General features: G+C 42.6%; 1 protein-coding gene across 1 annotated transcript; it reads left to right on the top strand.

The window, feature by feature from the left end:
• Nucleotides 1-35,610: 35,610 nt before the first annotated feature.
• Nucleotides 35,611-58,522, top strand: LOC135460412 (creatine kinase S-type, mitochondrial). Its single transcript, XM_064737223.1, has 10 exons — nucleotides 35,611-35,671; nucleotides 37,776-37,949; nucleotides 41,373-41,571; nucleotides 42,961-43,056; nucleotides 44,929-45,150; nucleotides 47,005-47,090; nucleotides 51,309-51,432; nucleotides 54,937-55,071; nucleotides 55,403-55,528; nucleotides 58,290-58,522. Exons 2-10 carry the CDS (start codon nucleotides 37,798-37,800, stop codon nucleotides 58,407-58,409), a joined length of 1,260 nt encoding a protein of 419 aa, XP_064593293.1. The 5' UTR covers nucleotides 35,611-35,671; nucleotides 37,776-37,797; the 3' UTR covers nucleotides 58,410-58,522.
• The last annotated feature ends 13,567 nt before the right edge of the window (nucleotides 58,523-72,089 follow it).

The raw sequence follows: 72,089 nt of genomic DNA, 5'->3' as shown, positions 1-72,089 counted from the left end.
CAAATATTACCTTGAGGCAATGGCGATAGAGGGCTCCCCATTACTGCTACAGGAGGAGTTAGAACTAACACTACAAAACTTATTAACAACAGCAAGCCACTGCTTGCTTGATAATTCCTGATGTTCAGGCAAACCATATCGATGCCCACACACCAGCTGTTTAATTTGTATATTACTCTGACTGCTCCTTAAAGGGTCACAATGCTGACAGTCAGCTCTTGTTTTATGAGATGCACAATACCAAAGGCGCCCACACCTTTGACACTCAGAGTCCATGCTTGATGATCCCCTGTGTGACAGGTCAAGCAGGGAAAGGAAGTTAACAGACCTGCGACCACCTCTGGATGTATGATTGACTGGTTCTCTGAGGACGGAAGATTTATCTTTTAATCCTTTTCTGTATTTTGATCAACTGGCTGTTCAATGAAGGGTCTGATGTCCTTGGCTGGAACCCAAGGAGGACTGGTGTCTGTGGAAACACAAGCATAACCCCTTCCCCATGTAATAAGGGGAAATGGGCCTATGATTTTTCTACTTTCTGAGTCTGTTACCAGGACTCTTGATTTTTTTACCTATGTCTAATGATGTTTCTTTAGAAGTAGAAAAGTGTTTTATTATAGGGGGAACTTTGCTATCAGCATAGCAATTTAAAAAACTGAAAACACAGTGCTTTGTGTAGCCATTCCATTGGAGTACATTCCCCCTTTTGTTGAGCTAAGACGCTTAAGCACTGAATGAGCACGTTCAATAATTGCTTGTCCTGTGGGAGAGTGAGGGATGCCAGAGATTTCCCACAGGGCAAAAAAGGAGGAAAGTTGTTGAGAAGTATAAGCAGGACCATTATAAGTTTTAATCTTTGGAGGAACTCCTAAAGTTGCAAAAGCAGCCAAAAAAAGGTGGCAAGCATCTTTAGTAGTTTCACCTGTGTGGCATGATGCAAATAATGTACCTGAAAAGGTGTCAATGGATGAATTAACATATTTGAGATGACCAAATTCAGGGTAGTGGGTAACATCAGTTTGCCATATTTGGAGGCTTTGTAGGCCAAGTGGGTTAATTCCCAGTGAGCCTGTCACAAAATTATGACGTAGACAATCAGGGCAACCAGCAATAATGTCCTTTGCTTGTTGCCACTTTAAAGCAAATGTGTGACAAAGACCTGCAGCATTCTGATGAAAAAAGGAATGGCTAAGTTTGGTCTGTGCAAAACAATCAGATACCCCCCCCTCCCCCCCCGATAATGTAGAGATCTGGTTCACCAATGAGAGCAGTTATGTCATCAGCGGAAAGAGACATGCTGAGTATACTGTCACCACTTACTGTCACCACTTACAGAGAGGTAATACAGTGTAGACTGCTACCAACAAATGCCTCTACACAAAAGACTGAGAACTGACAAACTCAAGATATGCATGCACACAGAGCGATTTAGATGCACAAGAAAGAATGAAACTGTTAGAAACTGTCCAGTTACCTGAGAATGCATATCAAGGTGAATCATTAAAACTGAAAATCATGGAGAAAGACTCTCTAACTAGTCAAAGTTAGAAAGTGATATGTTTATTACGCCAGCGTACAACAGGGGCGGGGTCGTCTCCGAAATGCGTGACCGCACCACGCAAGGATTTTTGCCTTCTATTTATTTCCCAAAATAATACATATACATAACCCCAGCACCTCCCATCCCTGCTTTGTATTAAAATGAGGTTATTAGTCCTTCACATGTGTGCAATTCTTCTCTTGAATTGGGTCGGTGGTCTCTAATTGGGTCGGTGGTCCCCGGGATGATGTCAGGAAGGTCTTCATCAGGTCTCTGTGACCCTCTGGCATGATCCGAGGCCCCCTGCTTCATGATGGATTGACATAGAGTCCAGGTGCTGGGCATTGTTCTACTGGTTTCAATATGTTCCTATAACGGTTCACTTGCTCCACTTCCTTCTACAAATGAGATCATAATATAACAATTAGCTTTAGCTTAAGCATCTAATAATCATTAACCTATCGTTGGTGTATCTAGCTTCAATATGAATTGGTTCTAACCCTCAGCTAAAATCTTAACCCTTTAAAATCATTATTCAATCCCCACTCCTTCTTCAAAGTTAGTAAATTCTTTTACTAATATACAGATCCTTCTTCATCTAGCAAAGCTGCACGGTAGGTGTCTCTTAGAACTGTACTGTCACAGACATATTTTCTGAAAAATCTTTTGCCAGGATTTTTTTCTCCTGAGAAGCTGGGAAGCTTCAGCTTCTCCATGTTTTGCTACTTTGGAATGTGATTTGGAGAATTGTTTACCCAGCATGTGAATTGTTTTTAATTAATGACCAATCACAGGTCCAGCTGTGTCAAGGTTGTGAGCAGTCACACGATTTTATTATCATTCCTTTCTCGCTTTTTGATGTCTCCTTTCTCTTTCTTTAGTATAGTTTAAGTATATAATTTTCTTTTAATATAATATGTATAATAAAATAATAAATCAGCCTTCTGAAACATGGAATCAAGATTCTCATCTCTTCCCTTGTTGAGGTTGCCTGCAAATTCCACACTGTACCGTATGCTCTTGATATTGAAGTTAAAGCTGCTACTTGCCGCAACACTCTCCAATTCCAAACAAGTACTATAACAGACAAAATTCAACTTATACCAACTAAGATAAGCAAAACAATAATTGATGAACTAAGGTATTGAGCAAGCCGGTTGCTGTTGGAGACTACCCAAAGAGCACATCCAACCAAAGATGGGATGGGCCTTCTTCTAATCTTTTAAATACTTTCCGCATAGTCTCTGTGTCATGGTGTATTGTAATCAAAGATTTCCTTCCTTCATCTTCAATTTCTTTAAGAATTCTTTTTAATTAATGATGTTTCAACAATTGGGTAACCAAAGCTAAGTTCATACCTATAGGCACGGGTGATATCTCTTGGACAGTAATCAAATTTGCCTTTATATGTTGGTATGATACGACAGGTGCCTGATAGAAAAAAATCACATCCCTCAATTTTGACAAAGTTACAAATGCACAAGTTAAATTGAGTTTCATTCACAGTAATCTCATCCACCATTATAGTGGGGCATGCTGTTCTGAGGCAGACACAACCTTGTCCTGTATACACAAGCAAGATTATCAGGTTAATGGGATGCATTTCAAAGTGACAAATGCTTTGCTCTGTATAAAAACAAATATCTTTATCATCATTTACATTGCCTTCACATATAAATCCCAATTGTTCTCTCATTAAGCAGGGTTCTAAGTTAATAGTTCGCCACATTCCTTCGACTTTTTGTGCCCACATTCTGTGTTCAAAAGGATACAGTATGGTCCCCTCATGATTTGGTCCTAAAGGAACAATTGGATATATCAAACTTACTGATGCATCCTATATGGTTAAAACAAAAGCTGTTACCATACTTTTCATGGGATCACAAGTAAAATTAACTAAAATCCACCAGGGATGAAGCTCTTTTTCTAAATCCAAGGCATTATCCCAAACAACTTGACAAATTTCAGCCGGGAATATGCCTTATTCCCAGTTCCTAATGATTGAGGCCCCCACTGATTGCATCCATAATTGTGCCTGTGTGCACCCAAAAGCCAAAGAAATGTTTTCGCTAGCTGTGCCTAAAATATCAATTATCAATTGATGATCTCACTCTTCCATATTTTCCCATTCTGGTAATATTATGGACAATTTCCACTGACTGGTACCTAATGCTAACAAGGAAGATTGTAAGGCTTGTTGCAATTTAACCATATCACCACCAAGTACTGTCAATTTGTTCATTAATACTTCTGAATCCATTGTATTTAGAACCTCTAGTCCTATTCCCAATAATCCAGTAAGGTCTTTCTTCTGTCTGGACCTATAAGGCATATGCTTCTGCAGCCAGGTGGTCCAGTCCATAAAAGAGGTCCTTAAAAATGGAGTACACTTGGGCCAAATGGCAGAGGCATTCACTTGCATTGCCATCTCTACCTGTTTAAATGACCACTTTGGATTAATTAGTAATTTTTTAATTCCAGTCTTCTTAACAGCATACGGTCCAATTTTGGTAATTATGGGAACCATGGGTTCTAGAGTGATTTGAGTAGTCACGGTTTCTCTCAGTGTTGGTACTGGTTGAGTTATTTTAACCTTATCTATTCGGGATGCAGTACAAAATCGAGTTATACTATAATCACTCTTAGAATCCTTGATTGCACAACCTTCTGTTTTGAGTCTAAACTCTGGACAATTGGTTAAGCATTTGTCACAGCACTCAGGACAAATTTGAATAATTTTCATGGGTTTTTGATAAAATTTATGAAACCCATCCTGGACAAACACATATTCACATCCTCAAACATTTCTTCCTTCCCACACAGTTGCATTTGTAACTTTTAGCATCTGATCCAGAGACTTATGGGAGTCAGAGTCATAAGCTTTCCCTTGACACTTATATATACCAGTTACATTAAATGTAAGCGGTACTGCATTAGCTGTGGCTATAATGATAATTACAAATGCCACAATTCTCCAGGCTACACCTACTTGATTGTTGCAGTGTGTTGCAATTTCCTGTTTTAGCTACCCCAGTCCCCCAGGTGTGCCAACCTCTCCTTTCCCCTCCCCCTTGCCCCCTTGCTAGTTGCTGTCCATCAAGCTTAACATTCCAGCAATGGCATTGTGATTGGCAGAAGTTCAAAAGATGCCCCTCAGCCCTGGGGTCATTGGCTTAGCCAAGTGTCACTTGTCCTCTGAGCCTCGCTCCCTCCCACCTGGATTGGTGGCTCACCTATCCTTTCCCTCCCCCCTCCCCTTGGGCTTAAAAGGACCTTGAGACCATGGGGTCGGTATTCTGTTGGGAGCAGTTACCAAGATTCAGAGGCCTGTGTGGCCAGGAATAAAACTCTGGATTAAATCCTTGTGGAGAGCTTTGTTCAAACATGGCTTATAGAAAGAGGCCATGAAAATATACAGCTGATTGAAAAATAAAAGGCAGCTGTAAGCAGCAAGTTCTCAGGCTCGTTCCTGGAAGCAGCAAGTTCTCAGGCTTGTTTTTTAATAACAAGTAAATACCTTATCCTTGGATAGTGATGGGAAAGCAGGGTGACAAACATGGAGGCCTTGAGAACAGTCAATAACAGGATGAGAAAAACAAGTTTTAGTCTCAATAAGAAACCACAGGTATTGAAAACAAGAGGAGGGGTTGGTGTGTAATCTGTAGCCAATAATGAGCTCGGGTTTTGCAATATGTATGAACTTAATTAACACGATTATAAAAGTGTGCATGCTGGATCAATAAATCGGAGTTCGATGCTCATCAGTCGGATGGTCGTCTCCCTTCACTTCGTCAAATCCTCCTCAGAATCCTCTCCTTTTCTCTTCACCTCGCCTAAGGACTTTCAACAGAGGTAAAACTGAGTTCCTACAAGCCTGGACGTGTTCCAAGTTCCTAGCTGCAACATCCAGCCAGCCAGAAGTATCTCTGTGGTGAAATACCACAGCTGCCGCCTCTGGCCAAGCAGCAGGGGCCAGACGAGCCCAGGCACGTTCCATCTGGAAAGATTGGGATTTTATTCCAATACTTGATTATTCAGTATAACTACAAACTTTTCTATTCTTAATCTACGCTTATTATTTCATCCACACCCTATTTGTTTTTCTGAGAAAGTTTTAATTTCAGTTCATTGTCACCCGTTATAACTTTCCAGAGTCCCTCGGGAGCCTTCTTCACTCAGGAATGATGGATCCAGACGCTTTGTTCCTTAATCTTGATTGCAGTAAAGGTGGTGAGGAACACTTGGAATGGTCCCTCCCACTGCAGTTCCAGTGTCTTCTCTGCAAAAGACTTAACATATACATAATCCTCAGGCTGTGCATCATGCACTGGTCCATCTAATTTTCTGCTTCGAGTCCCAGCCACGTGTTTCTCAATTTCTCTGAGTTGTTTGTTTAGGGCCATCACATATTTGTGTAGGGTTTCTTCCCCTATTTGAGTTGGTCTTGTCCTTTCTTGAATTCCATATGGCCTTCCATATAGTATTTCAAAGGGACAAAATTTTTCTTTTACTCTTGGTTTGGTCCAGATTCATAATAATGCTATTGGAAGAGCCTGAGGCCAAGATAACGTTGCCTCTTCTCCCAGTCTTATTATTTGCTGCTTAATCAAGCGGTTCATTTTCTCCACTTGGCTGCTTGACTGAGGATGATATGGAGTATGAAGTTCCCAATCTATGCCTAAATGGTGGCTAATTTGCTGCACAATTTTTGAAATAAAGTGCGGCCTCCATCTGAAGACATTGTGGCTGGGACTCCAAAACACGGTATTAAAAACACAGTATTATTTCTTGTAACAAAGATTGGTTACCTGCCGTGCTTTGGCAGTTCTCACAGGGAAAGCTTCTGACCACCCTGAAAAGGTATCTGTTAACACCAATAGGTATTGGTACCCCCCTTTCCTGGGTAGTTCTGAAAAATCAATTTGCTATTGCTGCCCAGGTCCATGTCCTTTTCCAATTTGCCCAAGTTTTGGTTTAGGAATATTTTTGGGATTAGTTTGGAGGCAAAGGCTACATTGGTGAGTCGCTGGAATCACTGTACCTTGCAAATTTCTTGCTAGGATTCTATCTTTCAAGTAATTACACAAGGCATCTATTCCCCAGTGTGCTTTCTTATGTTCCCTTTTCACTAATTGTGGAGAGCCTGGTTCAGACATGGCTTAAAGAAAGAGGCCATGAAGGTACTCAGCTGAGGGAAATATAGAAGCCTGCTGTAAAGCAGCGTTTCCCAGGCTTGATTCTGTAAATAATTAAGGTTCTCAGCCACCTTTTATATAAACAACAAGATTCTCAGACCGTTTCCTCAAAAACAGGCAATATTCTGTCCTTGGCTACTCCGGGAACAGATGGCCGTTCTGGGAAACAGATATAAAGGTTTTGAGAACTTTTCATATCATGGTGAGAACACTGATCTTGGTTTCAATAAACTAACTTCAGGTATTGTAAACAAAAGGAGGAGCTGAAGTTTTCTCTACAGCCTATCGGGAGCTCAGATTTTGCAATATGCATGAAGTGAATTAGCACTGTTATAAAAGGTGTCTAATTTGATCAATAAACTGGAGTCAGATGCTGATCAAGGAAGATGGGTCGCTCCCTTCAACAACTAATGACGATAGCATATAAGAGGGGATCGCAAGCCTTCTTTTTCCTTCATCTGTAACAGCCCACCTCTCTTGATTATAACTTCCATTTTCTTTCTCAATAAGCCTTTTTTCTTTTTTACTGTACCGTGGCTTACCTTCAATAGAAATTTGCGCATCTGGAATTATAGCTGCCTCAACTGTTTCAACAATTATCTCACCTTTAGCTGCTTCTTTTGCCTTTCTGTCTGCCAGCTCATTTCCTTCTTCCAATTCAGAGCTCACTTTTGGGTGTGCCTTGATGCGAATGATGGCTACCTTTTCAGGTAGCTGGACTGCCTCCAACAGTTTTATTATCTCTTGTGCATGTTTAATGCTTTTTCCTTGTGAGTTCAACAGTCCTCTTTCCTTCCAGATGGCTCCATGAGCATGGACTACCCAAAATGCATACCTCGAATCTGTGTAAATATTGATTTTCTTTCCTTTTGCCAGCTCTAAAGCCTGGGTTAAGGCAATTATTTCAGCCTTCTGTGCCAAGGTGTTGGTTGTTAATGATCCAGACTCTATTTACTCTCGACTTGTGGTAACCGCATACCCAGAATGCCTTTTTCCGCTGATGACGTAGCTGCTTCCATCAGTGAACCAGGTCTCAGTGTCCTCGAAAGGGGTGTCCTTCAGATCTGGGCAACTGGAATAGGTAGCTTCAATAATCTCCAGGCAATCATGGATCACCAGTTCTCCCATACTACCACTGAGGAAAGAAGCTGGATTCACAATGTTAGTTACCACAATTTCTACATCATCTTGTTCCACCATTATGGCTTGGTATTTCAAGAATCTCTGTGAGGAGAGCCAATGTCCCCCCCTTTACTTCCAGCACTGCAGACACTGTGTGGAACACCAGCACAGTCATCTTCTGGCCCAGGGTGAACTTGCATGCTTCCTGGATGTTCACTGCCACTGCCGCAACAGCTCTGAGGCATCCTGGCCATCCCTTAGCCGCTGCATCCATCTGCTTAGAGAGGTAGGCAACTGCCCTGCAGTACGGGCCCAGATCTTGTGCTAATATTCCCAAAGCAATTCCCTGTTTTTTGTGAGAAAAAAAGAAGAATGGTTCACTCCCATCTGGAAGTCCCAGGGTTGGAGCTGACACAAGGGCCTTCTTCAGCTGTTCGAAGGCTTGTGTTGCTTCTTTTGTCCATTGGAGATCTCTGTTTCCTTCCATAACCAAGGCATATAAGGGTTTGACTAACAGTCCATAATTATAAACCCACAGCCTGCACCAGCCAGTCATGCCTAAAAAGGTTCTCAGTTCTTTTACTATCTGGGGCTTTGAGGTCTGGCATATTGCTTCCTTGTGATCCTGTCCTAAAGTTCTTTATCCAGCACTAACCTCGTAGTCCAAATAAATAACCGTTTGCTTCACCATTTGGGCTTTCTTCAGGGATACTCGATACCTCTGTAGGCCCAAAAAAGTTTAAGAGGCCTACCGTCCACTCCACACATGCCTCTTGAGTTTTGGTAGCTACCGGGAGGTTGTCCATATACTCTAACAGCTGTCCTTCTTCTGATGGAGCTTCCCAGGATTCCAGATCCTTTGCTAGCTGTTCTCCAAATATCGCAGGGGAGTTCTTGAACCCTTGAGGCAGAACTGACCATGTGAGCTGGGTTTTGCATCCAGTTTTGGGGTTTTCCCACTCAAATGCAAAATTTTTCTGGCTGGCCTCATGGAGAGGAAGGCAAAAGAAAGAATCCTTCAAATCTAAAACAGTAAACCATGTTAGTTCAGATGTTAAAGAAGTTAACAGAGTGTAGGGGTTGGCAACCACTGGGTATAAATCCTCAGCTATTAACAGCTCTTAAATCTTGTACTATTCAGTATGATCCATCAGGCTTTTTAACAGGTGAAATAGGAGTATTGAACTCAGACTGACACTCTTTAAATAGCCTTATCTGTAAAAAGTGTTCAGTTATTGGGCTAATCCCTTCTCTGTCTTTCTTTCTCAAAGGGACGGCTTGACCCTAACTGGTTGTTTACCTTCTTTAAGCCTAATTTGCACTGGGGGTGCATTCTTCACTCTCCCTGGTATGTTAGAAGCCCATACCCTAGGAAATACTTGATCCAGTATTTTCCTGTGAATCTCATCTTCACTTTCAACTTTAGCCTCATTGGTTATTAACAACAGGCTTAACAATTCCACATATTGTTGGTCCTTAACCTCCAAAGTAATCTCTCCATTTCTGAATATTATTTTTGCTTCTAATTGTTCCAATAAATCTCTACCCAAAAGTGCTGATGGAGCATTGGGCATATATAAAAACTTAGGAATTCCCCACTGCTTCCCAAGTTTATATTTCAATGGCCTACAAAAATAAGCTCTTTCAGATTGTCCAGTTGCCCCCTTTACCATGACACAATCATCTGTTATTGGTATTAAAGCTTTATTTAACACCGAATATGTTTGCCTCTGTGTCTATCAAAAATTAAATTTCCTTTTCTTTGTTTCCTAGATTCATTATAACCAGAGGGTCTCCTAGGGTAAGATCATCTGGTCCACATCAGTCTTCCTTAACATGGTCAATCACCCTTTTTGATCTCCTCTTCTTTGTTCATCACCTCTTCTTCGTTCTGGGCACTGGTTCTTCCAGTTTCCAACTCTCTTGCAGAATACACATTGATCTCTCCTTAGCCGAGATGGTCCCTGCCTTAGTGGCCCTTATCTACATTTGCCTTTTTCTTCTTCCCTTACTACTGCTAATAATTTTTTCATCCCTTCTTTGCACTTTTTTCCTGGTTACTAAGTGTTATAGATACATATTATAATATTGGCTTTTTGCAAATATTAAAATGGATTTTATATGTGTGATGTTAAACTAACTCTGTTATAAAGATATAGTTTGGATTTCTACTGTTAACTAAGCTTAGACATAGCATATTAATTGAGCATCATAATTTAATTTATTACCCACAAAATCAGAGATGGATAAAGAGAAGTAAAGTAAGACCTTCAAAACACCTTCCCCCCACCCCTCCTTCCTTCCCAGCTCTACCTTCTCTCCCAGAAGCACAGGGAGACAGGGAACAGGAGTTATGGTCAGTTCATCACCTGTGGTTTCTCCCACTGCTCAGGGAGAGGAGTCCTTCCCCTGCTGCACCATGGGGTCCCTTCCACAGGAGACAGTTCTCCATGAACTTCTCCTGCATAAATCCATCCTATGGGCAACAGTCCTTCCCACACTGCTGCAAGGTGGGTCACTCTCCCATGGGTTGCAGTCCTTCAAGGACAGGCTGCTCCAGCATAGGCTTCTCTCTCCACAGGTCTCCCATGCGTTCACAGCCTCTTTCAGGCATCCACCTGCTCCAGCAGGGATCTCCTCCACGGGCTGCAGGTGGATCTCTGCACCCCCATGGACCTCCATGGGCTGCACCTGCTTTACCACGGTCTTCCCAATGGGCTGCAGGGGAATCTCAGCTCCAGTACTGATGCCTTGTGAAGGCTGACCTAGAACAGAGACTAGATGGAGCTGAAGAATAAAGTAGGTATTTATTAGAAGGCCTCAATGGATACACCTTGGGCAGCACAAGAGCTCAGCCAGGGCTACACCCAAGATGAACCCAAAATGGTCACAAAAATGGACGACCGGTCATGGGGTCTCACACTTTTATTAGTTTTTGTCCATTAGCATATTTGAGTTAATTGCCCAATTACAGCTCCAGCCCATGAAGTCCCATCCTTCTTGCTTTTCTCTCTTCAGTCCACCAACGTTTGCGCTTTTGGGCCTGGGATTTAGATCAGTTGTCCTTGGTCCCCAGCTAGAGAAGGAATTGTTTTGTCTACCTACTCTGTGAAGAGAGCTTACCATCCCCCAGTATGAAGCCCAGAAGTACACACTAAAGCAGTACAGAATCTAAAAAAATATAAAAGGCTAAAACCTGAGGCATCACTGCCTGGAGCACCTCCTCCCCCTCCTTCTCCACTGACCTTGGTGTCTGCAGAGTTGTGTGAGAAATTATACTCACTTTCAAAAATGTAAAAGGTTTATTAAAACCATATCAAAAATACAACAGAAGACTGAATAGACAAAATATTACGGCGCCAGGAGCAAAGGATTTTTTCCCACCATGTGCTCATCCACAAAATGGAGGTTTTGCCTTTTAACCCTTTAGCCCCTCCCAAAATTCTGTCCATTGACTCCTTCTTCACTGTCCAGTGGTGGAATTTACTTCCTTAAATCTTGATTGGAGGTCAGATGTTGCCATAGTAACAAGCTGACCCTCCCAAATGTCCTGAACCCAAGCAACCCCCTTATAACAATGCAAGAGGGGGTAGAACATAGCTATAAGTCTATAAAACTTCTCTTAATATATATACATAATATTTGCCTTTTAATTGTGAGAGTCAACCATCACATTACTCATCTATCACAGTTGTTCCTCACATATTCTCACTCTGCTCTTCTGTGGCTGCCGTTACAACTGCACAATAACATTTTTTCTTTTTCTTTTTAAATATGTTATCACAGAGGTGTTACCACCATTTCTAATTGGCTCAGCCTTGGCCAGCAGCACATCAGTCTTTTGAGCCATCTCTGCTGGACATGGAAGAGGCTTCCAGTAGCTTCTCACAGAAGCCACCCCTATAGCTGCTGCCCCTGCCTCCCCCTAAAACTTGTCCATGCAAACCCAATACATTAACTCACAGGTTTTCTCACTTGTACTCATTCAGTTCTCTCCCCCATTCCACCCTGGGGAAAGTGAGTGAGCGGCTGTGTGCTGTTTAGTTGCCAGCTGAAGTTGATCCACAACACTCCCTCATTAATCTGAAGTCATAAACACTTTAGGGGAGAGATACATATATTTTATTAAGTTTCGCAAAGCTGAGATTTGGGTTAGGAAATTGCCAAGTATAATTCAAGAAGTATTAAATGCAAAAAGTAAAAAAAGTATTTTAAAGTCTTGGATTTTTTAGAAAGCTGTTCACCATTGGCTTCTGTTTTTCTGTCAACCTTCATAAATGTTCAGCTTCAGTGGGAGCAGCGTTTTGTGAATGAAAAGGCATTTTTTTCTTTGCGCTTCCACCCATCATGTATTATTACTTCTAGTACACTACCACTATGCAGCTACAGTAATTCTAAGTTGAAGGCTTCATATATCCTTAACAGTTGTTTTCTGTCATCACATTTTAGAGTTCATGTTTCTGGACTTCTCTGCCAGAAATCTGTCAAATTTACAGTGAAATAAAAAGTAGTAAAAAGCCATATAGGCCCACTGTGGTTTCATCTCATTCTCCTGACAACTGAAGTCCAGTTTCCTGCTCTGACCAGCTTCCATTTGGGGTGTTACAGGTGAATTTCTCCTGCTCTTATGTGTATCTAAGGAGTAGTTTGGGCAGGTGAGGCAAACCAGCACAGAAGCTGCTCATGACCTTTCTCCTCTCCCTGTTGCCAAATAGGCCTTTGGGGTGAAGCAGTGGAGAGGCACCTCATTGCAGTTAAGCATCTGGCCAATCATTTACTTATGTAATGTCTTTCCCCTTGAGAGGTCTTTAAAAGATGATGTTGTTATTACCCAACTGTACCAAAACTTGAGGAAACAAGCACTAATGGAATCCTTCAATCTGCTTCACAAGGTGTTTGCTACAGTGAACCACACTTGAAATGTTTCTATACCAATGATCGCAGCATGAGGAACAAACAAGAGGAGCTCAAGGCTTTGGCCCAGTGTCCTGGTTTTGCATGGGAGACATTTATGGAAGTGATGCAAAGCTTTTAGCCAATAGAATGCTGTACATGTCTCTGTGAAAAACACATATTAAAGATGAAAGAAACCCGGGACCTTCCTCTTTCTCTTCTGGCCAGCAAAGAGGCAGCATGCCCCGGCCCCGGCCAGGCCAGACCCCTTTCCCCTGGGCGCCCGCCAGTCCCTCCATTGGCTACCGGGCAGGGGAGGGAGTGCTGTGGGTCAGGCCATAGCTGCAATTTCTAATATCTTGCTGCTATTCAACCACCTCAACCACCAGGCAGACTGGGCAGGGAGAAGGAGAAGCCACACACACACACCCCCACCCTCACCCCTCCCAGCATGCTGCTGCTGAGTTCTGGCCTGGCTGATTAGATCCTAACCACCCCCCAGCCGCAGTTCCCACTGTCTGTAGCACCCAGCCCAACCTGGGTCAGGTTGACTATATGCAAGCCCTGGGTGAGATGTTGACTCTTTCAGTGCTTCAATCCTCCCTCAAAAGAGAGAAAGGAACAAGATGCAAGCATGTAAAGGAGCAACATGAAGACACCGAGGTCAGTGAAGAAGTAGTCAAATCCCAGATGGGAGGCATGAGGAGATGCCTTGATCTTGGGGCTGAAATCCTTTTGTAGAGCTGGGGAGAAGACTGTTTCCCTATAACACATAAAAGCCATGGGGAGATGAATGGTTCAATTTGATATTGAGCAAAGGCCTCTATGCCAAAGTAAGCAGATGTTAAAGTAGCTGTGATCCTATGAGAAGTTTGAACAGAGAAGGAGAGAAGAGTGGTCCTGTGCCCCCCGGAGAAGACCACCTCTGTTCCCAGAGATTAAGATTATTTTAGGGATAGATAATGAGAACTTTTGCCTTTCAACAGCTCATCTTTAAAACAGTACACCATAAGTTGACATGGCCCATAAACACAGCTGTGGGAAAAGCTTGTGGAAAATGGGAGGGACTTCACAATTGCATATTTGCCTGGGCAGCTGTTATTCATGACAAATTGAGAGCCACAAGAGAACTGTTTTTTTCCTCATGGAGAAGTCTCCATAACATTAACAAGAGGAACTTGTCTCCCTAAGTGAACTGAAGAAAGACTATTCTAGAGGTGGTAAACTGACTGAAATTTTAAGTTTTGTTTCTTTACATTGTCAGTGGGAAAGAAAAGGTTGTGGAGGGAGGAGAAGTGTTCTGATGGTTTTGTTCTGATTCTTATTACACTTTCTTTTAGTTATTGTTAATAAATTTTTCTTTATACCCTTTTAAAGTTTTGAGCCTGCTTTGCCTTTCTCCTAATCCTATCCCACAGCAGGAAGTGAGTGCATTGGTGATTGGCCAGCATTGAACCTGACACACTCTTTGGTGTGTTGGCCAGGAAATCTCAAATTGGTGAACCAAAACCACTACACCCAGTCAAAGAGATTTGACATCATTGGCATAAGTGAAACCTGGTGGGATGAGTCCTGCCACTGGAGTGCCCTGCTGGATGGTAACAGGCTCTTCAGGGGGGATTGGCAGGGCAGAAGAGGCAGAGGGGTGGCACTGTATGTAATAAACGTGTTAGAATATATGTAGCTCACAGTTGGCAGTGGTGCAGTTGAGACCCTCTGGATAAGAATCAAGAGGCAAAGAAATAATGCAGATGTTATCATAGGAGTCTACTATAGACCTCCTATCCAAGATGATGAGGATGACGATGAATTATTCTTTGAGGAACTAAGGGATGTTTCCAAGTCAACTCCCTTTGTCCTTATGGGGGACTTCCAACTTGCTAGAAATTAACTGGGATCATCACAAAGCTGGTACAACACAGACCAGAAGATTCCTAAAAACCTGGCTGACAACTTCATGAAACAGGTCCTAAGGGAGCCAACCCAGAAAGATGCCCTCCTTGACCTACTGCTTGTCAACAGAGCCGGTCTCATGAGCAAAGTGGAGATTGGTGGCCATCTTGGCCACAGTGACCATGAAGCGACTGAGTTTAAAATCTCTGTTTACAGGAAGAAAAGTGTCAGCAAAACCTCAACTCTGGACATGAGGAGAGCAGACTTCAGACTGCTAAGGGAACTAGTGAGTTAGGTCCCAATGGGAAATGTTTTTGCAGGTGCTGGGGTCCATCAGTGCTGGTCACTTTTTAAACCTCACTTCCTAAGGGCACAGGAGCAGGCAATTCCTAAATATCAGAAGTCAAGGAGGCAGCATAGAAGGCCTGCTTGGCTGAACAGGAATCTTCTCTTAGAAATAAGGCAAAAAAGGGAGGTGTGTGCCCAGTGGAAACGAGGTCAGGCGACATGGGAAGAATAGAAATATTGCTTGCCACGGTGGGGAGAAAATTCATGTGGCCATGGTTCAAATGGAGTTGAAGCTGGCTAGAACTGTGAGGGACAATAAAAAGTGTTTTCTAAAATATGTTAATGTCAATACACAGTTTAAAAATAACATGAGCCCATTACAGGATGAGGATGGTCACCTCACAAAAAGGAACAGAGACAAGGCAGAGATGTTTAATGCATTCTTTGCCTCTGTCTTCAATATGGATGACAGACCAAGGGGGTCTCAGTGCCCTGAGCTGGAGGACCATGACTGTGAGAATAATCAATTCCCAGTCGACCTGGAAATTGTGTGGGATCTGCTGCTTCAGCTGGATCCCTACAAATCTATGAGGCCTGATAAGATTAATCCAAGAATCCTGAAGGAACTGACTGATGTCATCAGAAAACCTCTCTCAATGATTTTTGAGCAGTCTTGGGAATCCAGAGAGGTCCCAGCTGACTGGAAGTTGGTGAATGTTGTCTTAATTTTCAAGAAGGGCAAGACAGAGGACCCTGGAAACTACAGGCCCGTTAGTCTCACGTCAGTGCCTTTTTAAGTTATGGAGAAGATCATTCTGGGAGGTATTGAAAAATACCTGAAGGACAACGCAGGCACTGGTCACAGCCAGCATGGCTTCATGAGAAGAAATCCATGCTTATCAAACCTGATTTCCTTTTATGACAATGCAATCCACCTGGTCAATCAAGGGAAACAAGTTGATGTCATCCCTTTGGATTTCAGTAAAGCTTTTGATACCGTCTCTCTCAGGATCCTTCTGGACAAAATGTCCAGCCCTCAGCTGGATAAACACCATGCGGTGGGTGAGCAACCGGTTCACGGGTGAGGCACAAAGGGTCATAGTGAATGGGGTGATATCAGACTGGCGGCCTGTATCTAGTGGGGTTCCACAGGGCTTTATCCTTGGCCCTGTGCTCTTCAACATCTTCATTAACGACCTGGACACAGGACTGGAAAGGATACTAAGCAAGTTTGCAGATGATACAAAACTGTGAGGAGCTGTCAACTCCCTCAAAGGCTGGGAGGCTCTGCAGAGAGACGTCAACAATTTAGAGAGTTGGGCAATCACCAACCATATGAAGTTCAACAAGGGGAAGTGCCGGACTCTGCACCTGGGACAGGGCAATCTTGGATGTACAGACAGACTAGGGACTGAGATGCTGGAAAGCACTGCCAGGGAAAGGGACCTGGGGGTCCTGGTCAACAGAAAGTTCATTATGTGTCAGCAGTGGGCCCCTGCCGCTAGGAGGGTCACCCGTGTCCTGGGGTGCATTAGGCACAGCATTGCCAGAGAGTCAGGGGAGGGTGCATTGGTTTGGCATTGCTGGATTTTTCGTAGCAGAGGGGCCACAGAGGTGGCCCCCATGAGAAGCTGCTGGAAGCTTCCACCATGTCCAACCAAGCCAATCCTGATTGTTCTGAAGATGGACATGCTGCTGGCCAAAACTGGGCCAATGAAAGAGGCTGGTAATGCCTCTGTGATGACATATTTAAGAAGAAAATCAAAACAAAGTCACACAGTTATTTTCTTCTAGCCAGAGGAGGAGGTGAAAACATGTGAGGGAAAACAACATGGCAACACCAAAGTCAGTGGTGAAGGAGGCAGAGGAGGTGCTCTAGGTGCTGGAGCTGGGATTCCTCTGCAGGCCATAGTGAAGACCATGGTGAAACAGGTTGTGTCCCTGCAGCCCATGGGTCCACAGGGGATGCAGAGATCCACTCAGAGCCCGGGGGGAAGGTGCTTCACACCAAAGCAGGTGGATGCCTGGAGGAGGCTGTGATCCAGTGGGAGACCCAGTGGAGAGAGGGAGCTCCCGCTTCCAGGCTGGAGCAGCCTGTCCTTGGAGGACTGCACTCCATGGAAAGAGAGACCCATGTCAGAGCAGTTTTGGAAGGAGTGTTTTCCCCTGGGAGGGAATTCACATTGCAGCAGGTGTGGTAAGACTGATGCTTGTGTGAGTAGGCCCACAGTGGAGAACTTCACGTAGGACTTTCTTCTGTGGGAGGGACCCCATGGTCTCACAGGGGAAGGACTCCTTTCCTGGAGCAGCAGAAGAAAATCTCGGGTGATGAACTGACCCAAAAAAACCCCCCATGCCCTGTCTTCCTTCACTGTTGGTGGGAAGGAGGGAGGAGATGGGGGAAAAAAGGTGTTTTAATGGCTTATTTTACTTCTCATATTCCTCCTCTAATTCTGTTAGTAATAAATTCACTTTGCAACATTGAGCCTGTTTTGCCCATGAAGTGTTTTCTCCCTCTCTCTTTGATCTCTTCTCTGTGGTGCCTAGTGACAGAACCCAAGGGAATGACCTGAAGTTGTGTCAGGGGAGTTTTAGGTTGGATATTAGATAAAGGTTCTTCACCCAGAGAATGGTTGGGCACTAGAACAGGCACCTCAGGGAAGTGGTCATAGCATCAAACTTGACAGACTGCAAGAAGTATTTGGACAATACTCTCAGGCACATGGTGTAACTCTTGGGGACAATCTTGTGCACAGTCAGGCATTGGACTCGATGATCCTTGTGCGTCCCTTCCAACTCAGCATATTCTGTAATTCTGTTCAATGGCCCCCGTTTGCCACATCCTATTTATGTCCTCAAGGGCACCCTTGTGTGAGCAATGTCATTGACATAACTGAGTGAAATAGGATTGGCCACTGCAGCAATTACTTTCCCTTCTGTCTCCTCCTTTCCATTCTCATATTACCTGGAATCCCATGAGCACACTAACTTGTTATTCCTTTCACACTCCGGGCTCACTGCATGTAGCAGGACGTGTCTACCTTCAGCTTCAAGGTCAGTTTAACAAACTCCATTTCTTATCTTATTTGAGGTAACTCAAATGGTGGTATTTCAAATAAAAGGCTTAGTAAAAATTAATTGAAAGCACCACAGAATGTGGTTTGTTTGTTATAATTTATTGATTTGAATAACTACTTAGTGCAGAAAAACGTCAGCCCACTGTGAAGCAGTTTCAAATGTCAACCCTTAAATAACAATTTAAACAAGGGGAAATATAAGTTCCTTTGCAGAGGTTCGGAGAAAGCATCTTTATTTTGGGAAGTTAGTGGAGAGCTTATAACTGTCAGCACTGTTGGGATTAGGTTTTCATATTGTAAAATAGTAGTTGACTGATTCAATAAGGCAAGCACTACCAACACCTTTCACTGGATTCAGCAAGAGAACTTGGGGTTCTAAATCTCACCGGGTCAAATTTAATAGACTAGATCTTTATCTGGTAGAAATCAGAGTGTTGTGACTGAAGAGTAGTTGTGTAACCTATTAAGAGTCACAGTCTTTTCCTTCTCTCCTTCTTTCATAGTAAGGAATTTTGAATATTTTAGTTTATTCTTTTAAAAAAGAAGCTTTGATTTTTATACCGGTTCACTTACCTCTGGAATTACAAGGAGAAAAGAAAACTGAATTTTAGTTTATTTTTCCTAGAGGCATTCCATGCTTTGATTAAGACATACTTAGCATGATGTCTGCTCTAACATTATTTATTCACTATGGAGATTTTTATATTAAACAGAGATCAGTCAGAAAGGGTCACGTCTTGCTCGGGCTGAGCTATGAGAAACTGAAAAAAGCCCCACCAATATTGTTTTATGAGATTTAATGTTTTTATTTAGATCTTCTCCTCTGACCTTGTAGAGTGATATAGCAGACCAAGAACAATTTAAACTGGGTTTTAGGCATCTAAAAATGATATATCAGGCATTTAGTCACTTATGACACTTCTTGCAGATGTTTTTAAGATGCCCACAACTGCTGTAGAAGGGCAGAGAAAAATTTGCACTGGGTTCTGTGGATTCTAGATCAAGCTAAGGATGACTCAAAGGAATTATTTCTCAAATATAAAAGACCAGTGTCTTTTGTAACTCATTTCTCCACCACATGGAAAGTTCTGCTCAGTACAGTATCACCATTAGACAGCTAAATAGTTTAAAATTTGCAGATATGTTGTTTATGTGTCTGTGTGAACTTCAGTCATGACTCTGCTATTCCTCTAAAATGTCACTCAGGATCACATGGTGTGGTACTAAATATACCCATGACATGATTCAAATATTTAAACTAGTTCTATTTCTAGAAATGTCACCAGTCAGTCTGTAACCCTTGTACCTTCTTTCCATCCTTGGCTAAAGTAACATGTGCAGTCTAATATAAAATAAAGGATAAACAACACTTATGTTCAACTACATGAATATCCACCTAAGAAAACAGAGCTGACAACTTTCTCTTTAAAATAAGTTCAAGAAAGTAAAGGGTTAATTGAAAAAAAAAAAAAGTTTGTTTATATTAAAAGTAGTAGTTCTGCAAGTTCCTTAAAGGGTAAAGTAGTTGTTTGTGCATTTATGATGATTCAGTCTCTGAAATGGATGCAATGGTTTCACCTCTGTGCAGATCACAGGATCACTGCAATATGACACTGCTGAAATAGTTTGAACAAGGCTGTAGGCATGAATCAAATGTCCTGAAGCTCAGTTGGTTAAAGCATGGTGCTAATAACACCAAGGTCATGGGTTTGATCCCTGTATGGGCTATTCCCTTAAGACTCAAACTTGATGATCCTTGTGGGTCCCTTCTAACTCAGAATATTCCGAATTGCAAGGGGAGTTGTGGTTCAATAGAATTTTGATAAGTTATTAATCTAAAAAAGGCATCTTTTTTTGTGCTGGTAAGGGACTTAAACTAAAAAAAGTATTTCTTTTGAAGCCTATATTGGCTTTAACAAAGTCTGTAATGTAGATGCATTGTGAAGAGGGAAAAGTGGTTTAATGCTCTAAAAGAAGCATAATTATTTTTCCTCCCATCCTGTGATTCAGCAGCTCCACCTTAAATGATATTTGGAATCCTTTGGTTTGTTTATCAGCTAGTCCAACAATTTCTGCAGTGACATTTACTCAATCTTGGGGCTGGCTTTTATCTCCACATTCTATGTATGGTAGGTTTTAGATAAATAAATAGAATTTTAAAACATAATACACTCCTGACAGAATATTAATGTTCTAAAGGCTGGTTACAGGTAGCTGAGCAAATCCTAGGGAGAGAAAAAAGGCTATGACCTCCAAGATCATGACCTTTCAGATTGCTTTTGCTAATTCACTCGAAGTCATAGATTACTGAATATGACTCTAGAAAAGGCAAATCCAATTTGGCTCTGAATTTGCTTACCCTTTATAGTGCTGATGCAGTGGGAGAGCAGTAATAATGTTCAGCTATGAAGAAAACTTGGTTTTTGCAGACACTTAATGCTATATGTTTTATGACTTAGTGACTTGAAGTCAACATAGCATTTAATCCCCTCATAATTAATAATTTCACACATGAAATGAACACTCTCTATAAATTTTATCCACAAGACAGCTTTTAAGGAATTAATCAAAATTGTTCACCATAGGAGTAAACCTGTTGCATGGAAAATACATAGCAGCTGTTACTGAGCCAATTGTTCTGTATTTCTTCATTCTGTAGAACAATATTTCTGCTTTCGTCAAGTTATAATGCAAGCACAAATGTCCTTTGAAATAAAACTTTAAAGGACTTATTGCCAGTGACAAATTCCACTCTCAGAACTATTGAGCTGTACTTGAGCCAAAGGAATGCATAGTCCTGGAGGGATACAAAAGATATAGTAACTAGTTATCATGAGGCAAATCCAGTAGCCAAATTGTGAGCAGAATGACATAATAAAGGCAAAATGTATAAGGCTAGCTGTCAAAACATTTTATAAAACTGTAAGTTAGATTTAAATCCCAGGAGTCATTAAAATGTCTTGCATCACACTTGGCTAACATGAGAATAATCCCTCCATCTGACCCACAGGAAAACCACCTGGTGCTGGATACCAGCTGTTACATGTATATCTCACCCTCCACATTCAACAATTAACAGATACACAATTGTGGGTACTGCTGAAGCTTGTATCTGCCATCTGCAATGGAAAGAAAAACGGAAATATTATAGGCTCTGGGTGACAACAGAGCACAACTGTGTGGGGTATGGGGCAATCACTCCAGGCAGTAGTAAGGTGTCGTGGTTTGAGAGGAAGTGAGTTTTTGAGGATGGTGTGGTCAAACCAATGGGTGCTCAGATTTGAATATTGGCACCTGGTGTGGCCACTGGGGACATGGATACGCCTCTGAGAACACAGGGGTTAAAAGCAGAGAACTCCTAGGAAATGTCTCTCTTGGGTTCCGGCGGGGAAAACAGGTCAGACCTCCCCCAGCCCAGCTGCTGGCTGGGCGGGGGAGGGGAAGCCATGTGGCCGGGTGAGGTAGGCCTGGCCCCGAGGATGGAAGGGTGGAGAAGCACCAAGAGGCATCAGGCAGCCACCCCCCTTCCCTCCTCCCCCCAGAAGACAGAGTGCCTGTGCCACCTTGAAATTTGATATCATGTGCTGGCAGCATTGCCTGGCCAATAAGGAGAAGGAAGGAGTGCAGCGAGGGCATGGTGAGAAGTCGTGAGAGTTCTGGGCAGGCAGAGCCTGAGATTTTAACCCTTTTCTTGAATAATGGAAACCTTACAAATATTGATCCTCCTGGATCTGAATGAGAAGAGAGATAGAGATGAAATGGAGGAAGAAATGGGCAAGTGTGATGAAAATCCGTGCAAGTGAAAGATGTCAGAAGAGTTGAGAAAAATCCTAGGTGGGAGGAGGTGATGGAGTGGCCTTTGGCTGGACTTTTCTTGTATAGCCATGGACAGAACCATTTTTTTTTCCTGTGACACAGAGACTGCATTTAGGGGGGAGGCAATGGCTTGGAGCCGAGAGAGTGCAGTGATGTTATGGGAGTGCATGAACAGAGACAACGGATGAGGAGGGTGGTGGTTGGTGCCCTCGATCTTCAGTAGAGAAGATCTCTGTTCTTGAGACCCCTTGGCCCCAGAGAGTGAAATGTGGGGGGGACAGGTGTCCCAAAAGTGAGAGACTGTGCTCTTTTTGGAACTGGACAAAGCACCCTTAAAAGGAAAACCCTAGAAGCATCTCTGGTCCATGCGCAGTGGCGAGAGCACTGGACATGGAAGGAAGATGTCACGATGGCAAATGATCAAATGATCTCTGGGTGGTGCCACGCGTGACAGGAAACACAAGAGGTCTCAACTGTGTTTCCAGGGGAAGCCTATGGCACAAGGGGGACTCCTCACTCCTTGATGAACTGAGAATTGATTATCTGAAGGATGGTGATCGACCGAGAGTTGGTGATCTAAGGGATGGATGTATTGGAAATTTGGGGGGGGGGGGGGGGGGGGGGAGGAGGAGTGTTTTTGGAAGGTTTTCATTCTTTCTGTGTGTTTCTTTTTACATATAGTTGTAGGTTAGTTAATAAAGTTTTTTCTTCTTTATTTCTAAGTGGGAGTCTGCTTTGCTTATTCCTGGTCACATCTCACAGCAGACACCAGGGAGAATGTATTTTCATGGGGGCACTGGTGTTGTGCCAGTGTCAAACCATGACATAAGGAAAAGCAGAATATCTAATGACTTGATTAACACCATCACATTATGACCAGTATTCTTGCAAGCCACTTGTATTGGATAGTTGGCGAGCCAAACCCAACGGTGATGCCATGTGCAGTAAACACAGGTGTACCCTCCCAGTTGTAGCACAGACTGGTATAGCAGTGCACAAAGTACATTTTTTGTATCTCTGTGACCTGCTATGGTATTTGAGAAGCTCCTGCTTCTTTCTAGCTGGCATTCTCTTTCTGCTGTTCTTCTCATTAGCCTGCAATAACATCAATGATGTCTTAATCTTTGGATCTGAGCTAGCATTCCAATTTATATTTTCTCACTGTGAAACAGCAGTTCTCATTTATTTATTCTGGACTGTTGTGTTTCCTGATGTGCTGACTTTTGCATATCTGCATATAGAATATATACAATGCTCTAGAGTCAAGTCTTACACTGAAACAATTCATTTTAGATAATTTCCCTGAATATTTCTAATACAGTGTGCAAAGTAGGTTAGGCGCTGAAATCCCTGACATCATACAATTAATAAAGAAAAGCTGTGTGTAATGCTTTGGAAAAACACTCATTACTATGCGAGTATCATCTAAGTGATCATCATGGTTGTGGTCTCTTGCTACAAATCCTAAATGTGTCCTTCAAATATATAAAATAAAATTACTAAACTTTATACTTAGTTAAGATGCAGTTCAGTCCTATATGTTTCCCATAAAGTGCAAACATCTATGTGGCTTGTGGTGCATTGAAAGAACTAATTTCCACAGACTGATGCAGTTATAAATCAATTAGCAGAGTGGTGGGTTAACCCTGGCCAGCAGCTAAGCACCACACAGCAACTCATTCCCTCTCCCAGCCCACTGGGACAGGGGAAGGAACAGGAAGAGGAAAATGAGAAAATTAATGGGTTGAGATAAAGATAGTTTAATAAGCAAAGGAAAGAGGAGGAAAAAAAAAAGTGATGTGAAGGCAATCACTCATCACTTTTCACAAGTAGACTGATGCCCAGGTAGTCTTCAAGCAATGGCTACCTTCCAAATCTCTCCTCCTCTCAGTTTTTATTGCTGAGCATGATGTTGTATGACATGGAATATCCCTTTGGTCAGTCTTTGTCAGCTGTCCAGGTCCATATCTTTCCCATCCAGTTCCCTACATGTACTACAGGGACCTTATGTCCTTCTACAGCACATAGGAGTTTTGTTTGGGCAGGGCCAGGCCAGTTATTTGATTCTCTGGTATTAACCAGCCAAGTGGCTTCTGATAAATTTGCATTCCAATGCTTCTATGTTCCAGCACTTATTGCTTTCAGTACAGTCTTTACTAGTCCATTGTATCCTTCAGTGTTTTCAGAAGCTGGTCCATGATAGGGAATGTAGTACATACAATCCTGTTTGGCAAAACACTGGAACAGGTTGCCCAGAGAGGTGGTAGATGCCCTATCCCTGGAAACACTCAAGGTCAGGTCAGACAGGGCTCTTAGCAACCTGATCTAGTTGAAGATGTCCTTGCCCATTGCAGGGGGGCTGGACTAGATGACCTTTCAAGGTCCCTTCCAACCCAAACTATTCTATGAAACTATGATCAATGCCATGTTTCTTGGCCAGGTGCTCATGAAGTTGTTTTGGAAAGGAGACCTCTTGTCTGACTCGATTCCTTCTGGGATGCTGGGCTGTCACAGAACTTGCTTTACAAGGATCAGGATGGTGTTTCAAACAGTGATATTAGTTACAGGGTGTTTTGAACCCTCCGCTGATCACCTCCACCATGGTAATCATGCAGCGCTTGCCTTGGTGGATTCATGGCAGTGTGATATAATTGATCTTCCATGGCCTCCCCATATTGATATTGTAGCCACCATTCCATATATCAGAGAGACATTACTTGGCTTGCTTGATTATGGTGCATGTTTTGCTTTCATGGAAAACCTGTGTGATGTCTTCAGGGTTCATGCCCATCCCTGGATGTGTACATTGCATTTCTTCCTAGATGTGCAGATATTGCATGGACCCACTGAACTACAAATGACTCAGCCTTATACTCCCAGTCCAGGTCTGTTCGGTTTTCGGCTGTTTGGATGGCCTGGAAAGGCCCGGGGTGGCCTTGGGCAGCCCGCGTTTCAAAGGACGAGAAGAGGCTTCAGTTCTTTTCTCGGTCTCGGTGTTTATTAATTGTTTATCTAAAAGATTTTCTCTCGGCCTGACAGAGGTCTGCTCAGCAGCCAGCCATGAGCACACTCCCCTGCCCTCCGGGCGGTCACCTATCTTTATACCCAAAGTTACGTGTACAATATTTATCATTTTTCCCCAATACCTTTCACCCTTCTTGCCCAGTGCACTTTTAGTAATGACCAATCCCAAAGTGCCACCATCACCACAGAAGATGGAGGAGAAGTAGAAGAAGAAGAAGGACAGGACACGCCCCAATTCCTCCATCTTACTTCTCTAAACCCCCCTGTACAGAAATCCTAAACCCTGTGTTTCACTCTCTAATTAACTAATCCCTTCACCATTCACCCCGGTGAAGTCCTCCTATCCTCATACAAGTGTCGTCTCCTGTGTAGGATCAAAGTCCAGCCACAGGACACTTCTGGCAACATTCCAGGACTCCCGAGCCCCCCAAGGGTGGTCTCGGTGACTCGGCACCTCAGTCCTGAGGTGCTGAGATCCCACACAGGTCCATCTGAGCCACTTCAATTTTACAACCTTGTCTACCTGTTTGTTGTGTTGATGTTCTTCAGTAGCCCAGTTCTTAGGCACAAGAGCATCTATATATGACGTACTTTTACAGCAAGTTTCTCTACCTGGGCAGCAATGTCCTGCCACAATGCATCAGCCCAGATGGGTTTACCTCTGTGCTGCCAATTGGTTGTCTTCTACTGCTGTAGCCAACCTCATAGTACATTTCCCACCATCCATGAGTTAGGAGAGAGAATACTCTCCACTTTTTCTCAGTAATCTCTAGGGCCAGTTGAATGGCTTTCACTTCTGCTGACTCAACTCACCTTCTCCTTTGATGGTCGTTACTGAAACTTGGTGGGACGAATACCATGACTGGTGTGCTATCACCAATGGTGACAGGCTTTCCAGGAGGGACAGGCAAGGAAGGAGGGGTGGAGGCATTGTCCTCTATGTCAAAAAATTGATAGATTGTGAAAAGCCGTCTTTGAAGAATAGCCATGGGCAAGTTGAAAGCTTATGGGTAAGAATTAGAGACCAAAGCAACAAAGGGAACCCTATGGTTGGTGTTTACTACAGACCATGCCATCAAGGGTAGCCTATTAATGAAATCTTCTTGCTCCAGCTACAGGAGGCATTGTGTTTTCAGGCTCTTGTCCTCCTGGGAGATTTCAACCACCCTAACATCTGTCAGAGAAGTATCACACCCAGCCAAAGGCAATCCAGGAGACTCCTGGAGTACATCAAGGATCACTTCATAAGCCAGGTAATAGACAGCCCTACCAGAGGGGATGCAATACTGGGCCTGATGGTCACCAACAAAAGTGAGCTAATTGGTGACATCAGGATTGGAGGCAGCCTGGGCTACAGCGATCATGTACTGTTAGAGTTTGGAGTCCTGAGGCATATGGGTCAGGCAAAGAGTAAAGTCAAGACCCTGAATTTCAGGAAAGCAAACTTCCAACTGTTCAAAGAGTTAGTCAATAGGACCTGCTGTGAAACTGTGCACACACACAGGCATTCCAAGCATCACAAAATGTCAAGACATCTTTTCCAGTCTCTGAAAGCTGGTCAAAATAAAGAGCAAGAAAGAAATGCACAGGCAGTGGAAGCAGGGACAGGTATCCTCAGAAGAGTACAGGAGCTTTTCCCAGTTGTATAGGGATGGGGTCAGGATGGTCAAGGAGCAGCTGAAATTGTCAAGGGACACAAAGAATAATAAGGGCTTCTACAGGTATATCAGCTAGAAAAGGAAGGCCAAAGAAAGTGTACCTCCTCTGACAAACATGACTTGCAATCTGGTAGCAATGGACAAGGAAAAGGCTGACATACTCAATAAATTTTTGCCTCAGCCTTCAATGGTAATCTCTCTTTCCATACCTCTCAAGTGAATGCATCTCAAGGCAAAGACTGGGGAAATGAAGTCCCTCCAATTGTAAGAGAAGATCAAGTTTGAGACCACCTGAGAAACTTGAACACACACAAGTCCATGGCCCTCAACAAGATGCTTTCCAGAGTTCTGAGGGAACTGGCAGATGTAGTTGCAAAGACATTCTCCATGATATTTGAAAAGTCCTGGCAGTCAGGTGAAGTCCCAAGTGACTGGAAAAAGGGAAACATTTCACCCATTTTTAAAAAGGTTAAAAAAGAGGACTGGAAACTACAGACCTGTCAGCCTCACCTCTGTGCCTGGGAAGATAATGCAGCAGATCTTCCTGGAAGTTAGGCTGAAGTTATATGGAAGTCAGGAAAGTGATTAGAGACAGTCAACATGGCTTCACCATGACTGACTCATCTAGTACCCTCATATGATGGAGTGACTGCACCAGCAGACAGAGGAAGAGCTACAGATATCAAATATCTGGACATCTGTAAGGCCTTTGACACAGTCTCCTGTCACATTCTTGCCTCTGAATTGGAGAGAGATGAATTTGAGGGATAGACAGATGGATTGGGGTTTAACCTGGTAGGCAGCTAAGCTTCCTAGTGCACCTCCTTAAGTTATGTCTCCGAGGAGAAAAGGGTAAAGGTGTAATTGCTGACTGTGAAAAACAAGGTTCACTCTACTGGTAAAATTTAAAAGTTTAATAAAGGACAATAGAAGACAAAGACAATAAAGCAAAGTTTTTAACGGTTGGGTGCTTGGCATTCTGCCAAGAGCACACCTGCTATTTTGGAAACACCCTTTATATATAATTTCTATTGCATCAGTCTGTTGCATATTCATAAACAATTATGCATATTTAAACTTTTCCCCAAACTAGTTTACATGTTCCAAGAACTGTTTAGCATGGCTCCTCCTTGGTCCGCCTTTTTAGAACATGTGTATTTCTTGGCTGTGGTTTTAGTCCATTCTTATCATCACCTTCAGTTTTGGGCTTTGGTCCATACTTTCTACTGATGGTAAGTGTTGATAGTTGGCATATAAGTAGCAGGAGTCCTCATCATATGGTAATTGGATATTATCCCAACCAAGCAGGCAGTTCAATTGCCACAAGCATAACTATATCAGCTATTTCACTACTAAGTTTATTTAATAACATAAATAAAAACAATTCCTTTATAACAAAGTTACTTTAACATTATACATATAGCATCCATTTCATAATTTGTGAAAAGCCAATATTATAATATGTATCTATAATGACTGTCTTCAGGAGATGGTGCTTGGAGTACTGAGACAACAGTAATGTAGGACCTAAATATCAGACGAGCATAATGTCCAAGGTAACCCAAAATGTTATTGTATTCCATATCTATCTGTGCCCAAGAACTGTTACTGTTTAAGGCCCAGTGGCTCGGCCAGAACCGGAATTGCGGGGCAGCCGGGCATTGCCGGTCCCTTTAAAAGGTCAGGGCACCCAAGCTGACTTCCTCCTTTGCCTGGTGGCTTTTGAAGCCAGAGGTTCTGCCTCAGAGGGGATTGTTTCGGGCGGGTTTCTAGGCTTGCAACAGTAGCAACTCAGAAAAACTGCATTTCGCAATGAGAAACTGTTTCAGAGTGAATTTTGCAAACCCTATCGACACTGCAAAGCTTGAGCCAGTCCCTGGGGCCAGGCCACACTGTGTCGGTCCCGTCAGACCAGTTCTTCTCCCCCCAACACACCCCTAGCGTGTATGACAGCAGCACCAACACCGGTGCAGTCCAGCAGGTGGCAGGAGGAAGCAGCGAGAGGCACAGCTTACTCCACATGTGCAGGAAATTCTTCATCTGCCACTAGAACTGCTCTGTAAGGTCCTATCTTCCCGGGAGGGTGTTGCTTTATTAGTCCACCATCTTTTTCCCTTTGTCTCCCGGACCGTGCGGTGGACTGCAGCGCACCATCTTGAGGGAGACAGCTGATGCCATTTTCCTGTTGCCGTTTTGCTTGCTAGTAAACTGTTATGTTTTCACTCATACCTACTTGCATTTTGTTTTTCCTTATTAGTGGAAAATGATTGGTTTCAACTTGAAACTAAGGGGAGGTACCTCATTTTAGTGTCCAACTCTTTAAATTATCTTAAACCAAGACACATAGCTAACACTATAGCTTAACACTGCAAGGCAGAACCTGGGCAGAATGGAGGAAGACTACAGAGCCCTGGGGGTGCAAGCAAAAAGTATTGGTGCCCAAGTTATCTTTTCCTCCATTTTAGGATTACAGCCAGAAATAGATGTATAAGTCAAATCAACTTCTAGCCTTGTGGTTGGTGGCATTGTGAAAAACAGAGTTCACTCTTTAGAATTTTTAAAAGTTTAATATAGTATAAAAGAAGGACAAATAAATAATCCAGCACTGGGGTGCTTTTGGCAAATGGCCAAAGAGCACAGAGGTAGCTTAAAATCATGTTCTCTATATACGGTTACATTGCTGGGGTTGCATGTATATTCATTAGCTTATACATTATTCAAACATTCTTGAGAGCTTTTGATGTTGCAGGGACTCATTTTTGTTTTGGCTTTACATTTTGACTTATCTGCATGACATCCTGTAGATCAAGTCAATATATTTTATTCCTTCTCTGATAAGAGGAGTTAACAACCTCTTCTCTAAGTCTTCTCTGGTGCTCTGGTTTGTGTCACCGCTATCCCTTGGAGAGGTCAGTCAGTGGATTGCTTTATACTGTTCTCTTAGTTACACAAAAGCCTTTTAACATCTTATGTTTTGCTAAGGTCCACAGTATAATACATTTATCATGCTACTAGTTCTATAAGCTATACGTAGATATTATATTCATTACACTATTTTTTTCTATGAGCTATACAGTTCATACTTAAACTGATAGATTATGTTATATTAACAAGCAGCTAAAAGGAATTGTAAATTGTACCATATCTAAATACTTATGATCAATAACAACGTGCAAAAAATACATGAATGCAAAAGCCAATATTATATGGTCATTTTTAACACTGTTGTGAAGGTTTTGACTTTTATGATGGGACATTCTTCAATGACTATAGCCTATTAGGGAGGAATGGGATCCACCTGTCAAGCTGCCTCCCAAGATGAGAACCAGAAGACCAACCACCTCAAATGTATGTATACCAATGCCCTTAGCCTGGGGAACAACCAGGAGGAATTGGAGCTCTGCATCCAGTTAGAAAGTTATAATACCATAAGAATAATTGAAACATGGTGGAACAACTCACATGACTGGAGGTTCACAATGGATGCCTATAGGCTGTTTCATAAAACAGGCAGGGAAGAAGAGGAGGAGTTGTGCTCGATATCAGGGAGAACCTTGAATGTATAAAAGTAAACTACATCATTTGTGGAAGCCTTATGGAATGCCTCTGAGTCAAGATGAGAAGAGTTGTTTCTGTAGGGGGATCTTACAGTAGACATCTTCTACTGACCTCCAAACCAAGATTGTAAGACTAACAAAGCAATATTTGGGTCACTTCAGCAAGCTTTGGCCCAACAGAACCTGGTTTTTATGGATGACTTTAGCTATCCTGACATTTGTTGGAAGAACAATACAGCAACTCACATGCCATCTGATGTATGGGTCTCCTTGAGCCAGGTCTTATAAGCTCTTGGAGATCTATGTCACACCCGAGATAGCTCAGCCACCTCAGATGGCATAAAATCAGCAGGATGGCTTCTGTGGTAGTGTTGGAAACAGAAAAGTTTTAATAAAAGGCAAAATAACAAAGCTCTTTACAGAGAAAAACTGAGCCAGGGGCAAGAGACTTTTGCTCCTGGTAAAACACCTCACAAAAGCAATCAGTTCCTTTGTTGTCTTCTTTTTCTAGTAAATTGCTTAGGCTTTGGCTTCTGTGCAATTAGCTTCCTTAAGTTTGAAGCGAAGTCCCCAAGGTCCTCTGAGGTGTCTTTTTACCTAAATGAGGAGAGAAACTTCTGGGCTTTTTCCCTTTTTAAGGAGACAAAGGATAATTTTGTTACTCCGTCAAAAGGGGGCACATTCCTACAGCCATCCATCAAATTCCTGGAATGCATAAAGAACTGCTTCCTCATAGAAATGTTAGATGTGCCAACCAGGAATGAGGTGACAGCCTTGGCTGTAGTGATCACAGTATTATGGAGTTTGGGATCCAGCTGAGCATGCTGAAAGTTAGTACTAAGACAAAGGTTTTAGATTTTAGAAGAGCAATCTTCAGCTCACTCAGAGCTCATTTGGGAGGGATTCTGTGGGAAGCTTCCATGGAGGATAAAGGAGCCAGAGAGTGCTCAGAGTTTTTCAGGAACGTTCTCCTGGAAGCACAAACAGTTCATCCCCTTTAAAGGTAAGAGAAGTAGGTGGAGCAAGAGACTCTCTTAGCTTAACTGTAAGCTTCTGAGTCTGCTCAAAAACAAAAGTGAAGGATACCAGAGATGGAAAAGCAGGCATATACACATTGAGAATTACAAGAGCATTGCCAGGGTGAGTAGAGATGCAGTTAGAATTGAAATCAGCCAGATATGTCAAAAAACAGAAGAAAGGGTTCTTCAGGTACATAACCAACAAGCAGAAACGGATGGAAAATATTGGTCCACTGTTAAACAGGAGATGTGAATTAATCACCAACAATTCTGAAAAGGCAGAGGTTCTCAAAACTTTCTTCATCTCTGTCTTTACCAGCACTATGCAGCCCCAGGACCTGGTAACAAAACTCCAGGCTGATGCAAACACAGACCCACCATCAGTGAAGGAAGAGTTGGTGTGTGAACTATTACAAGAGCTTGGCCCCTGCAAATCAGTGAGCTCTGAAAATATCCACCCAAGGGTGTTAAAGTTGTCTGATGCCATTGTGAGCTCACTCTTCATGATGTTTGAGAACTCGTGGAGATCAGGGGATGTGCCAGAAAACTGGAAGAAGGCTAATTTTTACAGCTTGGGGGTTTTCAGGGTTTGACCCCGGCTGCCGCAGGTGTCCGGATAGGGAAGTCCTGCTAAGCATAACCTGTCCGGGTCCCTCAGGCAGGCTCCCAGCTGCAGGCAATCTTAGCAAGCAGCTCGGTTCTTAAGTTAGATCAGCTCTTTGGTGAATTCAGCTCTTTAGTGATTTCAGCTCTGCTTGCTAAATGCCTCGGCAGACGCAGGGAGAGAGAGGAGAAGGATGTATGAGGTTCCACAGAGGTGTCTTTATTGGCAGCTTCTGCGAAGGGTGACAATGACAGCTCTTCTGCTGAACAGCACAGAAGTAGGCGTTTATATAGGGTATAGGGGGTTTGGGAAACAGTCCAATAGTAAGGGTTGAGGTGAATATGACCTATGGCCTTACAGAGAGATGACAAGGGTCCGAAGGTGGAAGAGGGGCTTCTTTGGTCCAGTCATCATGACTAGGCATTTCTTATCTTAGGCAACTGACCACCAGGGAAACCTTGCAGGCCCTGTGGCTGCTACAGCTAATGTCACCCTCATCTACAAGAAGGGCTTAAAGGAGGATCTAGGAAATTATAGGCCCATCAGTCTTACTTCAGTCCCTGGAACAAATCCTCCTGGGGGCTATCACAAGTCAGATGAAGTATGTGATTGGGAAAACCAGCCCAGATTCACCAAGGGCAAATAGTGTTTTACAAACCTGATCATCTTCTATGACAAAGTAACCTGCTTGGTTGATATGGGATGAGCAATGGATGCCACCTACCTGGATTTCTCCAAGGCTTTTGATACAGTTTCACACAGACTCTTTTTAGAGAAATTGATTCATTATGGTCTAGACAAGTTGTCTGTATGGTGGGTGGGGGACTGGCTGACAGACCACACCCAGAGGATTGTGGCAAATAGTTCCTTTTCAAATTGGCAACCTGTCACAAGTGGGGTCCTTCAGGAATGGATATTGGGCCCAATGCTGTTTAATATCTTCATAAGTGATTTGGATAATGATGGGATCAAGTGTTTGCCAATGATACCAAACTGAGTGGGGAAGTAGGCACCTCATAAGGGAGAGCCACCCTGTAGGAAGACCTGGATAGGCTGAAAGGGTGGACTGACAAGAACCTTATGAAGTTCAACAAGGACAAGTGTAAGGTCTTGCACATGGGAAAACAGAATCCAGGAGTGCAGCACAGGCTGAGATCTACCTGGCTGGAGAGCAGCTCTATGGAAAGGGACCTAAGGATCCTGGTGGACAAAAAGCTCAATATGAGTGAACAGTGTGCTGCTGTGGCAAAGAAAGTCAACAGAATTCTGGCTTGAATCAACCAGTAGAGATGACAAAGTCTATCCCAGTCTTCTCAGTACCATGCCAGGAATACTGTGTCCAGTTTTGGTCCCTGCTACACAAAAGATGTGGACAAGACTGAGAGAGTCCACAAAAGGGACAAAAAGATGATCAAATGAGTAGGAAATCTGTCATATTAGGAAAGGCTGAGAGAACTGGGTTGGTTCAGCCCTGAGAAGGCTTAGGGGACACCTTATCACCATGTTCCAGTATTTAAAGGGTGGTTACAAAGAAGATGGAGACTCTTTTTACAAAGAGTCACATGTAAAAGACAAGGGGTAACGGATACAAGTTACTCCTGGAGAGATTCCGATTGGACACAAGAAGAAATTTGTTCACAGTAAGAACAATCAGCTCTTGGAATAATTTCCCCAGGGAAGTGGTGGATTCTCCAACACTGGACACTTTTACAATTTAGCTGGACAGGATGCTGGGCCATCTGGTCTAGACCTTGCTTTTTCCAAGAAATGTTGGACCGGAAGATCCTTGACATACCTAGTATTATACAATTCTATGAAATCTGAAACACATCTATGTTTCTCATCTGCCATATGTCACTGAAGTACAAAGTAGATATTGCTTTGCAAGTCAAATTCTGAGGAAGAAAAAAATGCATTCTCTTTTGAGGAAGAAAAAAATATGCATTCTTTTCTTCAGTGTTTTATAGAATAGGCCATTTTCTCTGTTAGATGCTGAGATCTCCTGTACTCTAGACATAATCCCAAAACTATAGCTGCACTGGGAACATACTTCTGGGAATAATTAACAGACCACGCAAATTCCTCATAAGTATCTTCCTGGATTATCTTCCCAGAGCAATATTGCCCACCATGACTTCCTCTCTCTAAACAGCTATCTCTTTTCTTCCCTAGCTCACTGAAAATACATACTACAGGAATTTTATAGGAACATGTCATGAGGCAAGCTCTACACATTTTCATCTTTGAAACAGCCCTCCCTCCACCACCCTACTCCTCAAACTAAGAACATTATTGAATAACAGCAAGGCTTCTAAATTTGAAATCCTTTATGTTCATTCTTATTTTAAAGTTTTGTGTAGTACGTAGTACATGCAGTATAAATACAAAAGAGATTCTCTTTTTGTTTTGAAGAATGAAAAATCACCATTTCTTGAGAGACAAACATAATCCTGGTTTGGTACTTCAAGACTGATTGTCACATGAAAAAGGGAGATTTCCTCAACCGTTAGTGTGGGGAGATTTACTTGATCATTAATATTTAATGTCTGTCTATTGTATTTGCTGGGACCCCCGTGGCAGGGAGGAAGGAATGATGAATCTGACTCCATGTTCTCAGAAGGCTAATTTATTATTTTATGATGCTAAATTATATAAAAGAATGCTATACTAAACTATACTAAAGAATACAGAAAGGATACTTCCAGAATGCTAAAAAGATAATGAAAACTCATTACTCTCTCCAGAGTCCCGACACAGCTTGGCACTGATTGGCCATTGAGTCAAAACACTCACACCAGAAACCCAATGAAAAAATCACCTGTGGTAAACAATCTCCAAGCACATTCCACATGAGCAAAACAGAGGAGAAGCAAATGAGATAAAATTGTTTTCCTTTTTCTCTGAGGCTTCTCAGCTTCCCAGGAGAAAAATCTTGGGCGAAGGGATTTTTCAGAAAATGTGAATGTGACATCTGTCAGTGCCCCAGGAAAGCCAAGACCCTTGTGCCTGACCAGTCTGTCAGCATCCTCTTATGGGGACCCTTCACTGAGCAGTCCTGCTGGATTGGAGGGCAGTTCAACTGATTTATTCAGGGAAATATGCCAACAGGATAAGAGAGACCCCTCAGTGTGTCTTCCCAATTTATGACCCTTCAGTGGGCCTTCCATTGTATTCAAGTATATTCCCTGCTGCCGGTGATTGCCAGCGCCCATGAAGGACTCACACTAACAGTTCACAGAATAACACTCTCTATTAATTTAAAATTGTGACAGGTTAAGGTTCACGGATTGCCAGTGATAGTTTCTGACTGCAAAAACATATTCAAAGCAACATACAGACAAGCTCTAATTCCCAGTAAAAGTATTCAGTGTGCACAGAATATGGTTCTTACCCAACAGGCATCCCTATGGGAGAAAAGACAGGTTCAGCCCATCAACTGAGCCCAGCAATTATGATGGAGTCTTCCCTAACTTTCCCCCCATTATTGACTTACTTTTATGCTATTTCTTTGTGTTTAGGTGGAGCTTGACTGACTCTAGTCATGCATACCTTTGTTACTGATTGGTGCAAAATTCTCTCACTTCACTTTTAAAGATGCAGTCAAAAAAATATAGAGCACATTTCCAGTGAGGAGTGGTTGTACCTTGGAGGGGGGTAACTTTGTGATGGAGGTGCGCTCTAACATTATAATTAGGCTATAATGGACCAAGTTCATCTGAGGAGAACAATTTCACCACAGTTGTTTATAGTAGGAGTCCTAGTAAAATATATGTATTGTATAAGTGGCCTTGCCCCAATCCTAGTTGTTCTAAATGGGCTGCAGCTGTGATGTCCTTAATTGGGTGGCAGCTGTGGCTAATGAAGATAACTGGGATAAAAGGGGGGGGGGGGGGGGCTACCTGGTTAGGGAGAGCCCTGGTAGAGCTCTGATGAAGAAGCAGGAGCAATAGTGCTGTGAAGATCTGCTTGTAAGACAACACTGACGGTATGGGGCTCTAGAAATATAACGACAACAAGACATGATAGAAGATAGGATAGCCGAGAGCTGTGGCAGCCTGAGAGCTGGGACTCTAGAAATATAACAACAACAGTTTTTGGCTTGGTAGCAAGACATCTTCTATCTCCCTTGGTTGACAGGTGCTATGTGGTTTATCAGCTGCAAAGTACGATTGCGTTCCCCTCACTGCAAGGATTTCAATAGAGCCTGGCTGCAGTGTTTTCACTCCAGCTTCTGTTCCATCACCCTTAGCAGGTGCTATGGTTGCAGATTGTGGGTATGGGGAATTATTGTGGAATGGGTCTTGAGCATGCCAACCACATTCCACCAAGGGAGCAGCAACTGTATATTATCCTATAATTTCTGTGCTGTTATAACTTCTGTTAGGATGTGAATATAGCTTCTCAGTTTCGTCTAATTTTACACCCAGCCATCTTTCCACACTGATCCAGAAAATGCTGCTTATAATGTGCCTCTGCTAAGTGACACCTTGTGGCTTGAAGATGTCATCTTATTTTGCTTTCTTTAGTCATATTTGTTATTCTGAAAGATGATTGTATGCTTCCTGTTTTCACGTGTCTGTTTAAAGCCTACAATGCATTTCTTCCATGTACTTGTTCAGTCTCCTGTTGAACCCATAGAAATGTCTTGCATATACAGTATCCTTTGAGAAGAGGAGAGTGTCCAATGGAGGACAACAAAAATGGTGAAGAGTCTTGAGGGGAAGCCTTAGGAGGAGTAGCTGAGGCTGCTTGGTCTGTTCACCCTGGAGAAGAAGAGACTGAGGGGAGACCTGATTTCACTCTACAACTTCCTCATGAGGAGAAGAGGAGGGGCAGACACTGATCTCTTCTCTGTGGTGCTCAGTGACAGGACCCAAGGAAATGGCCTGAAGTTGCGTCAGGAGAGGTTTAGGTTGGCTATCAGAAAAATGTTCTTCACCCAGAGTATGGTTGGGCACTGGAACAGGCACCCCAGGGAGGTGGTCACAGCATCAAGCCTGACAGAGTTCAAGAAGCATTTGGACAATGCTCTCAAGCACATGGTGTGTGACTCTTGGGGATGATCCTGTGCGCAGCCAGGAGTTGGACTTGATGACCCTTGTGGGTCCCTTCCAACTCAGCATATTCTGTGATTCTGTGAGATTGCATAAAGAGTCGCCTACCTTTGTTTTGAATGTTTGTCCCACTAATTGTCTTTATTGGACTTTATTCTCATATTGGAAAAGGTAATGAAGAGTTGATCTCTATCCATGTTTCTCATGCCACTCAGGATTCTTAGGTCTTTACCCTATTCCTCCTCCAAACTGTATCTTTTTCAGGTTGATGAGTTCTGGCCTATTTCAACTTTGTTCATATGGGAAAAAAAGCACAAAGTGTTTAACAGGTCAGGCTTGTATGAAAAGGCACATGAGTTTCTGTACGTGATAGCACTGAAACTTAGCACCTACCTAATGCCATATCCTGCCACATCTGACCTTTTTGACTGGACAGCCACTTAGAGTCACCTGGAAACATTTTCAACAAAAATATAGAATTTATACTTTTGACTTTGCAGGATGCCTTACCCCACTCTATGCCTCAAATTTATGCAATCTACAATCAGCATTATAAAACTGATTATACAATGAAATATTCATAACCCCCATATGATTTCAACCTTCTTTGGTCTTACCCCTTTCCCCAAAATAGTCCTTCTGTGTTATATACTTTTGTCTGCCATTTTTCCTCCAATATTGCACCTTTTTGGTCAGTGGAAAGCCACCTCTGTGTAATGTATTTTTGCTATGAAGCAAGCTAAAGCATTCAATTATGGCCCTAAATCATTAACACAATTAAAATACTCTGAGTGTTGGGTTTAGAATTGTGTGCTAAATATAGCACTAAAAATCAGTTGATTTCCAAGTCTACCAGAGGTATATATATAGAAATACAGTAAATTCTAACCATTTTTCTTAATGCGCTGTTTCAATGCAAACCAATAATTAAAATTATTGCTTCATTTATTGCACTACAGTTAAAAGTGAGGGTTTATTTTTCACTTGCATTGCATGAGATCTTCTGTGTTGATTTCAGCTTGCCTTCTCTTTTAGAAATTGTATCCTTCCAAGACAAATGGCTAGCACATTCTGTCGTCTCCTGGCTGGCCATGCAACTGCTGCATCCTTTGCAGCAGCAGGCACAGGGATCCTAACTGCTGGGTACCTCTTCAATAAGCAAAATGTTAAAGCTACTGTTCAAGAAAAACGAAAACTCTTCCCTCCAAGGTAAGCTCTTTGGGTTTACTAGTCACCTGAGCATAGGGCCCAGCTAACTGAGCTAGGCATGATGTTTAACTCTTTGGGGGAGGAAGATCTCCATTAAAGCTTTAGAGCACCTATTCCCTCACTCAAACACACCATCTATTTGTCTGCATATGGATTGTTAACTGTCAACCTAAAACCCAGCATCCTTTATTAATAACCCCAGTTTTAGATAGCACTGACAATGGCCTTCAAGGACAGAAAACAGGGGTGTTCAATCATATCAATATACTTACAAAATCATTGCCAAACAATGACAAGCCTGAAAAATGGTTCAATTTTTAGGCAAAGCACAAAATCAGTCCTTATTTTATCTTGTCAGCTCTTGAATGCTTTCAGTGTATATTGGACTGTCTGGTTGCATAGATTCTAATATTAGGAAGGATAAAATTATTTTAATTATACAAGTAGTGAAGAAATATCTTCTATAACTACTGTACTTGAAATATTCCTAATTCTGTTTAAAACCTAGTTGGTTAATAATTAGAAACGAACTACAAATATGTATGCTCACTTTGCTGGCCATATTTGTGAAAAGACAAAACACCTCAAAAAAGGACCAGGCTTTGACAGACTTTTTTTTTTTCCCTCGTGGCAAATAGCATCTTAGTTCAAATAAACGCTCATAAAAGTAATGGGATTGTGCATAAAGCAAAGTGCTGTCAAAACAAGGTAAACGTGATCTGACTCACAAAAATGCTTTCTGAAAGCATATAATCTTCATTTTCTCTGCTTTATTATATTGTACAGCTTTTGGTAAATAAAACCATTAAAACAACCTCAAATATTTTTTAATAGATTCCTAGCTGATATAGATCAGACAGTTACACTGATGTCCACAAAGCTGTAAGAATATTTCAGTTCAGAATGAGAGCTCTTATTCAGTTAAACATAATTAATTTCCTACTTGAACAAAACAGTGTTAGAGCACTTTTAATTCTCAGTAAGTATCTTAGCAGAGATTTAATAGGTTTTAATACACTTTCAAGGATTCATTTGTCTGGTCGCTCCAAGTAACAGAAAACTGCTATTGTCTGTTAGTGGAGTAGCCCAGCAGTGCAGTGTGGAGTACTTTGTGTGACTTCAATATACCTCCCTTCCTAAATTTCAGTGCAATGTATTGCGATGGGTCATCTTTGTACGGCTGCCTTACGTCCACACAGCCACTCTCTTACTTCCCCTTGTTAGCAAGACAGGAGGAGAAAACAAGGTTAAAAACCTTGTGGGTGGAGATAAAGACAAAGAGATTGGAGGCCAATTATCATCATAGGCCAAACAGACTTGACTCAGGGAAGAATAATTTTTAAAATTGCCAATCAGTTGTAACAGAGTATGATATTGAGAAATAAAAACAAAACTAAAATCACCTGTCCCCCACACTCCTCTTCTTCCCAGGCTTGACTTCACTCCTAACTCTTCTACCTCCTCCTCCCGAAGCGGCATAGGCAGGGATGGGGAATGGGGGTTCTGATCAGCCCATAACACTTTGCCACTCCTTCCTCCTCACACTGTTCCCCTGATCCAGAGTGGGTTTCCTCCCACGGGATAGAGCCCTTCATGAATGTGTTGGTTTTGCACGGCCTGTTTTTTGGTAGCAGGTGGGCCACAGAGGCAGTTTCTGTACGAAGCTGCTAGAAGCTTCCACCATGTCCAGCAGAGTCAATCCCTGATGGCTCTGAAGATGGACGTGCCGCTGGCCAAACCTGGGCCAATGAGAGAGGTTGGTAATGCCTCTGTTATGACATATTTAAGAAGAAATTCCAAACAAAGTGGGGGCACAGTCTTTTTCCTAGCCAGAGAACATGAGGAGGTAAGAACATGTGAGGGGAAACCAACATGGCGACACCAAGGTCAGTAGAAAAGGAGAGGGAAAAGGTGCTCCAGGCACCGGAGCCGAGATTGCTCTGTAGGCCATGGTGATGACCATGGTGAAGCAGGCTGTCCCCCTGCAGCCCATGGGGATTCTGGGGATGCAGAGATCCACTCAGAGCCTGGGGGAGAGGTGCCCAGGCCAGAGTGGGAGGATGCCTAGAGTAGGCTGTGGTCCAGTGGGAGACCCAGTGGAGTGAGAGGGGGAGCCCCTGCTTCCAAGTTGGAGCAGCCTGTCTTTGAAGGGCTGCACCCCGTGGAAGAGAGATCCATGCTGACACAGTTTTGGGAGGACTGTTTGTCCTTGGAGGGACTAATGTTGCAGCAGGTGCAGTAGGACTGCTGCTTGTGAGAGTGGACTCATGTTGAAGAAGTTTGTGGAGAACTGTCTCACATGGGAGAGACCCCACAGCATAGCAGGAGAAGGACTCCATTCCCCAAGGAGTGGAAGAAAACCTTGGGTGATGAACTGACCCAACCCCATACTCCTTGTCTCCTTGCACTGTCGGTAGGAAGGGGGGTTGGGGGAAGAAAAGGTGTTCTTAAGGGCTTATTTTACTTCTCAGTATTCTCCTCTGATTTTGTTAGTAATAAATTCACTTTGCGCCTCCAAGCCGAGCCTGTTTTGCCCTTGGGGTGTTTTCTCTCAGTCCTTATCTCAACTCATGAACCCTTCATTTATTTTTTTTTTTTCTCTCCTCTGCCCAGCTGTGGCAGGGGAGGCTGAGTGAGTGCCTTTCTTAGGTGCCTGGCATTTGGCCAGTGTCAAACCACAACAGTGATCTTCAGTGCGAATCCCTCTGAAGAACAAACTGCAGTTCTTCAAGGACTGCTCCTGCATGGGTCCTCCACAGACTACAGTTCCTGCTAGAAAACCTGCTCCTGCATGGTCTACACTCCATGGGCCACAGTTCCTGATAGGACCCTGCTGTATCATTGGCTCACCATGGGCTGCACCTTCCTTCATGGCATATAATTCTCCTCTGGCATGGGATCCTTCATAGGCTGCAGGGGTTTAGCTTGCCTCACCATGGTCTTCACCACAGGCTGCAGGGGAATCTCTGCTCCGGCACCTGAAGCACCTCCTCTCCCTCCTTCTTCACTGACCTTGATGTCTGCAGGGTTGTTTTTTCTCACATTTTTTCTTAATTTTCTCTCTCACAACTACTATGCAGTGTCTTTTACCCTTTCTTAAATATATTATCACAGAAACGCCACCAGCTTCACCGATTGGCACAGCCTTGGCCAGTGGTGGGGTCCATTTTGGAGCCCACTGAAACTGTCTCTGAGCATGGAGGCAGCTCTTGATTTCTTTTCATAGAAGGCATTCCTGCAGCCCCTCCACTAGAAAAATCTTGCCACATGAACTGAATATAGGTATAAACCAAGAACTAATTATATTTTTCAGCTATGCTGTGTATTCCATATTTCCTGATCCCTTAAGTAGTTTCTTAAACTAGCAAGGATTACTGTTTAAAGATATCATATTAAGTGCTTATTATGTTTTTTTCTCTTCAGTGCAGACTATCCTGATCTCCGCAAACATAACAACTGCATGGCTGAATGCCTCACACCAGCAATTTATGCCAGGCTAAGGGACAAGATGACTCCCAATGGCTACACCCTAGACCAGTGTATCCAAACCGGGGTTGACAATCCTGGCCATCCTTTCATTAAAACTGTGGGTATGGTTGCAGGTGATGAAGAATCCTATGAGGTAAAGTATTTTCACAATTCTATTATATTTTTTTCAGTTTGTATGGTATATTTCATAAGACCTCATTATATGAACACATATTCTTAGTCAAATAGGGACTTCTAAGAAAAATTGTGACCCAGGGAATATATATGGGGTAGATCATGTACATTTTCCTTACTCTTAATGAGGATTTGAATGCTATTCTACATTAGGAAAAACAGTGAATATGAGGCATTGCTAAAGGAGCCCTCTATACTGCAGTCAAAGTCAATAAAATATGGTTGTTTGGGAGCAATCCTCTATTTGCCTCCAACAACTGCTCTCTTTCCTAATAGTAAACATAGTTTATGGAAAAACAGCAGGAGATATCAAAATAAAGGTAATATATAAATTACACTGTAAAAAAAAACTGTGTCAGAACTGAAAAAAAATGGCTTCTGTGAAGTGCTGGGCATCTTTAAGCCGTAACTAGTGGACCCTGACAAAAGCCAAAGACAGTATTAGTATATAAAAAAGAAGAAAATTCTTGTTTTTATTGACCTATGTGATCTGCTTCCTTCAGTCTACCATACAATAGTATATTATTATATAATCTCTTAAGAGTATCCCAAATGCTAGGCTGCTCAACATGGAAGAAGACATCTGGTATTCTGGGACTACCAGCTTCTGTGATTTGTTTTACTTATTTAGACATAGTGGCTGCCTTGAAAAGCTCTGCTAGAGTTATTGCTGCACAACAGAATGAAGGTGTGATTGTGATGTGTTGACATACATGTGCTAAATGGTTCTAAGTAGCACCAGTAGTCAATGGCAGTGAAGACAGATATTCTCATATGACCTAAGAACAGGGCAGAAGCTGCCTGGATACTGAACATGTATTTTAGTTGCTAATAAATCCTGAAATTTAATCTGGTTGCCATCACATATGGTACCTATCTGGGGTAATTAGAATAAGCCTGCAACTAAAGTAAGGTGCAATTTTTGTTGTGAAGGTGAGCAACCACTATAGAACACTGTTAAGGTCAAAATGACTGAAATCCACCACCAATAATCTCCCAATTTATTATTAGGAGACAGAGGGTGAAATTTCATGTTCTGCTTCTGTAATGTACAGGAGAAACTCAGAGCAATTGCAAATCTCATGGCAAACTACTGGCAGTTACCATCTGCTACATAAGCAATAGATCTATTGAAAATAGATTTTGAGAGGGAATTTTTTCGGATGCGTTTTCAAAGATACAACCCACATATGACCCTTCCCTTTATATTTACCCCAGTCAGCACTTGCTGACATCCATGGCTATCAGCCAGGAGCCTGTACCAGGGATTTCCCTTGGGACTGAAGTTAGTGCAATAAAGTGTTTCTATGATAGTGAAGACTTTTTGTAGATTCTCTTGACTCCATAGGTATTTGCTGAGATTTTTGACCCTGTCATTAAAGTGAGACATAATGGCTATGATCCATGCACAATGAAGCATCACACAGACCTGGATGCATCCAAGGTAGGATTTAAATAAAATAATGAGGAAATCAAAATTCAATGCTGCTGCTTACAATGATGATATTGTATGTAATAGTACATTTTTCCCCCAGTCAAACTCCAATGAAATTGAGGAAACTGGCTAAAGAAACTGGAATGACACAAATTACTGAAATGGCACATCCCAAAGGGAGTATGTCTGAATGAAGTGAGCTCCATTTCTGTCCTTTCTTATTGCAAGCCTGTTAGTTTACAGCTTAGATTTCCTGGGGTTTTCAGCATCTGACAAGCTAGCATCTACATGGCCTTTCTTTCTCTTCCTTATTATTTTCTTCTAATTCCCTCTCTTTACTGGACCACTTTTACCTGACTGCTGCATTCAATTACACCCTGACATTATGCAGAAGTGTCAGAGGTACAAGACTGTGCAAAAGGAGCAAGCTAGGAGCCAAGAGTGATAGCAAGACAGGCAAAACAGCGGATCCACCAAAGGCACATTTCCACAGTACCCAAGCAAGTAGAGAACAGGTGAACAGGACTAGTTACAGTAAACAGGTTTGATGCCTAGAGAGGCTGACCTAGAACAGAGACTAGACAAAGTTAAAAGAATAAAGTAGGTATTTATTAAAAGGCCTTAAAGGATACACCTTGGGCAGTACAAGAGCCTGGCCAGGGCTACACCCAAGATGGACGACAGTCATGAGTTTTCACACTTTTCTAAGTTTTGGTCTATTTACGTATTGGGGTTAATTGTCCAATTACAGCTTCAGGTTATGAAGTCCCATCCTCCTGGTTGCTTTCTTCAATTTGCCATTGTTTATGCTTTTGCACCCGAGGCTGTCCCTGGTTCTCAAGCTGGAAAAGGATTGTTTTGTTTAACTATCCCGTGGAGAGAACTTACTAGCATTTAATATGAAGTTCAGAGTAACACACTAAGGCAGTATAGAATCTGAAAAATATGAAAGCTAAAACTTAAGGCATCAGGTTCAGCCAACAGGCCAGTGATTGACAGAAAACCCCATAGTGACAAGGCAAGTCTGAGGACTGGTCAGCGAGACAGGGTCAGGATAAACAAGGTACAAGACCAGGCACAGGCATACTTACAAAGTAGCTCAGACAAGGACTGAAAGGAGCCTTAAATTCAATGCAGCTCAAATCAAGGTGTAAAGACTGCAGATGAAACTCCTCAGAAATCTTTTTCAGACAGCTAGTTTCAAAGTTGTTGGATCCATGGTTACACAACTGTGCAATATCAGAGCTGGATAAAACCCAGTGGAGAGAGGGTGAAAGAGGTTTGAAGAGATCCTTGGTGCACTCATGGACCTAACAGCAAACTAGTTGCATTCCTTCCTTGTTCTTAACAGAGATATTGATCCCAGCTGGTACAAAACATTTGGGGCTTTGCCTAATGGCACTGTGAGCCTGTTCATGAGCTAAAGTTAACCATGTATTTAAGGATCAGAGTGAAAACATTCCCCTTCTTCTGCACACACAGAGTCAAGTCTTAGCCATTGCTTAGTATTTCCTTCATAGTTCAATAATGGCATTGATTAGTGTCATCTTAGACTTTCTTCTTTCAGAAGAACTTCCACATCTGTCTGCATTTTCATGTTCATATCCATGTTTCCAAAAGCCATTCAGATCTTTTCATATTCCATGCTGGAGCTAAGAAAAATCAGCTGATTACTTTGTCACATTCAGTCAGCAAAAGAACTTTGAAGTTTCTTAAAAAACCCTTATTATTTGAAACAGAAGGGTTCCTAATGTTCTGTGATATCTAGAAGAGGTCATGATTCCTGGGCAGAAAGGTGACCCATTTTTTATGATGGGATTTTTAAATGGTGATGTACAAAATGAGTGACTGTATGTAAATTAAAAAACATTTTTACTTCAGATCACCCATGGTCAATTTGATGAGAGATATGTCCTCTCATCACGAGTACGTACTGGTCGTAGCATTCGGGGTCTCAGCCTTCCTCCAGCTTGTACCAGGGCAGAGAGAAGAGAAGTGGAAAATGTTGTAGTCACTGCTCTAGCTGGGCTGAAAGGAGACCTTTCTGGAAAGTACTATAGCTTGACAAATATGTCTGAGAAGGATCAGCAGCAGCTTATTGATGTAAGTATAACTCCATGTTACATGTCTGGCTTTTGCACGTGTCCTCCTTTACTAAATGAGATGTCTTTCATGTCTATTTCTTCTTGTGTATAGGGGTAACTGAACCAACCAGCACAGGTTGGTTCTCTGGTTCAGTGGCAGTGTCTGTCACAGGGGTTGGAGTAAGTGCAGGACCTGTCACTGGGGCTCAAGTAGCCACAATGTCTATCATTGGGGTTGTAGAAGCCTCAGTGCCTGTCATTTTGTCATCAGATCCAGAGATGTCTTCCCCCTGAGGGTACTGAGTAGTGTAGAACAGGGTTCTGTAGGCATTAGCCAGGCCCCAACAGGTTGCAGTGATTTGTATCTCTCTGGAATTGCCAGGGTGACAGCATACTTCTTCCTAATATTTACTAGTTTTTCAGGATTCTACACATTTTCAGGGGTTCCAAAATGTTGAAGGTGGTCACTGTCCTGGGTACTTGCCCATATTTTCCCACACCCTGCCGTTAAAAACTATCCATCCTTGAGATAGATGCCTGGGTGATGTTCTTAAATAACTGTTTAACCTTAAACAAGACCTGAACCATGTTCAGCAACATGCTGGCTCCTAGCACAAGAATCAGGTTGGTTTCAAGGCTGTGCAAAGGGTATTCAAAATCTTTAAAGTTCTCAAATGCTACTGTAATCAGAGGAAGGAGGGAAGGAAATCTCCCCCATAGGTTGGCTCTCTGGGAGAGAAAATGAAAGATGTAATTATTGATAGTTCCCAGTAGATAGCTGTTTTGATGGTGGGCAGGGTCAGTACCAAAGACAGACACCAACTTAAGGATTAGTGTAATTTACTATAATACAAAACTGCAAAGAATTACAAAAGGGTAAGCTAAGCAATCCATCTAATCATTGCTACAAAAGAATGCCTATAGTGATTAAGAAAGATACATCACCAGTTACCACAATACTTTACCACTTCATCCAGATCTGCACAAAAGCTGGAGGAAGACACTGTCACAGCAAAGGACTGGAGGACCATTCCTGGTAACTGGGAAATCCTACAGGTGCACCCACCTACAGGAAAAGAGGCTTCCAACTTCACTGTGAGAGTAGCCCAGCTTTTATGTTGTTGAATAAACAAGCTACTATTATTTCTAGAATGGAAATATCTGGTTTCATTCTCCTATTGGGTTTCTCCCAAAGCCTGGCCAGGCCTCAAGGAGGAACCAAGGGAGTTGTCTTTGTTCCTACACCTGCAGACAAGGCCAGATATGGTCTTGTCTAGTTTCTCAATATGGACACATGAATACATGTTTTGCCAATGAACAGATGCATATATCATATTGCTAACAATACTATTTTAATGAGTGGATACATATAATATTTGGTTGAAAGGTTTATCTAGAGGTCAACTTTGACCCAGACAAGTCTGTCGTGGTTTAACCCCAGCTGGCAAGTAAGTACTATGCAGCCACTCCTCAGCTGCTCCAACTCCCCTCAGTTTATATAACGAGCATGATATTCTATGGTATGGAATATCCCTTTGGCTAGTTCAGGTCAGCTGTCTGGGTCATGCTCCCCCCTAGCTTTTTGTGCACCTCCTCATTGGCAGACCATGGGAAACTGAGAAGTCCTTGAATTAGAGTAAGCACTGCTGAGCAACAACCAAAACATGAGTGTGTTATCAACATTATTCTCATACTTTAAGTCAGGAAAGAATCAGGTTCACAAGCCATGCTATTTCATTTAATTGTATTGACTACCTTAATATTAAATGGATAAGACAGGGTTATACTGCTTCCCTTAATAAACTTCAATTTATTTTGTATCTTTCTCTTTCTCTGTTTTTATTTCTCTTCCTGGTCCTGTTTTTGTGTCCAGGACCATTTTCTCTTTGATAAGCCAGTGTCTCCTTTGCTAACATGTGCTGGGATGGCACGTGACTGGCCAGATGCCAGAGGAATCTGGTATGTTGTGTGATATGTAGAAGCTTGTGTCATGTTTTAAAAAATGTATTACAAGTCTCCTTGCTTCTCCTAACCCCACAGTCACTCTGCACTGGTACTCATAGCATGTTCAGTTTGTTTTTAAATATTTTTGTAGTGTTTCAAAAGATTAATTGAAGAAAAAAAACCCTTTATAGTTTTACAGGCAAAGACACACAAATGATGCAAGGATTGTTGAAGTGTTAAAAACCATAGAAGAGCTTGATAACAGTCACAAAGGAATTAGGGCTTCTCCCACAATAAAGGTGGAAGGATCAATACCCCAGCTGAAGTGCATCTACACCAATTCCTGCAGCATGGGCAGCAAACAGGAGGAGCTGGAAGTCATTGCACAGATGAAAAGCTATGATATAATTGCAGTCATGAAAACATGGTGGGATGACTCAGAACTGGAGTGCTTCAATGGATGGCTATAAACTCTTCAGAAGGGATATGCAAGGAAGGAGAGGCCATGGGGTAGCCATGTATGTTAGGGAGTGTTTTGACTGTTTAGAGCTTGCCAATGGTGATGAAAGGGTTGCATGTTTATAAGCAAGAACCAGTGAAAAGGCTTACAAGGCAGATATCCTTGTGGTCTTCATTTAACCAGGATAAAAAGGCAGATGAACTATCCTATGAGCATCTGGGAGTAGTCTCACATTCACTAGCCCTTTTTCTCTTGGAGACTTCAGCTTACCACTTGTCTGCTGGAAATACAATACAGCAGAGAGGAAACAGTCTAGAAGGTACTGGAATGTGCAGAAGAAAACTTCCTGACACAGCTGGAGAATGAGCCAATTAGGGAAGACATGCTTGCTGGACTTTTTGTTTGTGAAAAGAGAAAGAACTGTGGATGATACGATGTTTGGGGGCCATTTTGAGCACACCGATCATGAAAGGATAAGGGTTTTCAATTCTTGGAGGAGTAAGAAATATGGTTACCAGAACTGCTACCTTGGACTTCTGGAAGGCAGACTTTGGCCTGTTTTAGGGCCTGGTTGAGAGAGTGCCTTGTGAGGCAGTCCTGAAGGGCAAAAGAGTCCAGGAAGCACAGCTAGAAGTTAATATGGCAACTTCCATAAAAGGCAATAAAAATAGTTGTATAAATACATTAACAACACAAGGAGGACTAAAGAGACTCTTCATCCGTTATTGGATGGGAGGGGGAAACATGGTGACAAAGGATGAGGAAAGGCTGAGGTACTTAATTCCTTCATTACCTCAATCTTTAATAGTAAAATCAATTGTTCTCAGTGCACCCAGCCCTCTGAGCTGGAAGACAGGGAGCAGAATGAAGCCCCATTATCCAAGGGGAAATGGTCAGTGACCTGCAACACTACTTAGAAATACAAAACTCAATGGGGCCCAAAGGGATTCTTCCAAGAGTACTGAGGGAGTGGACACTCACCAAACTGCTTTCAATTATTTACCAGCAGTCCTGTCTAACTGAGGAGGTCTCAGTTGACTGGAAGTTACCAAATGTGAAGTCCATCTACAAGAAGGGCCAGAAGGATGATCTGAGGAACTACAGGCCTGTCAGCATGACCTTGGTGTGCAGGAAGATTATGGAGCAGATCATCATGAGTGCCATCAAATGGCATGTACAGGACAAGCAGGGGATCAGACCCAGCCAGCATGGGCTTAGGAAAGGCAGGTCCTGCTTGACTAACCTGGTCTCCTTCTAAGACAATGTCATCCACTTAGTAGATGAGGGAAAGGCTGCAGGTGTTATTTAGCTGGGCTTCAGTAAAGCCTTTGACACAGTTTCACACAGCATTCTCCTGGAGAAACTAGCTGCTCATGGCTTGAAAGGGTGTACTCTCACTCTCTACTGGGTAAAAAACTGACTGAATGGCTGGGTCCAAAGAGGTGTGGTGAATGGAGTTAAAACTAACAAGTGATGTTTCTCAGGGCTCACTATTGGGTTCAATTCTGTTTAATATCTTTATTGATGATTTGGATGAGGGCATCGAGTGAACCATCAATATATTTGCAGATGACACCAAGTTAGGTAGGAGTGTTTATCTGCTTGAGGGCAGGAAGGCTTTGTAGAGAGATCTGGACAGACTAGATAGATGGGCTGAGGCCAATTGCATGAGGTTCAACCAGGGTAAATGCCAGGTCCTGCACTTGGGTCACAACTACCCCATGCAATGCCACAGGCTTGGGGAAGAGTGTCTAGAAAGCTGCTCAGTAGAAAAGGACTTGGGGGTGTTGGTCAATAGCCATATGAATGAGCCTGAAGTGTGCCCAGGTGGCCAAGAAGACCAATGGCACGCTGGCTTGTATCAGAAATAGTGTGGCCAGCAGGGCGAGGGAAGTGATTGTCCTGTACTTGGCAATGGTGGGGCCACACCTCAAATACTGTGTTCACTTTTGGGCCCCTCACTACAAGAAAGATGTATTGGTTCTGGAGTGTGTCCAGAGAAGGGCAACAAAGCTGGTGAAAGGCCTAGACCACAAGTCAGATGAGAAGTGGCTGAGGGAACCAGATTTGTTCAATCTGGAGAAAAGGAGACTGAGGGGAGACCTTCTCACTTTCTACAACTACCTGAGGTGGGGGGTCAGCCTCTTCTCCTGGGTAAGAAGCAATAGGATAAGAAGAAATGGCCTCAAGTTGCACCAGGGGAGGTTTAGATTTGATATTAGGAGAAATTTCTTAACCAAAAGGGTTGTGAAGCATTGGAACAGACTGCCCAAGGAAGTGATAGAGACACCATCCCTGGAGGTATTTAAAAGACATGTAGATGTGGCACTTAAGGACATTGTTTAGTGGTGGACGTTACAGTGTTAGGTTAATGGTTGGACTTGATGATCTTAAGTGTCTTTTCCAACCTAAATAATCCCATTATTCTATGATTCTACATTAACTATCATTAATAACAGCAACACAATGTAGCACCATAAACAAGGGTCCTTCTATGGGTTTTTTAATATGTTTTTTCTATTTCAACATAAAAAATTGATTTTAGAAAGAGTCTGTGAATCACCATGAAATTATTTCCACAGGCTTTTGTCAGGTTTTACAGTGCATGCTCCCTGACATAGTCGGTTTAACTTATCAGAATAATACTGGATAGGCTTCTGAACATGATGCAGTATTGCCATAGAACAGATTTTTTTTTTTTTTCTGTGTTGTGGTATCACTCAGCATTCCTTAATGCAATGGGAAGATTCATTTAATTAAAGAAGCTGAGTCAGGAAAACATCAGTCTCTGGAAAATCCTACCCTGAATATTTGTACATGACTGAAAATTAAATAACTGGACCTCTCTGTAATTATAGTGTGTAATTATAATGTCAGGCCACAGGATGCTTGCACCTATTCAGTTTTGCATTGTCAACGTGTGAAAAACAAGCTGCAGTAAAAGGCAGGTGGCAAGTTAGGCTCTCAGTGAAGTTGCAAATTTCACATGTTTCAAGCTTGGTCATATTCTACTGTTTCTATGTACAAATCTTATCAATCACTTTCTACATTCTGTAGAAAAATTGTTGCAAAAGATAGAAAAAATTGGGAAAAGCAAGGAAAATTGACCTCAAGTTTGATCTAGCACTTTAGAAACCTAGTCATGACTAATCTCTCTGGAACAAGAATAGATAACTTCTCTGTAGGCATTATCTTAATTGCCAAGCCAGCATCTTTAATGCAGTGTCCAGAAGTAACATGTAGCTGTTTTCCTCAGACATATAATTTGACTGATGTGGCAATTCATTGTTATAAAGTGATATGAAAGGCACTGAGATTTGATTTAGAAGACAATACAATTAGGTATGGTCATGTGGCTGTGCCCTCAGGTTTTTTTCTAACTGCACAATTTTCTAACAACAGTAAAAACCATCCCCAGGGACTGAAGATACAGAATTTGGCTTCTCCCTTTACCTGTTCCCTTAGCAGCTGTACATCCCAACTGTGTTAATGTTTGAAGACATGTTCTTCATAGCTCAGCTTCAGGGCAGCATGATGTAATCAGAGAAAACTGCTCTTCTCACTGTGACTTGAGAAACCTGCATGATTCCATTGGCATGGGGGAATTAAGATGTGAATGTAGCTTAACTGCATCCTTAACTGTGCAGAGCAACGTTATTTTGTAGTGCTTAACCTCTTCACAGTCCTGAAAGACTGTAATGAAACTAAGGATACTGAGAGTTATTTTTCAGGGCCTATCTTGTGTTTAAAGCTGGTTTTTTTCTCTCAACCAGGCATAACAATGACAAGACATTTCTTGTCTGGATTAATGAAGAGGACCACACCAGGGTGATCTCCATGGAAAAGGGTGGCAACATGAAGCGGGTGTTTGAAAGATTTTGTCACGGTTTAAAAGAGGTAGTAACTCAATGAATTTAGTATACCTGTTTGTTTATTGTTGGGCTGTTGTCAGCATTACTTAGCATGATTAACACTGAACTGACATCTCCAGAAGCAACAAAATAAAGTAACACCAGTTCAAGTAGCAACCCACATTAATAGCAGTTAAAGAAGGAAATAAATTGTTAGCTGAGTTGTAGAAAAAAATAGGTAAAATGTAATTTTAGCTTTTGCATTACAATCTTTAGCACTGAATGACTAAAGAAATGTTTTTTCTTTTTCCTTGGAACAATTGCTTTATTTGCCTCACTCTGGAAAAGCAGCTTTCACTCCAGCTTCTCTGGATTTCTAGACTCCCCTTTCTCAGGAAATCCCCAACTGCTGTATAGCTTATACAATTGTACATTCCCACATTGCTTCAAAGCCACCAGCACAGGCCTTCACCTAAGAAAAACCCCAAAAAAATACCACATGGCAAAGTAGGGAAAGCAGGGAACTATAATGTTTCTACATGTATATTAGCCAGAAAAGGAAAGTCAAAGAAGGTGTACCCCTCCTGATAAACAGTGCTGGTTAACTGGTAACAATGGATGAGAAGGCTGAGGTACTCAGCAATTTTTTTCCTCAGTCTTCAATGGCAACCTCTCTTCCCACACTTCTCCTGTGGCTATACAGCAGGATGGGGACTGGGGAGCAAAGTGCTTCCCACTGTAAGTAAAGATCAGGTTCATGACCACCTGAGGAACCTGAATGTATAAAAGTCTATGGGACCCAATGAGATGCAACCCAGTGTCCTGGAGGAATTGGCTGATGTAGTTGCCAAGCCACTCTGCACGATATTTGAAAAGTCTTGGCAGTCAGGTGAAGTCCCAGGTGACTGGAAAATTGAAAACATTGTCCCCATCTTTAAAAAGGGTAGAAAGCAGGACCCTGGGAACTACTGACCTGTTAGCCTCACCTCTGTGCTTGGGAATATCATAGAACAGATCCTCCTAGAAGCTATGTTAGGGCACACGGAGGACAGAGAGGTGGTTCAAGGGAGCCAGTACTACTGTACCAAGGACACATCCTGCCTGACCCACCTAGTGGCCTTCTATGATGGAGTGACTACATCAGTGGACTAAGAAAGAGCTACAGATATCATTTATCTGGGCTTTTGTAAAGCCTTTGACGTGGTCCTGCCCAACATCCTTCTCTCTGAACTGGAGAGAGATGAATTTGATGAGTGGACTGTTAGATATATAAGAAATTATTGGACAGTCACATTCAGAGGGTAGTGGTCAGTGACTCAGAGTCCCAATGGACATCAGTGGTGAGTGGTGTCCCTCAGGGGTCTGTATTGGGGCCAGTGTTATTCAATGTCTTCATCAAGAACATAGACAAAGGGATTGAATGCACCCTCAGCAAGTTTGCAGATGACACCAAGCTGAGCGGTGCAGCTGACATGCCTGAAGGACAGGATGCCATTCAGAGGGACCTGGACAAGCTCAAGAAGTAGGACCATGGGAATTTCATGAGGTTTAATAAAACCAAGTGCAAGGTTCTGTACCTGAGTAGGGGCAGCCTCTGGTATCAATACAGGCTGGGGGATGAACACATCAAAAGCAGCTCTGCTGAGAAGGCCATGGAGGTGCTGGTGGATGAGAGGCTGGACATGAGCTGGCAATGTGTGCTTGCAGTCCAGAAAGCCAATTGTATCCTGAGCTGCATCAAAAGAAATGTGGCCAGCAGGTCAAGGGAGGTGATGCTGCCCTTCTACTATGCTAATGTGAAACTCCACCTGGAGTGCTGCATCCAGCTCTGGGGTCCCCAGCACAGGAAGGACATTGACCTGTTGGAGCGAATTCAGAGGAGGTCACCAAGATTATTAGAGACGTGGAACACCTCCACTATGAGAAAAGGCTGAAAGAATTTGGTTTGTTCAACCTGGAAAAGAGGCAGCTATGGGGTTTACCTAATTGTGGCCTTCCGGTACCTAAAGGGAGCCTACGAGAAAAATTGAGAGAGACTGTTTATAAGAGCATGTAGTGATAGGACAAGGGGGAATGGGTTTAAATTGAAAGAGAGTAGGTTTAGATTAGATATTAAGAAGAAATTCTTTACTGTGAGGGTGGTAAGGCACTGGCACAGGTTTCCCGGAGAACTTGTGGATGCCCCATCCTTGGAAGTGTTCAAGGCCAAGTTGGATGGGCCTCTGAGCAACCTGGTCTAGTGAAAGGTATCCCTGCCCATGGCAGGGGGTTGGAACTAGATGATCTTTAAGGTCCTTTCTAACCCAAGCCATTATATGGTTCTATGATTATCTGATTGAGGAAATGGTCCCTGAAGGTGAGTTCAGAGCATCTCTAAGAAATTTTGAGTATGTGGTGAGTTTGGAAACATGGAAAAACAAAAGTGCCTAGCGCATGCGTCATTGGCATCTGGGTGGTTCACTAGGATCTGGTATGCTTTTTAGGCATATCCATGAGACTGAATGATGTACAGGATTGGGGTCTAAGTGACAGCTTGTGGATGTTGTTTCCATGTTTTCCTCTGCTACTGTGCTTATCTCTTGTTCAAGAGAAGTGGACCTCTGGACATTGACATATGGTTAGATAGCTTTGGAAACTGTGACCAGAGCAAGTGTATGAGGCAGGAAATCAGATCTAGTTTCTTAAAAGCAATTTCTGCGTCCTCACACAATATTTAAATGTCAGGAGAGTCCATTATTTTGTATTCTTCTGCAGAATGGAAATATTTGCCTATATTGCAGAGGACTTGTGAACTTGAACTGGCATAGGTATCTGATTATCTTCTGACAGTGGTTTTACTGAACTGAAATTGTATTTGGGTCACATAATTAAGTCTCAGAAGTGTATTTGAGTAGACAGAATAGTGGCTTATTCAAAGGTCAATAGACCTTTATGATATTTCTGAGGATAATGATTTCAGTCTCCTTTGTAACTGGGTTTTAGAATTACTAATAAAAATCATTATAGAGGACCTATGTAGTCTTTTCATAGTGGAAGCAGGGCTATGAATTTTAGGCATTGAAAAATCAAGTGTCCTTCACCTAGCATCATGTAATCACCTAGAAAATTATATAAAACTAGGCTTTGGCTCCTTTTGTTTGTTCCACAGTATTTGAGATGTTTGGACTTGTGCTTTGCAACCTTGCTCTAAAAACACCTAGGCCAGAAAATCATTTATACTATAGGTAAAAAATTATTATGTGACCATATAGTTTCATGGGCTAAGGCCATGTGATAAAAGTGCTAAAGAGCTTTCAAGTCAAGGGCGGTTAGAAAATGATGAAGAAATTTTTGTAATATTCACTGGTAAACTTGATGCCTGATGAATACAAAGGCTCATACTAGAGCCAAACCAGACTTTACTTGAGTATATCTATATGCACCTCCATCGGTAAATTGTGAAGTTAATCATCAACACAAAGTGAAAAGAATTTAATCTATAAATAACTCGGAAGATGAGATAGATGTATGCATTTCTTTCTTTTTCCTCTTTTTTTTTTTGCCTTCATAGGTTGAAAGACTAATTAAAGAACGAGGCTGGGAGTTCATGTGGAATGAACGTCTTGGATATGTTCTGACTTGTCCTTCGAACCTAGGAACTGGTTTACGTGCTGGAGTCCATGTAAAGCTGCCAAAGCTTAGCAAGGTACATAAATTGTTTAAAAGGCCAGTGATATAAATCAGGTCTTCATGTGATCTATAAATAAACAAATAAAAAATGAAATTTTACAGCAATTGGATGTTTGCAAGATGTGCAGCAGCTAGGTCCCAGGCATAATGCATGACTGAGCATACTTGTATTATGAAAATTATTATATTTGTTATGGAAATTAATCTACTCAGCAGACAAACACAGGCCAGAATCCAAAGACAGAGGAAATTGTCTCTGCCTGTCATTCTGGAGATGGTATTAGATCATGGATAATAACAATAAGCAAGGCAAAAGACAATATGCACAAACCTGTTTCTTCTGTTAGGATCCCAGGTTTCCAAAAATCCTGGATAACTTGAGGCTACAGAAGCGTGGCACTGGTGGAGTGGACACAGCAGCTGTAGCAGACGTGTATGATATCTCCAACCTGGACCGCATGGGTCGATCAGAGGTAACTTGTTTGTTTTATTCCTTCCTTTAAACTCAGATCTGCACTAAGACTCTTTCCCTCCATCTGAGTTCACTAAGAATTCAGTCATTTTTTGGAGTTATGGCAGTTTTTTCTCCTTGTGAATTTAATCAAATGAAACAGCTTACACAACAAAAAATTACTACAGTGCATGCAATGTTTGCCAAATATGACAAGTTCCTGAGCGAGTTCCATAAATGTGACTGGTTTACATCATGTGCTGAAGCATTTTGTTGAAAGCATGCAGGTACTAGAAAGATTTGGTTGTGGTAACAGAATTCCCTTGGGACAATGTTTCTCAGCATCACAGCATGAACTTTTATACCCGAATACCTCCTGGACTACACAGCTATGAGATAGGTATACAGGTTGTCTCTCCAGTGCTGGGCATGAGCTATGTATCTAAGAATCATAGGATCATAGAATGGTTTGGGTTGGAAGGGACTTTAAAGATCATCTAGTTCCAACCCCTCTGCCATTAGATGGGATGTCACCAACTAGGACAGGTTGCCCAGGGCCCCATCAAGCTTGGCCTTGAACACTTCCAAGGATGGGGCATCCACAACTTCTCTGGGCAACCTGTGCCAGTGCCTAACCATCCTTGCAGTAAAGAATTTCTTCTTCCTAATATTTAATCTACACCTACTCTCTTTCAATTTAAACCCATTCCCCCTTGTCCTATCACTACACACCCTTGTAAAAAGTCCCTCTCCATTTTTCTGAATGAGGTTCACTGAAGTTGTACACTGGGAACAGAGCTGCATACTGTACATTGGACAGGTATCTGCTGTGTCCAGTGCAAAATGCTGAGGAAAGAAGCAGGATTTTAGGACTAACCTACACAGGGAATCAAGCACTGACATTAAGAGTGGATTAACATGATGTTTTCCTTTTAGGATTCAGTCATGCACTTTCACTGTATTGTTTGACTGGGATGGCATTAATTTTCTCCTGTGCAGCCCCCCTAGTACTGTGCTTTGCATTGGTAGCCAGAAAGGTGTTGATAACACACCAGTGTTTTGGCTACTGTTGAGCAGCGCTGGTGCAGCATCAGTGCTGTCTCCAACATTATGACCCCCTTACCAGTGGGCTGAGTGTGGGCAAGATCTTGAGAGGGGGCATAACCAGGACAGCTAACCCAAATTGACCAAAGGGATATTCCATACCATATCACATCTGTTCAGATATAAAAGCTAAGAAAAGGGGAGGGGGGGGGGCATTAATTCATTCATTATTTACAGTGTTTGCCTTCCGGAGCAACCACTACACATGCTGAAGCCCTGCTTCCTGGGAAGAGGTCATAGATCACTTGCTAACAGGAAGTAGAGAATAAAATCTTTGGGTTTTTTTCCCATTGCTTGCATGTGTGCCACCTTTGCTTTTTCTTTAGTAAACTGCCTTTATCTTGACTCATGAGGGTGTTTTCCTATGTTATGTTCTTGCCCTCCCTCCCTCTCCCCCCCTCCATCTGAGGAACGGAGTGATAGAGTGGCTTGGTGGGCAACTGATATCCAGCCAAGGTCAACTTACCACAGCAAGTTAGTCTCCAGAAGCTTTCAAGGCTCATGCTACTACTGGATTGGGGAAATGAGTGTGTCTCTTCCCCTCCTTGCACTTCCATTCCAATTAGTTTTCAGTTGACTGTTTTCTCATAGGAGAACATAATTTTTGCTTTTTCAGTCCCTCAAAGAACTATATGGCTTTAAAATTAAATAGCACAAAACTATACTAGTATCTTAATATCACAGAGTAAGTTTTCGTTTCTACGGTTGATGATGTATAGATTATCCTCTGCAATTCACTAGTGTCCATTTGGATGCAGTGCATTCTTTCTTCTACAGTACTGACTGTATATTGAATAAAGCTGTTGTATCTCACAAGAATATCGGTAAACAACAGTCTAAAACATCAAGAAGTAAGCACATATGTACAGATGCTTTAAGCATGCTAAACAGTAAGGGAGAGCTCTGCATGATTCTGAGTCATTTCAGTATTACTCATATGTCTCATTACTATCCATCAAGAAAATACAACTATCCTACTTTGTACAGAAGAAAGAAAAAGTGCCAGTAGTCTTCACAGTCATCTACCAAATGTCAGACCAATGTTCCATAGCTTTTAAGCTCAAACACATTTGGATAAAGGTATTAATCCAAACCTCACAAGATGCTGTTGGCAAAACACCAGAGCCTCTTTATTTACACTGGCATTTGTTGCTTCAGAGAGAACTGCCCAGTGACTCTAAACATCCATGGCACTGCCTTTTCACTTTCTTTGTCCTAATATGTAAATTGTGAGAACACAGCAAATGGGAATCCATGGCTTTGGCATACTGTAGTTCTCAGCATCTTGTATTCTCAGAGTGGTAATATTTGAAATAGGTGTCTAAACTCAAGCCTAAACCTTTTATATAAGCATTTCTGTTTGTCTATTTATATAGGCATATGTGTAGGAGCAGAATTTGGTGGAAATTAGGGGACTATTTGAAAATTTCTACTGTTAGAAGGCCAAGCTCAGCATGAACAGGAGAAGGGGTAGGGAGAAGGGAATTACTATGGGCTTCCACTCGACCGATGCATGACCTATATTTCCTGTGTCACAGCATGTGTGATCTCTGTGTCCAGGTCATGGTTCTCCTTGGGTCTGGCTTTACTTGCAGTCTTTGCCATACAAGCCAATTTTTTCCTTCCTCTATTAACAGTGTTGCCTAAATCTTTTCTTCTTATTGTTTTTCTTGTTGTAGGTAGAACTAGTTCAGATTGTCATTGATGGAGTCAACTATCTAGTTGACTGTGAGAAGAAACTGGAAAGAGGTCAAGACATTAAAGTACCACCACCATTACCTCAGTTTGGCAGGAAGTGATCTTGTGGCTGATGTCTGTTAATGATAAAAAATATGGCTGCCATTTTGACAGAAAGGCACCTCTGTATATCTCTATTTAAATACCTTGTTTAATAAAACACTGCCTGATACCCAATGTCTCTCTAGATGCCTGGTCACACTAACAGAAAATAGTCTTAGTGCAGCTTTAGTAGGACAACCACTTTGTAGGGACTGCTTCCCTTTTCCCTTTGTCTTCTCAGCAACCTTTACCTAGGCTTTGAACCTTTCTTTCTTGGCTGATGATAAGGAAAGTATTACCTGAATCATGCAAAAGGCACAAATACATAACTCTGGCTTGTATGTACACTTATGGCTATATTTATGCAGACTTCTGAGCACCTGAGTTTTATTCACAGAAGCACTTGTCTTAAATGCCTATCCAGAGTACAAAAATCTCTCAGTCTGAAGGGCAGGTGCTTGCAACATGCTCATTACTTTTTCAGCATTCAACACCATGTTCAAAAGTTAACTAGAGCAAGCAGCTGCAAGAGGCTTCAGTCTCTGAAGTCTGCCACTTGACCTGTCATCTGGAACTCATTGGCATCTCTGTATGGGAGATGTCTCTTCTCTGTCCAGGACTGGTTTGCAGACAAACTTATTTGCTATGTCATCCCAAACCCTCAGACTTTCTTAGCCCTGGTAGAGCATTCACCAGGTCACTTTCAAGTGTTTTCCTCAGGTACTGTTGCAGCGCAAGGAGGCTCGAGACCCTCAATGTGAGAATCAGCAAGCTTCCTTTATTGAAGAGAGCACCAGACATTTATTTACAACAAGTAATAAGCTCATGCATATTCTGTAAGCTAAGCAGTCTATTAGTTATACTACAATATCAGCTCTTCCTCATTTTTTAAAACTTACATTTCTTTTTCTCACGTCTCTCACTACTTGTTATCGTACTACAGCCATGCTCAAGGACACAGTGTTTTTTGCAGGTGCAGAAACTCAGATTAGCTGGGTTCTTATCACGTAGCTATTTCTCCACAAGGTACCACCTCTGGCCTTAGACTGCAGCAAGCTGAACCTAAAATCAGAAGTAACAAATATCAGCTTTCTGATATTCTGTATCCAACAGAAACTTGCCCAGCATTACCTCTTCCAGTCTTTTTCTGCAGCTTTCTGCTCATGGGTAATAGGGACCAGGCTCCAGCACCAGTCACCCAAGTGCCCAGGATGTACTGGAATACAGTACCCTGAGTAAAAGCTTCTCAGTGCTGACCACTGTTCCATGTGGTGAGCAGCTTGGAAAAACAGTGGAGTCCCTTTGCTTATCTTTTGCATATGAAACATATTCAGTGTTTCACAGTAACCTTTCAAAACATGCTCTGGTGAATGTGCTGTATGTATTGACATTGAGCTGGGAGTAGTATCTGTAAGGCTATGTAGAAGAGGAGAGTATCTGCTCATGTACTGATTTTGCATGGCAAGGTTTTGGTAGTGGGGAGAGCTACAGGGATAGCTTCTTTAAGATGTCAGAAACTTCCCCCATGTCGCTGTTGAGTAAGAAACGAGACAGACTCACCAGAAAGCTGGTTTGCACAGCATCTTGCTTTACTTCGAAAATCTCTCCTTCATATATTGTTCCAACACAGATAGACCAGATTGGTCAATTAATCAATACATTTCACCTGATTGGCTAATTAACAAAAACACCTTTCTTAAAAACAGTCTTTGAGTAAGACAGGAAAACAGAGAGTAGGAAAACACCACCTGCAGGTTGTTTATAATAACAAGCTATCATTGTTTCTCTGCAACTCTCTAAAGTCTCACAAGCTGATCCTGGGAAAACTAATCTAGTTTTCTCACTCTCTGACCAGGCTGTCACATCCACACCCCCATGTCTGACAGTCAGTTGTAGCCAGCTGCAAGACAGACTTGCCACTGGCCAAAGCTGAGCCAATCAGCCCTGGTGGTAGCACTCCTGTGATAACATTTAAGAAGGGGAAAAAGGTTCTGTGCAACAGCAGCCAGAAGAGAGGAGTGAGAATATGTGAGACAAACAACTCTGCAGATACCAAGATCAGTGAAGAAACAGGGAGAGGAGGTGCTCCAGGCTCCCCCATTCCCTGTCCCTGTATACTGCTTGGAGGGAGGAGGTAGAGAATTCAGGAAACAAACTGAGCTCAGGAAGAAAAGGGGGGGAGGGGGGAAGGTGTTTTAGGATTTTTTTTAATTATCATTTCTTATTATCCTACTCTGACCTTTGATTTGCAATAAACTTAAATTAATTTCCCCAAATCGAGTCTGTTTTGCCTCTTATGGTAATTGCTGAGTGATCTTCCTGTCCTTCTCTTGACCCACAAGTCTTTTGTCATATTTTTTTTTTCTGCTCCTGCCCATTTGAGGAAGGGGAGTGATAGACTGGCTTGGTGGGCACCTGGTATCCAGACAAGGTCAATCCACCACAGTTTCCTTAAGGGTATCCAGTCAAGGATCTTTGTAATGCAAAAGGGGATAAAAAGAAAGGAAGGAAGCAAGGAGCAACACATAGAAGATACCTGACAAACAAACAATAAGGTAATAGCAAGAACAAAACCTAGTCAATTAACCTAATTGATAAAAGTATGAGGAAGGTGTGAACACTTAGTAAGATTATCTGGTCAAGAACTTTGTCAAAATGGGATAAGGAAATGGGTGAGGCAATAAGCAAAACATCTAGACCTGAGAAACAAACAAGTGGCCATGACTGAAGGAAAGTCCAAAGGAAAGTCTGAGGGCTGAAACTGAGCTGTACAGGGGGGTTTTCGACATCAGGCACATCCAAGCAGCAGCCCCCAGCCTTGTCAGGACCTGAAAGCCCTCGGCAGCCAACCAGGTGAGGAGGGGGCGGTGCCAGGAGCAACCAAGGGAGATTTCTCAGTACGTCTATGAGGGCATGGCAGTTCACGCGGAAGGGTGAGCAGGTAGAGCTCCTCTCTGACCATCTCTGAGCAGCCAATAGAGGCAGCAAACAGACTCAGCAGCTGATAAGGAAGAGCAAAGAGATCCTTTTAGCTCCAGTCTTGTTAGCGTACTAGTTCAAGCTTCCTCAGTTATGGTGTTGCCATGCAGTAAAGCTCAATCCCATGTAGCTACAGGAGTCACTGAACCAGCCATGTCAGTCTTCCAGCCACCCGGACCTGCTAATGGTAGATGCAGCTCTTCAGGTCACAGACTGTCAGGGTTGCCTGATGCCTCTTTGTGAGGCTGGGGCTGACAAACTGTCTTTTTGCAGAAGGTGTGCTGTGGTTGAGGAGCTTTGTTGACAGATGTCTTGGTTTAAAGGACAGATGTCGGCCAAGGAAGGCAGGAACCTCCCTTGGAATAGAAAATATGACCTCCTTCCCTCCAAATTATTATAACTTTGAAATTATGGGGCTTTCAGGCAAAGATATGGGAAAAGGAATAACAGTGCTTTACTAGAATCTATATAATAACAAGACAAACAACAATGACAGCAGCAACAACAAAAAAAAAACAGATACCCAATAACAGCCTTCTTTCAGCTGTCAAGCACTTTCCCCTTTGGTGTAGTTATGGTCACAGCCAGCAGGGGAGCTGTTGGTTCCAGGCTGGGCAGGGCAGGGGCAATGATTCTCCCGCGGCTGCAGGCGGCGCTGTGGCACCAGCTCAACCGCATCTCTACACAGTAATGGCAGGTGAGCTGGTGGGAGAGATAAAAAAGGAGCTTCCTTTACAAACCTACAGGGGCAGCCAGTCTCAGTGCCCCTCTGGATGGCAAAATGGGCTGTAGCAGGAACCTCAGAGTAGCAGGCTGGAACAGCAGCAGCAGGCACACCTGGGGGTGGTGTTATAGATACATATTATAATATTGGCTTTTTGCAAATATTAAAATGGATTTTATATGTGCGATGTGAAAGTAGCTTTGTTATAAAGATATCATTTTTATTTCTAGTATTAATTAATCTTAGACATAGTATTGAAATAGCTGATATAAGTATGCTTGTATTTAAATGCCTGCTTGGACTGGATAACATCCCATGAACATAGGATGAGGACACCGGCTACAGATATGCCAACTATCAACACCCATCCTCTGAAGACAGTGTGGACCAAGGCCCAAAAACTGGAAGTGATAAAGGGAAGGAGCCAAAACCACAGCCAAGAAACACACATGCTCTAAAAAGGTGGATCCCAAGCAGGGACCATGTAAAATAGTTCCTGGGATATGTAAACTAGTTTATGGATATGCATAAGGGTCTATGGATATGCAACAGGCTGATGTAATGGAAAAGGTATGTAAGGGGTATCCCCGAAGATAACAGTGTGCTCTTGGCTGAGTGCCGAGACGCACCCAGCCATAATAACCTTTGCTCTATGGTCCTTGTCTCCTATTATCCTTTAATAAACTGTTTAAATTTTCACAGGAGAGTGTGTTTTTCACAGTGGCAAAAAAAATGTAGCAGAAACTCCGTGGCCGTGCCAGAAACTGCGGGGTGTCCAGATGTTGGGTTAAAGTGTAGCAAGAAGCCCTGAAGCAGTGGCAGAGAACATCGGGGCTGGGCAGGGAATTCCTCCCCTGGATAGCTCACCGGGCATGACTGGTCCTGGGGGTTGGGCTGTGCAGATTAAGTGGCCCTGGTGGGAGCAGGGGACAAGGGAGGGGCAGTGACCATTTCTGGACACCAAACTGTTGCAGTGTGTTGTAATATCCTGTTTTAAACTTCCGGGTCCCTTCCCCAGGTGTGCCAATACCTCTCTCCCTTCCCCCTCGCCCCCTTGCTGAGTGAGTCCTGTCAATCAGGCTTAACATTCCAGGAAGGTCGTCGTATGGTTGGTCAAGTTCAAAAGATGCCCCTATGCCCAGAGGTCATTGGCCTGTCTCGGTGTCATCCTCCCCTGAGACCCTGCCCCTCCCACCTGGTTGGTGGCTCACCTGTCCCTTCCCCTCCCCCTGTCCCGGAGCTTAAAAGCCCAATCAAGCCATGCGGTCGGGATTCTGTTGGAGCTGTTACTACGATTCAGACCTCTGTGACCATGGAATAAAGCTCTGGATATTAACCCTCCAGCAGAATCCGTCTCCTTCCTCCTCACCATAGCCTGAAGCCTTCCCTCCTGAGGTAAACGGAGTTCCTAACAAGCCTGGACTTGTTCACTGCCCAGCTGCAACCTCCAGCAAGCTAAAGGTGTCTCTGGGGTGATACACCACAGTTGCCACCTTTGGCCCAGCAGCAAGGGTCAGACTGGCCCAGGCACAATCTACCTGGTAATATTGGGATTCATATTCCAATACCAAACAAAAAAATGGATATGGGATAAAAACCATTCTCAAGACACCAGGTGAAGGAGCTACAGGAAGAAGTGAACAGGCTACGTAGTATTCAAGCGAATGGGCAGGAGATTGATTATTTTAAGAGATGCTACAGTCTCAAGTCTCTTGGGAGTCTCGAACCTCCATTGTAGTGAAGAAGCAGGTGAACTCAGCATGCTACAGGGTAATTAGGGAACTGTTAGTCAAGGGTCAGTTAAAGATGAAGGCTGGAAGCAGGCCACTGCACGTACCAGAAAGAAGATTCCTCCTCCTTCTCAGATTATGACAAGTAGGACTGGTACCTTCTGCAACAGGTATGAGGTTCTGGAACTACTGAGGTTGGCAAAGGTCCTTCTGGGATAGTGGGGCCTCCTAAAACAACACTACCTTTACCCTGCATCAAGACCTCTTCTGTTAAGAAGAAGAGTAGTTGTAATAGGAGACTCCCTTCTAAGGGGAACAGAGAGCCCAATATGCAGACCAAACACAACTCACAGAGAAGTCTGCTGTCTCCCAGGGACACAGATAAGGGACTGTGAAAAAGACATTCACGCTCCTGTGAAAATTTTAAAAGTTTAATAAAGGACAATAGGAGATAAGGACCATAGAGCAAAGGTTATTATGGCTGGGTGCACAGAGGAGGGAAATGTTATAACCAACAGTGAAAAATGCGTATTTTATTATTAGCTTTTTGCAAATATTAAAATGAATATTAGATGTGTTATGTTAGAAAGTTATGCTGTATTAATTTTCTTAAGTAGTGTGTTAAATATAGTTTTAGGTTATAATATAGTTTTAAAATAGAAACTATGCTATGTAAGATACTTTTTTTAAGAGGGGACACACATCGAGATAGCAGGCAGAGGACACCTAAATCTTTCAGAGAAAAAGAATTTATTGCTCTCTTATCAGAAAAAACTAACTTCTTCCCGCCTCACTCAGACCTGAAGATGCCGTTAGGATTCAGAGGAAGAAGTTGACACTGACCAGACAGAATCATTTGTTTGAATGGAATTTATGCATCATGTATAAGATGTATGAATATGCAACAGGCTATTGCTTTTAAGGGTTAATCCTCTGTTAATGTGTGTCCTTTTTCGGGCTTATTTTGCCCAGAAAGAGGTACCCAGACTGTCCGTAACACTTTGTTTTTATTGTCTCGTAGTGTCCTAATCCCAATTGTTCAAATTTTTATTACTCTAATTATATTACTATTTTTATAACCATTTTATTACTATTAAACTTTTAAAATTCTAAAAACAAGTGATTGGCATTTTTCACAATTATGGTAGCAGAGGATGGTTCCTAACACCTCGCTGCTGGTCCTTTAGAAGAGTCAGAGTGAGGAAGGCACGCCCTGCCCGATTAGGCAGCCGTGCTCTGTTTCCCCTAGTGTGACTGAATGACGCAGGTTAAGATCTATGGACAAAAGGAGGTAATAAAACAAAGAAAAGGGGAAAAGGCTCCCTAAAAATGTGGTAATTGGCCTCCTAAGACTAGTAGTGGGTGCGAAGAACCCAGAAAGGAAAAAAGAATTGGGAAGTACTTTTCGGTGGGGGAACAGGTACGGAGGGGGGGGTGAATATGTGTGTGGCTGAGAGGCGGGCTGGTTATCTCAGACCTGCTACCTGTGTGAGGAGTCTCCCATGCTGCATTTCCTTCTTTTCGTGAGAAAAGCAGTCAGTAAAGTGATGAAGCGAGAGAGAAAAGGAGTGAGAGAATCCCCTGGGGTAACTGGAACTGGCTCTCAGAGAGGGGTTGAACCCCTCAGCGGAAGGGAGCACAGGAGTTTCCTAGCCCAATCCACTAGGAAATGGGACAAAAGGAAGGGGCCCCTAAAAATTTTGCTGGATTGAGGGATAAGGGTGCCCAAGAGCATCCAGAATCAAAACCTGCTGGGTTGAGGGATTCACAGTCCAAGAGCATCCAGGGTTGAGCAAAATCCTGCCAGATTGAGGATATGCCCAAGAGTATCCGGGATTGGACAAAACAGCTGGGTTGAGGGATATCCAAGAGCACCAGGACTGGCCAGTAACACCTAAAATTGTAATAGGTGATTTGAAAGTAAAAGTAAAAGATACCTTATTGTTGTCTTGTTGTGTGTGTGAGAGTGAGTCAAACACAAAATCAGCCTCAACTTCCCAGGCGGGTGGGAAGGGGAGATCTGTGGCATAAGGTGTAGTGCCCTGTCTCGGCTGTTCAGATGGCCTGGTAAGGCTCTGGATGGCCTTGGGGCAGCCCGCGCTCCAAAGGACGAAAGGAGTCTTCAGGTTTTTCAGTTCTTCAGTGTTGTTTATTAACTCTTATCTACAATGTTGTCTCCTGGCCCGACAGAGGTCCGCACAGCAAGTCAGCCATGGGCACACTGACCTCCCTTGGGGCGGCCGCTTATTTTTATACCAAAAACTACGTGTAAGATATTTACCTTTTCTTCCCAATACCTTTCACCCTTATTGACAAGTGCACATTCAGTAAGAACCAATCTCAAAGTGCCACCATCACCATCAAAGATGGATGACAAGAAGAAGAAGGACAGGACACGCCCTAATTCCTTCATCTTGTCTCCTAGAACCCCCCTGTACTGAGATTCTAAAACCTGTGTTTTCACTCTATAATTAATCTATCCCTTCACCACTTATCCCCGTGTGATCCTCCCATCCTCATACAGGTGTTGCGTCCTGTGCAGGATCAAAGTCTAGCCACCAAGCACTTCTGGCAATGTTCCAGGGCTTCCGAGCCCCCCCAAGGGTTGTCTCGGCGACCCTGGACATCAGGAGTGATGTGCTGAGTTCCCACAGTGTAGGTGACCTGCAAACAGGCCATTGTTCTCCCCGATGTGTGGAGAGGACCGTGGCTAAAGAGTGTGAGTGACACACAGACAGCCTCACAGGTGAACTGGCACCAGAGGCAACCAGAGTCAGGGCCCTTCCCAGAGGCTCAGCGATACTGAAACCCAGAGGCCAACCCCAAGGCAAGGGGGGGGGCCATAGGGACCCGTGATTCTCTGGCAACAGGGATCCACTTCGTGTCCTGAGGGTGTGAAATAATCTGTCGAAGTGAATGAGAAATAAAAGTGAGTGAATGTAGACGAATGAAAATATATGTAAAGTAGATTGTGTATTTTAAGCTTTACTATATCTCCTTGGAGGGAGGTCTATTGCATTGAAAGGTAGTGTGAGAAAAAGGGTTTTTTTATTTTTTGTGTGTTTAGTCGAAAGAAAGTGGCATTCAGGTTGCTAGTGAAAGTGAGAAACAGAGGCAGGGGATGAATAATAGATAAGACCTTGAAAAATGGGACAGAAAACGAGGAGGTTGGATACAGGAAAGAAAAAAAGGGGGAATAAAAGCGTACTAGCAGAGATACCCCAAAATAGCTCTTTGGGAGTTATGGTAGCTAACAGAGATACAACTCCCTGCAAAAGGAGAAAATTCAGGGTATGCAGTAGTTAATGGGAAATACATGCAAACTATTGAAAAAGGGGAATTAACCTTAAACTGCTAAGATCAAACTTGTGAATTTTATGCTCTAAAACGAACACTGGAATATTTAGCACACAAGAAAGGAACTATATATACTGACTCAAGGTATGCCTTTGGAGTAGTACATACCTTTAAAAAATTTGGAAAGGAAGAAGATTACTTAATTCAAGAGGAGAGGGATTAGTACATGAGGGATTTTTTTAGAGGTTTTAGAGGCATTAAAATTACCTAAAAGAGATAGCTATAGTACATATTAAGGGACACCAAAAGGGAAAGAACCCAGAAACAAGAGGAAATAATTTGGCAGATCAGGAAGCTACAGATGCAGCAGAAAACAGGGCCAAAAGAGTTATGTTACTATTAACTCCAAATGAGGAAAAATTGGAAATTCCAAAGTATAGTGAAGCAGAGAAAAAATAATTAAACTAGATAGGAGGTGAACAAGATGAATCAGGGAAATGGAAACTTCCTGATGGAAGGCAATTTCTTAATAAAATGCTGACTAGGGAAATATTAGAAGACATGCATCAGAAAACCCTTTGGGGTACTCAGGCTTTGTGTGATCATTTTTTTAAGGAACTATGGTTATTGGGACTTTTAGATTAGCAAAACAAATAACTGAAAGATGTATAATTTGCCAAAGGATAAATGAAAGGGTGATGAGAAAAACAACGTGAGAAGGTTGTGAGTTAGCTCGTCGACCATTTCAAAGTATCCAAGCAGAAGTTTGGATTTGTTAGGCTCTGGATTTATTTGTAAAAAGCCGTATAATCCAGAAGAAAAAGAATATGCCGCATGCTAGGGGGGAGATTGTGTTGGGAATTTGGCTGGCTAAGGACTGGAAAAGTACAAAACCGTGGCTAATTCCAAGTCCTGCACCTGTGTAGATAGCGTGTCCTTGAGGCCTAGCTGTAGTATAATAACAAACAGTGAAAGAGACATGAGAAAAGAGAGATGTAACCCCTAAGGAATGAGGAAAAGTTCATGGTATAGTTTAACCAATAGATTGCTTGGCTTACAGAATATTCATAAGCTTATTATTTGCTGTATAAGTGTTTGATACTTTCTTCAATAAACTGGACCTGAAGGACCTGAGGGACCGGGACCGGACCGGACCTGAGGGCCTGTGATGAACCAACTGGTGTCCTGGTCCCCTTCCTTCGACAAATGGTGACCCTGAACATTGAACCCCTCGTCTTGAACTAAAAGAAAAAGGGGGAGAGAGCACGCCACGCTCGAGGAAGTTGGAGCTGGGTCCTGAGCAGCCAGGACGGTGCCGGAATTTTGAAGCACCCTCGGGGTTCACATCGGTGACCTGAGTCATTACGTGCTGCCGGAAGCCTGGAAAGCTGCAAGAGCGCTCACGAAAAACAAAAAGAGGTATGAAAAGGCAAGCAGCATATAAATTATTAGCCGCGTATCTAGAATGGCAAGAGATAAAGGGGATAAATTTGTTATTAGCCTACGGATACGCTGAAGAAATTTTCCTTAACCCACATACGGTCTATGAACTCTCAGAACGGAGAAAATCTAGGGATATACTGTGGGAAGCAGTGTTGGAAGATGATAAGCCAGCAAAGAAACCAAGCCAGCCATGGCAAGTGATGCATCACACACTGTTTTTGCATGTCTCTGAAAGCAAAAGCAGCAGCCGCGACTCGGGAAGCCTGCCGGGCTGTCCTACTCCAAAACTCGGCATGGGCGCAGCGGCGGTAGCGCAGCCGCCTCGGAGCCGCCGCGGAAGCCGAGAGCGGCGGGAGCCGCGCCACGCTGCACCCGGCGCGGGGGAAGCCGAGCCGAGCAGCCGCGGGGGGAGCCAAGCAGCCGCGGGGGGAGTGACCTGACCAGCAGTAGCTGCAGCGGAGTCAACCTGCCAGCGAGCAAACAAAGAGCCCAGCGCGGGGGGGTCAGCCCCCTCCGACACACGCGCCGCGGGACCGGAGTGCTTTTTCCAGCGGGAGCGCTTCTCCCTCTGCCCCACAGCCGGCAAAAGCTTCAGTTTTAGACAGCCGTAATAAATGTGACTCTTGTCAACAAAAGAAAGATTCCTACTGCAATTAAGAGACCAGTGATAATAAGCAAGCAACACCAAAGGATATCAAGACGTTTCTCACCTAAGTGTTAAAAGGGACTTTTGTTCTTCCTAACAGACTTTAGACATCAGAAGCCCAAAATAACTTAGTCAGTAGAACATCAGACTTCAAAATTGTATTTTGAAAAATTTAAAAATGTTAAAAACAGGTTAAAGTGGTTGTAGAAGTGAAATGTAATAAGTGTATTTTTTGTATTTTTTGGGCTTTGTTTGGATGTGATGGATGTGGAGGCGAGCACTGAATTGAGGGGAGCTTTTCTATAGCTATACCTTAAACAGTGTCTTATTCCAGTGGTATGCAATGTGGCTTTGCTGTTCCCTAGGAGAGAATGTATTTCATATAGCCTTCATAATGGACTTGTAGAGTCAAAAGTAAACACGCACAATGGGAAAAGAACTTAGAAGAAGAATTAAGAAATGAGAAACCCAGAATTTTCTGATGACATGGTTTTAGCTCAAGCCCTGAAAGCTAAATTAGGAGTGGTACACATTTAAAATTAAAAAAAAATAGTTTTGGTATAAATTAGAAGTTTTATTAAATTATTAATATGGAAGGTAATGCATAAACACAAACTCTAAATAGTATATATGTTTTAAAGATTTGAGGTAAAAAATGTCTATTTTGCACAAGGAAAACATCTGTTGATGTATTTCCTCAAAGAGGCACTTTATAAAACTGCTATATAATTGTTTTTAAATAAGAATTGTTTCCTTTCTCTAAATCCAAAGGAAATGTTTGTTTTTAAAGTGGTGCTTCCCACCCCAGCCACTTTAAATGGCATAATATTAATATGAATAAAATAATAAAATATGAGATAAATAATAAAATGAAATAATAATAAATAATAAAATAAATGATAATAATAAAATAATAATAAAAATAAAAAAATTGAAATAATTAAGAATTTCAAATTTTAGTTAATAAAGGCTTGGTTTTTAAAAGCATGTGATTAACAAAAACATACAGCATTTGGTATTCATTTTGGGATATCACTTGCTTTCTATCATGATTGCAGGCAAACAAACTTTTGTTGACCAAAAGTTTTCTGTTAAAATTAAAATTATATTAAATATATGTTATATAGAATTTAAAATCAGCTGATTTTTGTTAAAATTAAGCTTAAGTGATGTTAAGTTCTGTTAAGTTTAAATATTTTAAGCATTTTAAGTCTAAATGCTATTAAGTTTAAGTGATGTTAGATAGATTTATGTTTTTATGATAAGCGCTTATTTTATGACCTGTGTGCAAAATATTATTGTGAACATTAGGGAAACTCTAGTTAAAAGAGACAATCAGAAGCATTTGTGAGTAGAACTGTTTTTGTTTGAAATATATTTGCTATTTGAGAATAGAAAGTAAACTTTCTTTAGCTTATTTTTGTTAGTTATATTAGCACACCTGAGTTTTGTTTGAGCCTTATAGCACATAGAATTCTTTTTTGTATTTGTTGTATAGCATATTTTATAATTAGTGAAAGCCTTTTACGTTTGTTTCCCTGGCTTAGATCCCTTGTAAGAGAGAAACCTTACTAGCTGAGAATATTGTTTAGTTGTTAGAATTGCCTATTTTTGTGTTGCAAAGAGTGTGACAGTTAGCCCATAGAACTTTTTTTTTTTTAAATAAAAACAGAGGAAGTGTTGGGAATTTGGCTGGCTAAGGACTGGAAAAGTACAAAACCGTGGCTAATTCCAAGTCCTTCACCTTTGTAGATAGCGTGTCCTTGAGGCCTAGCTGTAGTATAATAACAAACAGTGAAAGAGACATGAGAAAAGAGAGATGTAACCCCTAAGGAATGAGGAAAAGTTCATGGTATAGTTTAACCAATAGATTGCTTGGCTTACAGAATATTCATAAGCTTATTATTTGCTGTATAAGTGTTTGATACTTTCTTCAATAAACTGGACCTGAAGGACCTGAGGGACCGGGACCGGACCGGACCTGAAGGGCCTGTGATGAACCAACTGGTGTCCTGGTCCCCTTCCTTCGACAAGATTGTAAGAAAATAACATTTTTAAAATATCAAAAAACCCCAAGACAAAGCAATAAAAGAAAAAAGGCTGAAAGAAAAGGACTGGGAACAAGAGATTACCTCCTCCCTTCCCGCTTGTTACCCCCACCTGTTCGCGTCTGCTCTCCGCCCCAGCCCCCGTCCCCGGCTCTGGTCTCGCTGCTCGAGGCTACACCACTCAATCCAGCCCCTGTGGCGGCTCTGGCCCTGCCGGTGTGATTGTCTGCTCTGGTCCCAGCCGCCTGGCCTGCAGCTGCTCTGCCGGCCATGGCGAGGTTGGAAGGGGGGGAGGGTCAGATCTGTCCTGCCACGTGGTCTGTGGTCACCGCGCCGACCGCACTGAGAGGGGGCGATCCCCTCTGTCCCGCCCGTCCCATCCATGGCTGCCCTGCCTGTGCCATCTGCGCTGGACGCCACTGCTGCCAGGGTCGCCTGTCTGCTTTGTCTCTTCTGGGAGCCCGGGAGTTGCCGGATCAGCCGCCATAAGACATGTGGGGCCTACCCACGCTTTGACTCGGTCTCCACCGGAATATCCCCCTCTAGCGGTTCCGGCAACAGACCCCGCCGGCTCCTTGGAGGACTAAGGCTCGGCATGGATCCCTCCCCTCACCCCCCCTTCCTCTGACACTAAGGGAAAACCAGCAGGTCCCTCCAGGAGATTAGAAAATGCCAATGGCACCTACTGATTGGTATAAGAATGATGAGGAGGGGAGGAAACACATGAATAACTATCGTAATATCATAATCAAGGGAATAAATGAGGCAGCATATTGAAGATAAATGGAAAAAAAAGGGCTTTTAAGTGAAATAAACAGGGCAGGAGACTTTTT

Source organism: Zonotrichia leucophrys, unplaced genomic scaffold, assembly GCF_028769735.1.
Source record: "Zonotrichia leucophrys gambelii isolate GWCS_2022_RI unplaced genomic scaffold, RI_Zleu_2.0 Scaffold_39_496844, whole genome shotgun sequence".
NCBI lineage: Eukaryota > Metazoa > Chordata > Aves > Passeriformes > Passerellidae > Zonotrichia > Zonotrichia leucophrys.
The sequence above is the reverse complement of the archived record's forward strand: the minus strand, read 5'-3'. Positions and strand labels throughout refer to the sequence as shown.

What these genes read in the sequence shown, in the direction of transcription:
- LOC135460412 (XM_064737223.1), top strand. Translation starts at nt 37,798, where the DNA reads ATGGCTAGCACATTCTGTCGTCTCCTGGCTGGCCATGCAACTGCTGCA. An exon ending in CAGACCTGGATGCATCCAAG is followed by an intron (nt 43,057 to 44,928) that starts GTAGGATTTAAA and finishes TTTTTACTTCAG; the next exon opens with ATCACCCATGGTCAATTTGA. An exon ending in TTTGTCACGGTTTAAAAGAG is followed by an intron (nt 51,433 to 54,936) that starts GTAGTAACTCAA and finishes TTGCCTTCATAG; the next exon opens with GTTGAAAGACTAATTAAAGA.